We start from the raw sequence: 53,853 nt of genomic DNA on the forward strand, positions 1-53,853 counted from the left end.
CCGTGAGATGACAGATTGATCCACCTGCATCAGCCAAAGCTTGTTCCCTAAAAGCACGGCCTGCACAGAGTTGAACGCACTGGAGAAAACGAAGAACGTGATCCTCACAATGCTGCCTTTTGTGTCCAGGTGAGAGTAATTTCTGTCCAGCAGTCATCCACTCCATTGGCATCCTGATATGCAAACTGCAGAGGGTCAAGAGCTGTTCTGACCAGAGGTTTCAGATGAGCTAGCATTAGCTGCTTTTCAAATGTCTTCACTAAGTGGGATGTCAGTGCACCAGGTCGATAATCATTTAGTGATATTGGTTGCCTTTTCTTGGGGACAGGAACCACTCAAGATGTTTTCCACATAACTGAGACTCTCTTCATGCTGCAGCTCAGACTAAAGATGTGCTGAAGAAATTCACACAGTCGCTCCGCACACAGCTTTAGCAGCCTAGGTTCAATGCCATCAGGTCTCGCTCAAGCTGAGATGCTCGCTGCAATGCCCTTGCAGGCATCTTCAGAGCGATGCTTTATCTGTCTGGCCAAAAAAAAACAGTCGAAATGGTCTAGCTCTGCCACACCTGGGAGCAGGTGCGTGCAAGATTTGGCCGGTTAGCTCAGTTGGTTACAGTGTGGTGCTAATAACGCCAAGGTGATAGCTACGTCTAACAAAAACTGCTGATCAGAGACAGACTCTTGTATCACGAGTTTCTGTGGTGTAGAGGTTATCACGTTCGCCTTACACGCGAAAGGCCCCCGGTTCGATCCCGGGCAGAAACACGTCTGTGTACGCCAGCAGCTGCTTTCTGCACGTGGCTTGTATGGCTTTGATTTGGTTTAGTTCGCGTCAAGGTGGAGATGTAGATCGATAAAACTTTACTGACCCTGAAGGGAAATTTTAGTGGGACAGTAGCGAGTCATATAATTCCCCATAAACTTACATGTAATAGGCAGAAATAAAAACAGACATGAATTAGGGAGAAATATGAAATTAAACATATGCTAGAGTAAATTATGAAAGAATGGGAATAAAAATACATCTATTTGCACATTTACACAGAAAATAAGACAGATTTGTTGTACTTACATGAGAGCAAGTATTGCACTAAGTGGTATGAGGAGGTTCACAACCCAATGAGTATAAACATAGCTAGGAAATCATTAGCAGTACTTACAGTCTAAAGTGTGCAGTGAGAGTGACATTACACCAGCTGTTATGATATATTGCATGGCGTGCATTAACAAGAGAGGTGATATCGTGATGTGATTCAGCACAGGTCGGACAGCAGGAGGTCAGTACCATGTCTGCAGCATGGAGTCTCATTGTAGAGCCATATAGCAATGGGTAGAAAAGGTCTTACATGGGGCTCTTTAACACAGCGCAGCTGTAACAGTCTGTCACTGATTGTGCCTTTCCTTACCGTGTCATCAGACAATGTTTGCAGATGACATGACTCTGTGTTATACCTGAAGTCAGAAGTGTACAGCTTGAACAGGAATTGGGCTAGCAGTCCCCTGGGATGCCCCAACACTGCACACTGCCTTGTCTCAGACACAGCCCTGCAGTCACACACACTGACGTCGTCCAGTAAGATAGTCCAATACCCGTGAGATGACAGATTGATCCACCTGCATCAGCCAAAGCTTGTTCCCTAAAAGCGCGGCCTGCACAGAGTTGAACGCACTGGAGAAAATGAAGAACGTGATCCTCACAATGCTGCCTTTTGTGTCCAGGTGAGAGTAATTTCTGTCCAGCAGTCATCCACTCCACTGGCATCCTGATATGCAAACTGCAGAGGGTCAAGAGCTGTTCTGACCAGAGGTTTCAGATGAGCTAGCATTAGCTGCTTTTCAAATGTCTTCACTAAGTGGGATGTCAGTGCACCAGGTCGATAATCATTTAGTGATATTGGTTGCCTTTTCTTGGGGACAGGAACCACTCAAGATGTTTGCCACGTAACTGAGACTCTCTTCAGACTGCAGCTCAGACTAAAGATGTGCTGAAGAAATTCACACAGTCGCTCCGCACACAGCTTTAGCAGCCTAGGTTCAATGCCATCAGGTCTTGATCAAGCTGAGATGCTCGCTGCAATGCCCTTGCAGGCATTTTCAGAGCGATGCTTTATCTGTCTGGCCAAAAAATATAGTCAAAATGGTCTTGCTCTGCCACACCTGGGAGCAGGTGCGTGCTAGATTTGGCCGGTTAGCTCAGTTGGTTAGAGTGTGGTGCTAATAACCGTAAGGTCGCGGGTTCGATCCCCGTACGGGCCACGTTTGATTTTGCCTTAGGCTGCGCTGCCTGCAAGGGGACTTCAACTAGCAAGCGTCGCTGGAAGGCTGTGCAGCGGGTCAATCGCAAGTGCGCAAAAGACATCGGTCAGTCAATTTTGCGCGAAGGGACATGTGAAGACCAAGCCACTCTGGAGAATGCGGGCATCGATCACGCTACCTCTCGCATGCTAAGCGAGCGCTCTACCATTTGAGCTAACTCCCCTCTCTACGAAAACAGTTGCCAAGATCTCCAGGCAGGAGCACACCGCCCTTCACAGCCATAGAATCTTGATACACTCACCCTCCAAGAACAATAATAGTGGGAATATGCAGAACACTTTCTAGCACCACTCGGCTTTCACGGTGCAACAACAGTGGAAACGTTCAATAGCTTCAAATTGTTGATTTTCACTTGAGCGGCGATAGCTACGTCTAACAAAAACTGCTGATCAGAGACAGACTCTTGTATCACGCGTTTCTGTGGTGTAGAGGTTATCACGTTCGCCTTACACGCGAAAGGTCCCCGGTTCGATCCCAGGCAGAAACACGTCTGTGTACGCCAGCAGCTGCTTTCTGCACGTGGCTTGTATGGCTTTGATTTGGTTTAGTTCGCGTCAAGGTGGAGATGTAGATCGATAAAACTTTACTGACCCTGAAGGGAAATTTTAGTGGGACAGTAGCGAGTCATATAATTCCCCATAAACTTACATGTAATAGGCAGAAATAAAAACAGACATGAATTAGGGAGAAATATGAAATTAAACATATGCTAGAGTAAATTTTGAAAGAATGGGAATAAAAATACATCTATTTTCACATTTACACAGAAAATAAGACAGATTTGTTGTACTTACATGAGAGCAAGTATTGCACTAAGTGGTATGAGGAGGTTCACAACCCAATGAGTATAAACATAGCTAGGAAATCATTAGCAGTACTTACAGTCTAAAGTGTGCAGTGAGAGTGACATTACACCAGCTGTTATGATATATTGCATGGCGTGCATTAACAAGAGAGGTGATATCGTGATGTGATTCAGCACAGGTCGGACAGCAGGAGGTCAGTACCATGTCTGCAGCATGGAGTCTCATTGTAGAGCCATATAGCAATGGGTAGAAAAGGTCTTACATGGGGCTCTTTAACACAGCGCAGCTGTAACAGTCTGTCACTGATTGTGCCTTTCCTTACCGTGTCATCAGACAATGTTTGCAGATGACATGACTCTGTGTTATACCTGAAGTCAGAAGTGTACAGCTTGAACAGGAATTGGGCTAGCAGTCCCCTGGGATGCCCCAACACTGCACACTGCCTTGTCTCAGACACAGCCCTGCAGTCACACACACTGACGTCGTCCAGTAAGATAGTCCAATACCCGTGAGATGACAGATTGATCCACCTGCATCAGCCTGCATCTTTTTTTTTTTTTTTTTAACCTGTCATGTCTGGCCATTTTTGCAATCGGAATGGTAATCCGAATGTACTGATGTACCAAACATATTTGTTTTCACAAGAAAAAGCTCTATAGGTTACTAAAGCCTATTCTTGTTAAAGTTTTTATTTTATTTGTTTGGCCAGGCCTGACAGGCAATAAATAAGAGGACAGGAAAGAAAGAGAAGAAGGGAGGAGAGAGAGAAAAAAAAAAAATAAATAATAAATCATAATAATGATAATTAAGTAAGTAAATAAATAAATAGAAAAAAAATAATAATAGAAAAAAAAACAAATAAAATAAGTAAATAAACAGACAACTAAATAAAAATAAATAGATAAATAAGTACGTTAAAAAAAAAAAAAGGGAGGGGAAAAAAACAATTATACAGATATACATACATATACATATTCACATATACATATACATATATACATCCAGACATAATTCTACTATTTGCTGCTACATACATACACATGTTTACATATCTATACATATGCCTCTATACACATACACCCACCCACCACACACAATTCTACTGTTTGCAGCAATGTGTATATGTGTGTATATGCGTTCACGTGTCATGTGTCATGAAATGTGCTCAGCAATGAGGGCAAGAAGCCGCAACCATGCCCCCGTGGTCCAGAGACAGATAGGGAAGGACCCGGGGGACCCGGACCATCCACAGCCCATTAGGAACTCAGGAGACCTGAGGCCACATGCTCCGACGGCCACCGCGTGCACGCCCCAGAGGACGAAGAATAGAGGCCCCAGACAGAGCGCCCACAGACAAAGGGCAAGTGACCGGAGAGCCAGAGGCAATGAGCAGCCCACCCCCCCGGCAGGCCAACATCCCCAGCATGAGCTGAGCATGCGGCCCCCGAGGGCCCAGGCGCCCGAGACCGGCCGACCCCCGGCAGGACCCCCCCCCCCGGCGGAGTCGGCAAGCAGCGGGGAGCGGTGGGGAGGGGTAACTCCTGCCCACCACCATGTACCACAGATGTCCAGGCTCAGCAAGTCATTGACCCAGGCCCAGCTGTCCACACACACATGTTCACATGCACCCACACACACCCACACCCACACTCGCACACACCAGTCACCCACTCATGCATACACACGGAACATACATGGACTCTCAGTATCGGCGGGCGGACACCAGCACGGGTCAGCGGTAACCCAGGGAGGCAGCCACCCCGGCCCCGAATGACCGGCCGGTCTCCCCACCAGGCAGGGTGCACCAAACCGGGGTGTGAGAGGACCCGCCCACCCCCCCCCCCACACACTCAATATGTGTGTGAAATGAAAAGAATGTGTGTGAGCTACAGTGCAATTAAAATTGGAGGGACAGAGGCAATGTAGTACTGAATAACAGCACACAGCCACACTGCCCCCCCAAGGCCCTCAATGTCTAATGTGTAAATAAAATTGAGGGGCAGGTAGCAGTGAGCAGATAAGTGAGGTCACATCAGCAGCGCCACCCACCATCCACTGAGTGACACCTGCCCCCCAAAGCCCTGTGTGTACTGTACAGTGTCATGAAATGTGTCATTGTAAGGGGGGAAAAAAGGGGAGGAGTGGGACATCACGCATCACAGCGAGCAGAGCCAGGTAGGTGGCCCTACTCACTGTAGCATGGGCCCCCCTCCCCCAGAACCCCCATGTGTAGTGTGATGTTTGACTGAGTGGGAGGAGGGGAAGGGTCAGGATAAGAAAGACCGAGAGGCAGAGAACTACCCCTCGGAGGAAAAGAGCCAGCTGGCGCTAGCTCACTAGGCACCCCGGTTTCCTACACCCGGCCGCGGCGCAGGGAAGGCCGGCCCTGGGCCCGAAGCAGCCACAACCCCAGGACACCACCGCGCTCCAGGCCGGCGCCCGCCCACACAGCTGACACAGCACAAAACATACACACCCACACGCACACAAGAGACAACAATTATCACACATACACATACTCACGATTACAATACACATACTCACAATTACAATACAAACACACACACATACATACCAACACAAACACACTCACCCGCACAAACTTCACACACACCCATATATACGCAAACACAGTGGTCCTGGGTCCAGAACCAACTGGCCCTATGTGGTTGTCCCCCTACTTGAGTGCCTCACCCCTCCTCCCGGGAGGCATCCAGAATCCTGGAATGCCAGACAGACACCCCGGCGCACCCCAGACCCCCCACCACCCGGCGGTGCGCCCAGGGGGGCACAGACCCCTCCAGCGCAGGGAGGAGCCCAAACGGGGGACGGGCGACCCCAGGCGCCAAGGCCCCAGACCCCGCACCCCGGCCCACACAGAGGAGGCCAGCCCCCCGGACGGGGCCAGCACCCACCCCCACGGGTCCCCAGGTCCCCACCCCAAGACCGTGAGCGCACACATCCAGGCCCCCCACCATCAACAACAGGGCCCGCACACAGAAACCGCAGAGCGGCAGCCCCCATCCAAGAGCCATCAGACACCCAAATCCCCCAGCCCACCCCCAGCCACCTGCTGGGTACACCACAAGACAAGACTACAGCTGGTTACCCCCATCACGTGATGGAGCTGATCAGTGGGGACCAGAGGGATTCAAATGTAGTCAATTGATTTTTAGTGGTAGCAGACATTCTTTCCAGACTAATGTGGTCTAGAAGTAGGTTTCTGTAGTGAGTTATACATAAATCATTTTTTGATTTCCACTTCATGAGGATAGTTTTCTTGGCGATGCATAAGGCAGTAAGAACTATATGTGATATATTTGTTTCTATGTTTAATTCACTTATATCACCTAAAATGCACAGTTTTGGTGAGACTTGGATATCACAATGGAACCCTGTGGATAAGTCTTCACATATTGTCTGCCAAAATCTCTGAACAGGCATGCAAGACCATATAGCATGCATATAATTTTCAATATAATTACCTGTGCAGTTAGTGCATATATTTGTTTCTCTGAGGCCCATTTGGAACATTCTGTGCCCTGTATAATGTATTCTATGGAGAGTTTTGTATTGTATAAGTTGTAAATTTGGATTTTTAGTCATTTTAAAAGTATTTAGACATATCTGTGTCCAGAAATTTTCATCCGGGATGATGGAAAGATCTCTCTCCCATTTTGTAGTTGGAAGGGATATTGAATCATTAATTTTGAATAATAATTTGTATATTTTTGATAACAGTTTAGGGGTATAGAGGTTTAGAAAGTCTGTTATCCACACAGGGATTTCTAGATTTAGATTACTTAGATTAAATCTTGCCTGTATGATGGACCTCAATTGGTGATATTCCAGAAATTTGCTACTGCTAATTTCATATTTTAAAATAAGATCTTCAAATGAAATAAAGGTCCCATCATGAATAACATGTTCTAAATTATTTATTCCTTTTTCTTGCCATTCTGAAAAATTCAGTACTGTCTTTTTCCGACATATATCGGGATTGTTCCAAATGGGTGTTAATTTACAAGGGATTAGTGAAGACTTAGCCATCTTTAAGAATTCCCACCAGGCTATCAGGGTGGTGCTTATTGTAAGGCTTTTAAAGCAATTGTAATGTTTAATGCTGGAGCTAATGAGAGGTAAGTCAGATATTTTCAATTTCCCACAGAGTGTTTGTTCCAGATCCAGCCATGGACTGTCTGAGCGGTTTGATTTCATCCACCTTGAAACATACTGTAGTCTATTGGCTAAAAAATAGTGATAAAAATTTGGTAGTTCTAGACCACCGCTGCATTTTAGCTTTTGTAAAGTCTTCAAGCTTATTCTAGATGTTTTACTTTTCCATAAAAATTTAGATATATTTGAGTCTAGCGACTTAAACCAAGCAATAGAAGGTTTATTAGGGATCATTAAGAACAGATAATTTACTTTAGGCAGAATCATCATTTTTATTGTGGCAACTCTCCCCATGAGAGATATAGGTAGAGAGTTCCAACGTGTGAGATCGTCCTCTATTGCTTTTAGTAGAGGAATATGGTTCAGTCGTACCAGATCTAACAGCCTGGGAGAAAAATTTATACCTAGATATCTAATGTTGCCCGACTGTAGTGATGTAGTTATGATGTTCTGAAATTTACAATTCAGAGGCAAAACTGTTGATTTACTCCAATTAATGGAGTAATCTGATACAGATGAGAACTTATCTATAAGTGTGATTGTCTTTTGAAGAGCGGTTTGTGAGTTCCCGAGGAAAAGTAATACATCATCAGCATAAAGGCTTATTTTATGGTCTGTATTTTCTGTTTGGATTCCTTTGATGTTTACATTCTGTCTGATTTTTGCTGCTAGTGGCTCAATGAAGATGATAAACATTGAGGGAGAGAGTGGGCAACCTTGTCTAGTTCCCCTCTGCAAACTGAAGCTTTGTGAAATAAGATCATTTGTCTTAACCCGTGCATTTGGAGAGCTGTATAATGTTTCGATCCAGTTTATAAAGGCTGGGCCAAATCCAAATTTATGTAGAACTGCTAACAAAAATTTCCAATTTACCCTGTCGAATGCTTTCTCTGCATCTAAAGAGACTACTATTTTTTCTAATTTGTTAATGGAACAGTAGTCTATTATATTTATTAGTCGGCGTGTGTTATCGGCCGAGTGCCGGCCCTTGATAAAACCTGTTTGGTCCGATTGTATAATATATGGAGTGATTTTTTCTAATCTTCTTGCGAGAACTTTGCAAATAATTTTAAGGTCTACATTAATAAGAGAGATTGGGCGATAGCTAGATGGAAGTGTTGGGTCTTTGCCTGGTTTAAGAAGCAGGCTAATGTTGGCCGAGTTCATGTTTGGAGAGATTGTGTGGTTATTCTTGATTTGAGTCACCATCCTGAAAAAAGTAGGTTCTAACACAGGCCAAAATTCTTTATAGAATTCTGCTGGGAAACCGTCTGGGCCTGGGGCTTTATTATTTGGAAGGTGCTGTATTGCCTTATAGAATTCAGATGATGAAAACGGTGAATCAAGAGTTGTAATCTGATCCTCATTTAATTTAGGAAGATTTATGTCATTAAGAAATTTTTCAATTTCAGCATCAGATGGATTAATCTGTGATGAGTATAAGGCTTCATAAAAGTCTTTAAAGGAGTTATTTATTTGTTGTGGGTCATGAGTAATATTACCGACCGAGTCTTTAATAGAGTGAATAGCTGTTTTTTCTTTATTCAGTTTTAACTGATTGGCCAGGAATTTTCCAGATTTATTTCCATGTTCAAAGTTTTCCAGACGCAACCTCTGCAACATAAATTGTGTCTTCTTATCAAGTATTTCATTTAATTCCAATTTAAGTTTCCTCAGGCTGTTAATTATATTTTCTTGTGGTGATGCAGCATACGCATTTTCTAAAGATTTAATTTTCTGTTCCAATTCTAATATAAGTGTTTTTTCTTTATTTTTCTTATGTGCGCAGTAAGAAATTATTTTACCCCGCATTACTGCCTTTCCTGCTTCCCATAGAACACATGGCGATATTTCCGGCAGATTATTTTGTTCTAAGTATATAGCCCACTCTCGTTTAAAATAATTAATGAAATCTTGTTCTTTAAGTAATGATGTATTAAATCTCCAGTTCCTAGTTGGTGGTGTAACTCGTTTCTGTGTCAGAGACATAGATACAGGTGCGTGATCACTAATAGTGATAGGATGTATCTGAGTGTCTGTGATTTCCGTCATCATGGAGCTACTGACTAAAAAGTAAACCAAGCGGGAGTGGGAGTGATGTACTTGTGAGAAAAAACTATAATCTCTCAGAGTGGGGTGATGTGAGCGCCAAGCATCGCAAAGACCAAAATCCTTCATGTATTGTTTAAGAATGTCTGCAGACTGCCAGTTTCTTTGACTCACTGCTGTACTAAGCCTGTCAATCTCTGCATTAAGTACCAGGTTGAAGTCCCCTCCTATTACAATTGTGGTATCAGAGTGATCAGCAAGTGAGGTGAAGAAGGTATGAAAGAAGGAGGGATCATCAACATTTGGTCCATATATACTGGCAATACATAAATCTATATTCTGAATAGATAGATTAAGTATTATAAATCTGCCTTCGGGGTCTGACATCGTGTTTCTAATAGAGAAGTTTATCCTTTTGATAATTAATATAGCTACACCTCTTTGTTTAGAGTTGTAACAGGCTGAGTACATATGAGGAAACTGTGAAGAGGAGAGTGTGTGTGCAGATGTTCTGGACACATGTGTCTCCTGTAGGAACACAATGTCAGCCTGTAAGTCGTTTAACCGGTTAATAATTTTCACCTTCTTCTCCCTTGAACCAACTCCACGCACATTCCATGAAACAAACCTCAGTGTGCTCATATTGAAATTAATCGAGAAAGTGTTGCGTGCTCACTGAAGATGTGTGTGTGTGTGTGGATGTGTATGTGAGTGTACATTGCATGTTGTGTGTCCTGTATAGCATTGTGTGTGTTGTGTAGCAAACATGTTGGATGCAGAAAGAAAAGAAAAGGAAAGGGTGCTCCAAAGTGACAAATATAGCAAAAGAATGAGGGGGAAAAAAAAAAAAAAAAGAGAGAGAAAAAAAAAAAATAATAATAATAAAAATAAAATAAAAATAATATTACTTAACATAAAGTCCACTATGCTGTCTGAACCGGCATTAATTGTTATATACAGACATGTAAAAAAGAAAAAAAACAAAACAAAGAAGATAGAGAAAAAAGGCGTTTGTATACATAGGTCACCTGATCAGTATAGCCATGGCGTGGTTTCCTGGTCGTGATAGAGCTGTCCGTTTATATAGAGTTTGTCCACCGCAATGATAGCTCGTGAACCTTCTTGAATATGTTTTTTCCGGAGAGGGAACAGGATTTTGCGTCGCTCCAGGATCTCTTTAGGAAACTGATCGTTGACGCTGAAGTCCGTTCCTCTCAGCTCCCGTCCGCGGCTCTTCACCAGCTCTTTCTGCTTGAAACATTCGAATTTGGCTATGATTGGTCTGGGTCTGTGTGCCCCGGGTCGCTTAGCTCCTATACAGTGAACACGATCGAAATTGATGGTTTTAACGGTGTCCTCCGGGAGCTTCAGGTAGGATTGCAAAAACTCCTTCACTGTCGTTTCCGGGTTTTCCTCCGATTTCTCCGGTAGACCCGAAAACACGAGGTTGTCCCTCATGCTGCGGGCCTGGAGCTCGGTGACGGTTTCCCTGATTTTTTTATTCTCCTCCGAGAGCCGGGTCACTCCCTTGGTGAGGGAATTCACCGACTCTCTGAGAGCGGCGTTCTCCACAGCGAGTGCTTCCACCTGCTGTTGGCTGAACTCTACCGACTCCCGGAGAGCCTGAAACTCCTTGTGAAGAATTTCCAAAATGGAGAGGCGAGCGTCGAAACTGGACAGCTTCTTATCAATGGACTCCAAAGTGTCCGCCACTTCGCTGGACTGAGAAGAAGCCCCTGGTGAATCTTCTGGGCGACTCCTCTTGGTGGATGGAGCTCCTTTGCTGCTGGACGGAGTGTTGGTTGGTTTTCCCATTACGACTCGGTCGAAACACTCGTCGATGTAAGCTTGCAGACTGTCCAGACCTTCTTCACCGTCCTCCAGTGTACTTCCGGTAGTGAGTAGTTTATTAATATAAATTTTATAGCTTTTAAAGTTGTTTTATAACTGTGTTGGCTAAGAAAACTAATCCATGTGGTTTATAGATTACTGACTTGCTGCCTTGCTCAATATTGCCGAGGTTCGCGTTGAACTCGGCGTTACTACAGCATAGCGTCTTCCTGTCTCTTCCTCTTCCTGTCTCTCCTGTCCTCCGTAGAGCGCTCGCTTAGCATGCGAAAGGTCGCGGGTTCGATCCCCGTACGTGCCACGTTTGATTTTGCCTTAGGCTGCGCTGCCTGCAAGGGGACTTCAACTAGCAAGCGTCGCTGGAAGGCTGTGCAGCGGGTCAATCGCAAGTGCGCAAAAGACACCGGTCAGTCAATTTTGCGTAAAGGGACGTGTGCAGACCAAGCCACGCTGGAGAATGCGGGCATCGATCAAGCTACCTTTAGCCTGCTAAGCGAGCGCTCTACACTTTGAGCTAATTCCCCTCTCTACGAAAGCAGTTGCTAAGATCTCCAGGCAGGAGCACACCGCCCTTCACAGCTATAGAATCTTGATACACTCACCCTCCAAGAACAATAATAGTGGGAATATGCAGAACACTTTCTAGCACCACTCGGCTTTCACGGTGCAACAACAGTGGAAACGGTGAACAGCTTCAAATTCTTGGGAGTGGCCATGATTAAAAAGTCATGGACATGAAGATTTCCTGGTTAATATAGCAGACAGTACCTGCAACATTCCTGCGGAAGGTTTGTCCACAGCGCATTTCCCCAGGCACGCTAAAGCTGATGCGTTGGCCGGGAATCAAACCCGGGTCAACTGCTTGGAAGGCAGCTATGCTTACCACTATACCACCAACGCCTGGAAAAAGAACGTGGCTGCATCCGCTAAAGCCAATGCAGGTTGATTTTCACTTGAGCGGCGATAGCTACGTCTAACAAAAACTGCTGATCAGAGACAGATTCTTGTATCACGAGTTTCTGTGGTGTAGAGGTTATCATGTTCGCCTTACACGCGAAAGGCCCCCGCTTCGATCCCGGGCAGAAACTCGTCCACGGCCGCTTTCTGCACGCGGCTTGTCCGGCTGCTGTTGCATGGCTTTGATTTGGTTTAGTTCGCGGCAAGGTGGAGATGTAGATCGATAAAACTTTACTGACCCTGAAGGGAAATTTTACTGGGACAGTAGCGAGTCATAATTCCCCATAAACTTACATGTAATAGGCAGAAATAAAAACAGACATGAATTAGGGAGAAATATGAAATTAAACATATGCTAGAGTAAATTATGAAAGAATGGGAATAAAAATACATCTATTTTCACATTTACACAGAAAATAAGACAGATTTGTTGTACTTACATGAGAGCAAGTATTGCACTAAGTGGTATGAGGAGGTTCACAACCCAATGAGTATAAACATAGCTAGGAAATCATTAGCAGTACTTACAGTCTAAAGTGTGCAGTGAGAGTGACATTACACCAGCTGTTATGATATATTGCATGGCGTGCATTAACAAGAGAGGTGATATCGTGATGTGATTCAGCACAGGTCGGACAGCAGGAGGTCAGTACCATGTCTGCAGCATGGAGTCTCATTGTAGAGCCATATAGCAATGGGTAGAAAAGGTCTTACATGGGGCTCTTTAACACAGCGCAGCTGTAACAGTCTGTCACTGATTGTGCCTTTCCTTACCGTGTCATCAGACAATGTTTGCAGATGACATGACTCTGTGTTATACCTGAAGTCAGAAGTGTACAGCTTGAACAGGAATTGGGCTAGCAGTCCCCTGGGATGCCCCAACACTGCACACTGCCTTGTCTCAGACACAGCCCTGCAGTCACACACACTGACGTCGTCCAGTAAGATAGTCCAATACCCGTGAGATGACAGATTGATCCACCTGCATCAGCCAAAGCTTGTTCCCTAAAAGCGCGGCCTGCACAGAGTTGAACGCACTGGAGAAAATGAAGAACGTGATCCTCACAATGCTGCCTTTTGTGTCCAGGTGAGAGTAATTTCTGTCCAGCAGTCATCCACTCCACTGGCATCCTGATATGCAAACTGCAGAGGGTCAAGAGCTGTTCTGACCAGAGGTTTCAGATGAGCTAGCATTAGCTGCTTTTCAAATGTCTTCACTAAGTGGGATGTCAGTGCACCAGGTCGATAATCATTTAGTGATATTGGTTGCCTTTTCTTGGGGACAGGAACCACTCAAGATGTTTGCCACATAACTGAGACTCTCTTCAGACTGCAGCTCAGACTAAAGATGTGCTGAAGAAATTCACACAGTCGCTCCGCACACAGCTTTAGCAGCCTAGGTTCAATGCCATCAGGTCTTGATCAAGCTGAGATGCTCGCTGCAATGCCCTTGCAGGCATCTTCAGAGCGATGCTTTATCTGTCTGGCTAAAAAATATAGTCAAAATGGTCTTGCTCTGCCACACCTGGGAGCAGGTGCGTGCTAGATTTGGCCGGTTAGCTCAGTTGGTTAGAGTGTGGTGCTAATAACCGTAAGGTCACGGGTTCGATCCCCATACGGGCCACATTTGATTTTGCCTTAGGCTGCGCTGCCTGCAAGGGGACTTCAACTAGCAAGCGTCGCTGGAAGGCTGTGCAGCGGGTCAATCGCAAGTGCGCAAAAGACACCGGTCAGTCAATTTTGCGTGAAGGGACACGTGAAGACCAAGCCACTCTGGAGAATGCGGGCATCTTTCCCGCTACCTCTCACATGCTAAGCGAGCGCTCTACCATTTGAGCTAATTCCCCTCTCTGTGAAAGCAGTTGCTAAGATCTCCAGGCAGGAGCACACCGCCCTTCACAGCCATAGAATCTTGACACACTCACCCTCCAAGAACAATAATAGTGGGAATATGCAGAACACTATCTAGCACCACTCGGCTTTCACGGTGCAACAACAGTGGAAACGGTGAACAGCTTCAAATTCTTGGGAGTGGCCATGATTAAAAAGTCATGGACGTGTAGATTTCCTGGTTAATATAGCAGACAGTACCTGCAACTTTCCCGCAGAAGGTTTGTCCACAGCGCATTTTCCCAGGCACGCTAAAGCCGATGCGTTGGCCGGGAATCTAACCCGGGTCAACTGCTTGGAAGGCAGCTATGCTTACCACTATACCACCAACGCCTGAAAAAGAACGTGGCTGCATCCGCTAAAGTCAATGCAGGTTGATTTTCACATGAGCGGCGATAGCTACGTCTAACAAAAACTGCTGCTCAGAGACAGACTCTTGTATCACGAGTTTCTGTGGTGTAGAGGTTATCACGTTCGCCTTACACGCGAAAGGCCCCCGGTTCGATCCCGGGCAGAAACACGTCTGTGACCGCCAGCAGGCTGCTTTCTGCACGCGGCTTGTACGGCTTTGATTTGGTTTAGTTTGCGGCAAGGTGGAGATGTAGATCGATAAAACTTTACTGACCCTGAAGGGAAATTTTAGTGGGACAGTAGCGAGTCATAATTCCCCATAAACTTACATGTAATAGGCAGAAATAAAAACAGACATGAATTAGGGAGAAATATGAAATTAAACATATGTTAGAGTAAATTATGAGAGAATGGGAATAAAAATACATCTATTTTCACATTTACACAGAAAATAAGACAGATTTGTTGTACTTACATGAGAGCAAGTATTGCACTAAGTGGTATGAGGAGGTTCACAACCCAATGAGTATAAACATAACTAGGAAATCATTAGCAGTACTTACAGTCTAAAGTGTGCAGTGAGAGTGACATTACACCAGCTGTTATGATATATTGCATGGCGTGCATTAACAAGAGAGGTGATATCGTGATGTGATTCAGCACAGGTCGGACAGCAGGAGGTCAGTACCATGTCTGCAGCATGGAGTCTCATTGTAGAGCCATATAGCAATGGGTAGAAAAGGTCTTACATGGGGCTCTTTAACACAGCGCAGCTGTAACAGTCTGTCACTGATTGTGCCTTTCCTTACCGTGTCATCAGACAATGTTTGCAGATGACATGACTCTGTGTTATACCTGAAGTCAGAAGTGTACAGCTTGAACAGGAATTGGGCTAGCAGTCCCCTGGGATGCCCCAACACTGCACACTGCCTTGTCTCAGACACAGCCCTGCAGTCACACACACTGACGTCGTCCAGTAAGATAGTCCAATACCCGTGAGATGACAGATTGATCCACCTGCATCAGCCAAAGCTTGTTCCCTAAAAGCGCGGCCTGCACAGAGTTGAACGCACTGGAGAAAATGAAGAACGTGATCCTCACAATGCTGCCTTTTGTGTCCAGGTGAGAGTAATTTCTGTCCAGCAGTCATCCACTCCATTGGCATCCTGATATGCAAACTGCAGAGGGTCAAGAGCTGTTCTGACCAGAGGTTTCAGATGAGCTAGCATTAGCTGCTTTTCAAATGTCTTCACTAAGTGGGATGTCAGTGCACCAGGTCGATAATCATTTAGTGATATTGGTTGCCTTTTCTTGGGGACAGGAACCACTCAAGATGTTTGCCACATAACTGAGACTCTCTTCAGACTGCAGCTCAGACTAAAGATGTGCTGAAGAAATTCACACAGTCGCTCCGCACACAGCTTTAGCAGCCTAGGTTCAATGCCATCAGGTCTTGATCAAGCTGAGATGCTCGCTGCAATGCCCTTGCAGGCATCTTCAGAGCGATGCTTTATCTGTCTGGCCAAAAAATATAGTCAAAATGGTCTTGCTCTGCCACACCTGGGAGCAGGTGCATGCTAGATTTGGCCGGTTAGCTCAGTTGGTTAGAGTGTGGTGCTAATAACCGTAAGGTCGCGGGTTCGATCCCCGTACGGGCCACGTTTGATTTTGCCTTAGGCTGCGCTGCCTGCAAGGGGACTTCAACTAGCAAGCGTCGCTGGAAGGCTGTGCAGCGGGTCAATCGCAAGTGCGCAAAAGACACCGGTCAGTCAATTTTGCGTGAAGGGACGTGTGCAGACCAAGCCACGCTGGAGAATGCGGGCATCTTTCCCGCTACCTCTCACATGCTAAGCGAGCGCTCTACCATTTGAGCTAATTCCCCTCTCTGTGAAAGCAGTTGCTAAGATCTCCAGGCAGGAGCACACCGCCCTTCACAGCCATAGAATCTTGATACACTCACCCTCCAAGAACAATAATAGTGGGAATATGCAGAACACTTTCTAGCACCACTCGGCTTTCACGGTGCAACAACAGTGGAAACGGTGAACAGCTTCAAATTCTTGGGAGTGGCCATGATTAAAAAGTCATGGACGTGTAGATTTCCTGGTTAATATAGCAGACAGTACCTGCAACTTTCCCGCAGAAGGTTTGTCCACAGCGCATTTTCCCAGGCACGCTAAAGCCGATGCGTTGGCCGGGAATCTAACCCGGGTCAACTGCTTGGAAGGCAGCTATGCTTACCACTATACCACCAACGCCTGAAAAAGAACGTGGCTGCATCCGCTAAAGTCAATGCAGGTTGATTTTCACATGAGCGGCGATAGTTACGTCTAACAAAAACTGCTGCTCAGAGACAGACTCTTGTATCACGAGTTTCTGTGGTGTAGAGGTTATCACGTTCGCCTTACACGCGAAAGGCCCCCGGTTCGATCCCGGGCAGAAACACGTCTGTGTCCGCCAGCGGCCGCTTTCTGCACGCGGCTTGTACGGCTTTGATTTGGTTTAGTTCGCGGCAAGGTGGAGATGTAGATCGATAAAACTTTACTGACCCTGAAGGGAAATTTTAGTGGGACAGTAGCGAGTCATATAATTCCCCATAAACTTACATGTAATAGGCAGAAATAAAAACAGACATGAATTAGGGAGAAATATGAAATTAAACATATGTTAGAGTAAATTATGAGAGAATGGGAATAAAAATACATCTATTTGCACATTTACACAGAAAATAAGACAGATTTGTTGTACTTACATGAGAGCAAGTATTGCACTAAGTGGTATGAGGAGGTTCACAACCCAATGAGTATAAACATAACTAGGAAATCATTAGCAGTACTTACAGTCTAAAGTGTGCAGTGAGAGTGACATTACACCAGCTGTTATGACATATTGCATGGCGTGCATTAACAAGAGAGGTGATATCGTGATGTGATTCAGCACAGGTCGGACAGCAGGAGGTCAGTACCATGTCTGCAGCATGGAGTCTCATTGTAGAGCCATATAGCAATGGGTAGAAAAGGTCTTACATGGGGCTCTTTAACACAGCGCAGCTGTAACAGTCTGTCACTGATTGTGCCTTTCCTTACCGTGTCATCAGACAATGTTTGCAGATGACATGACTCTGTGTTATACCTGAAGTCAGAAGTGTACAGCTTGAACAGGAATTGGGCTAGCAGTCCCCTGGGATGCCCCAACACTGCACACTGCCTTGTCTCAGACAAAGCCCTGCAGTCACACACACTGACGTCGTCCAGTAAGGTAGTCCAATACCCGTGAGATGACAGATTGATCCACCTGCATCAGCCAAAGCTTGTTCCCTAAAAGCGCGGCCTGCACAGAGTTGAACGCACTGGAGAAAACGAAGAACGTGATCCTCACAATGCTGCCTTTTGTGTCCATGTGAGAGTAATTTCTGTCCAGCAGTCATCCACTCCATTGGCATCCTGATATGCAAACTGCAGAGGGTCAAGAGCTGTTCTGACCAGAGGTTTCAGATGAGCTAGCATTAGCTGCTTTTCAAATGTCTTCACTAAGTGGGATGTCAGTGCACCAGGTCGATAATCATTTAGTGATATTGGTTGCCTTTTCTTGGGGACAGGAACCACTCAAGATGTTTGCCACATAACTGAGACTCTCTTCAGACTGCAGCTCAGACTAAAGATGTGCTGAAGAAATTCACACAGTCGCTCCGCACACAGCTTTAGCAGCCTAGGTTCAATGCCATCAGGTCTTGATCAAGCTGAGATGCTCGCTGCAATGCCCTTGCAGGCATCTTCAGAGCGATGCTTTATCTGTCTGGCCAAAAAATATAGTCAAAATGGTCTTGCTCTGCCACACCTGGGAGCAGGTGCGTGCTAGATTTGGCCGGTTAGCTCAGTTGGTTAGAGTGTGGTGCTAATAACCGTAAGGTCGCGGGTTCGATCCCCGTACGGGCCACGTTTGATTTTGCCTTAGGCTGCGCTGCCTGCAAGGGGACTTCAACTAGCAAGCGTCGCTGGAAGGCTGTGCAGCGGGTCAATCGCAAGTGCGCAAAAGACACCGGTCAGTCAATTTTGCGCGAAGGGACGTGTGCAGACCAAGCCACGCTGGAGAACGCGGGCATCGATCCCACTACCTCTCGCATGCTAAGCGAGCGCTCTACCATTTGAGCTAATTGCCCTCTCTACGAAAGCAGTTGCTAAGATCTCCAGGCAGGAGCACACCGCCCTTCACAGCCATAGAATCTTGATACACTCACCCTCCAAGAACAATAATAGTGGGAATATGCAGAACACTTTCTAGCACCACTCGGCTTTCACGGTGCAACAACAGTGGAAACGGTCAATAGCTTCAAATTCTTGGGAGTGGCCATGATTAAAAAGTCATGGACATGTAGATTTCCCCAAGCACACTAAAGCCGATGCGTTGGCTGGGAATCGAACCCAGGTCAACTGCTTGGAAGGCAGCTATGCTTACCACTATACCACCAACGCCTGAAAAAGAACGTGGCTGCATCCGCTAAAGTCAATGCAGGTTGATTTTCACTTGAGCGGCGATAGCTACGTCTAACAAAAACTGCTGATCAGAGAAAGCCTCTTGTATCATGAGTTTCTGTGGTGTAGAGGTTATCACGTTCGCCTTACACGCGAAAGGCCCCCGGTTCGATCCCGGGCAGAAACACGTCCGTGTCCGCCAGCAGCTGCTTTCTGCACGCGGCTTGTATGGCTTTGATTTGGTTTAGTTCGCGGCAAGGTGGAGATGTAGATCGATAAAACTTTACTGACCCTGAAGGGAAATTTTAGTGGGACAGTAGCGAGTCATATAATTCCCCATAAACTTACATGTAATAGGCAAAAATAAAAACAGACATGGATTAGGGAGAAATATGAAATTAAACATATGCTAGAGTAAATTATGAAAGAATGGGAATAAAAATACATCTATTTGCACATTTACACAGAAAATAAGACAGATTTGTTGTACTTACATGAGAGCAAGTATTGCACTAAGTGGTATGAGGAGGTTCACAACCCAATGAGTATAAACATAACTAGGAAATCATTAGCAGTACTTACAGTCTAAAGTGTGCAGTGAGAGTGACATTACACCAGCTGTTATGACATATTGCATGGCGTGCATTAACAAGAGAGGTGATATCGTGATGTGATTCAGCACAGGTCAGACAGCAGGAGGTCAGTACCATGTCTGCAGCATGGAGTCTCATTGTAGAGCCATATAGCAATGGGTAGAAAAGGTCTTACATGGGGCTCTTTAACACAGCGCAGCTGTAACAGTCTGTCACTGATTGTGCCTTTCCTTACCGTGTCATCAGACAATGTTTGCAGATGACATGACTCTGTGTTATACCTGAAGTCAGAAGTGTACAGCTTGAACAGGAATTGGGCTAGCAGTCCCCTGGGATGCCCCAACACTGCACACTGCCTTGTCTCAGACACAGCCCTGCAGTCACACACACTGACGTCGTCCAGTAAGATAGTCCAATACCCGTGAGATGACAGATTGATCCACCTGCATCAGCCTGCATCTTTTTTTTTTTTTTTTTAACCTGTCATGTCTGGCCATTTTTGCAATCGGAATGGTAATCCGAATGTACTGATGTACCAAACATATTTGTTTTCACAAGAAAAAGCTCTATAGGTTACTAAAGCCTATTCTTGTTAAAGTTTTTATTTTATTTGTTTGGCCAGGCCTGACAGGCAATAAATAAGAGGACAGGAAAGAAAGAGAAGAAGGGAGGAGAGAGAAAAAAAAAAAAAATAAATAATAAATCATAATAATGATAATTAAGTAAGTAAATAAATAAATAGAAAAAAAATAATAATAGAAAAAAAAACAAATAAAATAAGTAAATAAACAGACAACTAAATAAAAATAAATAGATAAATAAGTACGTTAAAAAAAAAAAAAGGGAGGGGAAAAAAACAATTATACAGATATACATACATATACATATTCACATATACATATACATATATACATCCAGACATAATTCTACTATTTGCTGCTACATACATACACATGTTTACATATCTATACATATGCCTCTATACACATACACCCACCCACCACACACAATTCTACTGTTTGCAGCAATGTGTATATGTGTGTATATGCGTTCACGTGTCATGTGTCATGAAATGTGCTCAGCAATGAGGGCAAGAAGCCGCAACCATGCCCCCGTGGTCCAGAGACAGATAGGGAAGGACCCGGGGGACCCGGACCATCCACAGCCCATTAGGAACTCAGGAGACCTGAGGCCACATGCTCCGACGGCCACCGCGTGCACGCCCCAGAGGACGAAGAATAGAGGCCCCAGACAGAGCGCCCACAGACAAAGGGCAAGTGACCGGAGAGCCAGAGGCAATGAGCAGCCCACCCCCCCGGCAGGCCAACATCCCCAGCATGAGCTGAGCATGCGGCCCCCGAGGGCCCAGGCGCCCGAGACCGGCCGACCCCCAGCAGGACCCCCCCCCCATGCCAGAGAGGCCCAAACCACCCTCAGGACACAACCGCCAAGGGAGCAGGGCAGGGACCACGCCAAGATGTCCAGCCATGCACCCAGGGACCCACAGGGCACCCATACCCCGGGGGGGTGGGGGGTGGGGGGGGCGGAGTCGGCAAGCAGCGGGGAGCGGTGGGGAGGGGTAACTCCTGCCCACCACCATGTACCACAGATGTCCAGGCTCAGCAAGTCATTGACCCAGGCCCAGCTGTCCACACACACATGTTCACATGCACCCACACACACCCACACCCACACTCGCACACACCAGTCACCCACTCATGCATACACACGGAACATACATGGACTCACAGTATCGGCGGGCGGACACCAGCACGGGTCAGCAGTAACCCAGGGAGGCAGCCACCCCGGCCCCGAATGACCGGCCGGTCTCCCCACCAGGCAGGGTGCACCAAACCGGGGTGTGAGAGGACCCGCCCACCCCCCCCCCCCACACTCAATATGTGTGTGAAATGAAAAGAATGTGTGTGAGCTACAGTGCAATTAAAATTGGAGGGACAGAGGCAATGTAGTACTGAATAACAGCACACAGCCACACTGCCCCCCCAAGGCCCTCAATGTCTAATGTGTAAATAAAATTGAGGGGCAGGTAGCAGTGAGCAGATAAGTGAGGTCACATCAGCAGCGCCACCCACCATCCACTGAGTGACACCTGCCCCCCAAAGCCCTGTGTGTACTGTACAGTGTCATGAAATGTGTCATTGTAAGGGGGGAAAAAAGGGGAGGAGTGGGACATCACGCATCACAGCGAGCAGAGCCAGGTAGGTGGCCCTACTCACTGTAGCATGGGCCCCCCTCCCCCAGAACCCCCATGTGTAGTGTGATGTTTGACTGAGTGGGAGGAGGGGAAGGGTCAGGATAAGAAAGACCGAGAGGCAGAGAACTACCCCTCGGAGGAAAAGAGCCAGCTGGCGCTAGCTCACTAGGCACCCCGGTTTCCTACACCCGGCCGCGGCGCAGGGAAGGCCGGCCCTGGGCCCGAAGCAGCCACAACCCCAGGACACCACCGCGCTCCAGGCCGACGCCCGCCCACACAGCTGACACAGCACAAAACATACACACCCACACGCACACAAGAGACAACAATTATCACACATACACATACTCACGATTACAATACACATACTCACAATTACAATACAAACACACACATACATACCAACACAAACACACTCACCCGCACAAACTTCACACACACCCATATATACGCAAACACAGTGGTCCTGGGTCCAGAACCAACTGGCCCTATGTGGTTGTCCCCCTACTTGAGTGCCTCACCCCTCCTCCCGGGAGGCATCCAGAATCCTGGAATGCCAGACAGACACCCCGGCGCACCCCAGACCCCCCACCACCCGGCGGTGCGCCCAGGGGGGCACAGACCCCTCCAGCGCAGGGAGGAGCCCAAACGGGGGACGGGCGACCCCAGGCGCCAAGGCCCCAGACCCCGCACCCCGGCCCACACAGAGGAGGCCAGCCCCCCGGACGGGGCCAGCACCCACCCCCACGGGTCCCCAGGTCCCCACCCCAAGACCGTGAGCGCACACATCCAGGCCCCCCACCATCAACAACAGGGCCCGCACACAGAAACCGCAGAGCGGCAGCCCCCATCCAAGAGCCATCAGACACCCAAATCCCCCAGCCCACCCCCAGCCACCTGCTGGGTACACCACAAGACAAGACTACAGCCGGTTACCCCCATCACGTGATGGAGCTGATCAGTGGGGACCAGAGGGATTCAAATGTAGTCAATTGATTTTTAGTGGTAGCAGACATTCTTTCCAGACTAATGTGGTCTAGAAGTAGGTTTCTGTAGTGAGTTATACATAAATCATTTTTTGATTTCCACTTCATGAGGATAGTTTTCTTGGCGATGCATAAGGCAGTAAGAACTATATGTGATATATTTGTTTCTATGTTTAATTCACTTATATCACCTAAAATGCACAGTTTTGGTGAGACTTGGATATCACAATGGAACCCTGTGGATAAGTCTTCACATATTGTCTGCCAAAATCTCTGAACAGGCATGCAAGACCATATAGCATGCATATAATTTTCAATATAATTACCTGTGCAGTTAGTGCATATATTTGTTTCTCTGAGGCCCATTTGGAACATTCTGTGCCCTGTATAATGTATTCTATGGAGAGTTTTGTATTGTATAAGTTGTAAATTTGGATTTTTAGTCATTTTAAAAGTATTTAGACATATCTGTGTCCAGAAATTTTCATCCGGGATGATGGAAAGATCTCTCTCCCATTTTGTAGTTGGAAGGGATATTGAATCATTAATTTTTAATAATAATTTGTATATTTTTGATAACAGTTTAGGGGTATAGAGGTTTAGAAAGTCTGTTATCCACACAGGGATTTCTAGATTTAGATTACTTAGATTAAATCTTGCCTGTATGATGGACCTCAATTGGTGATATTCCAGAAATTTGCTACTGCTAATTTCATATTTTAAAATAAGATCTTCAAATGAAATAAAGGTCCCATCATGAATAACATGTTCTAAATTATTTATTCCTTTTTCTTGCCATTCTGAAAAATTCAGTACTGTCTTTTTCCGACATATATCGGGATTGTTCCAAATGGGTGTTAATTTACAAGGGATTAGTGAAGACTTAGCCATCTTTAAGAATTCCCACCAGGCTATCAGGGTGGTGCTTATTGTAAGGCTTTTAAAGCAATTGTAATGTTTAATGCTGGAGCTAATGAGAGGTAAGTCAGATATTTTCAATTTCCCACAGAGTGTTTGTTCCAGATCCAGCCATGGACTGTCTGAGCGGTTTGATTTCATCCACCTTGAAACATACTGTAGTCTATTGGCTAAAAAATAGTGATAAAAATTTGGTAGTTCTAGACCACCGCTGCATTTTAGCTTTTGTAAAGTCTTCAAGCTTATTCTAGATGTTTTACTTTTCCATAAAAATTTAGATATATTTGAGTCTAGCGACTTAAACCAAGCAATAGAAGGTTTATTAGGGATCATTAAGAACAGATAATTTACTTTAGGCAGAATCATCATTTTTATTGTGGCAACTCTCCCCATGAGAGATATAGGTAGAGAGTTCCAACGTGTGAGATCGTCCTCTATTGCTTTTAGTAGAGGAATATGGTTCAGTCGTACCAGATCTAACAGCCTGGGAGAAAAATTTATACCTAGATATCTAATGTTGCCCGACTGTAGTGATGTAGTTATGATGTTCTGAAATTTACAATTCAGAGGCAAAACTGTTGATTTACTCCAATTAATGGAGTAATCTGATACAGATGAGAACTTATCTATAAGTGTGATTGTCTTTTGAAGAGCGGTTTGTGAGTTCCCGAGGAAAAGTAATACATCATCAGCATAAAGGCTTATTTTATGGTCTGTATTTTCTGTTTGGATTCCTTTGATGTTTACATTCTGTCTGATTTTTGCTGCTAGTGGCTCAATGAAGATGATAAACATTGAGGGAGAGAGTGGGCAACCTTGTCTAGTTCCCCTCTGCAAACTGAAGCTTTGTGAAATAAGATCATTTGTCTTAACCCGTGCATTTGGAGAGCTGTATAATGTTTCGATCCAGTTTATAAAGGCTGGGCCAAATCCAAATTTATGTAGAACTGCTAACAAAAATTTCCAATTTACCCTGTCGAATGCTTTCTCTGCATCTAAAGAGACTACTATTTTTTCTAATTTGTTAATGGAACAGTAGTCTATTATATTTATTAGTCGGCGTGTGTTATCGGCCGAGTGCCGGCCCTTGATAAAACCTGTTTGGTCCGATTGTATAATATATGGAGTGATTTTTTCTAATCTTCTTGCGAGAACTTTGCAAATAATTTTAAGGTCTACATTAATAAGAGAGATTGGGCGATAGCTAGATGGAAGTGTTGGGTCTTTGCCTGGTTTAAGAAGCAGGCTAATGTTGGCCGAGTTCATGTTTGGAGAGATTGTGTGGTTATTCTTGATTTGAGTCACCATCCTGAAAAAAGTAGGTTCTATCCATCCATCCATCCATCCATTTTCTAAGCCGCTTCTCCGTCAGGGTCGCGGGGGGGAGCTGGAGCCTATCCCAGCAGTCTTCGGGCGGAAGGCAGGATACACCCTGGACAGGTCGCCAGTCCATCGCAGGGCAGACACACAGACACAGACAGTCACACCTAGGGACAATTTAGCACACCCAATTGGCCTGACTGCATGTCTTTGGACTGTGGGAGGAAACCGGAGAACCCGGAGGAAACCCACGCAGACACGGGGAGAACATGCAAACTCCACACAGAGAGGACCCTGGCCGCCCGGCCGGGGAATCGAACCCAGGCCCTCCTTGCTGTGAGGCGACAGCGCTACCCACCACGCCACCGTGCCGCCCCAAGTAGGTTCTAACACAGGCCAAAATTCTTTATAGAATTCTGCTGGGAAACCGTCTAGGCCTGGGGCTTTATTATTTGGAAGGTGCTGTATTGCCTTATAGAATTCAGATGATGAAAACGGTGAATCAAGAGTTGTAATCTGATCCTCATTTAATTTAGGAAGATTTATGTCATTAAGAAATTTTTCAATTTCAGCATCAGATGGATTAATCTGTGATGAGTATAAGGCTTCATAAAAGTCTTTAAAGGAGTTATTTATTTGTTGTGGGTCATGAGTAATATTACCGACCGAGTCTTTAATAGAGTGAATAGCTGTTTTTTCTTTATTCAGTTTTAACTGATTGGCCAGGAATTTTCCAGATTTATTTCCATGTTCAAAGTTTTCCAGACGCAACCTCTGCAACATAAATTGTGTCTTCTTATCAAGTATTTCATTTAATTCCAATTTAAGTTTCCTCAGGCTGTTAATTATATTTTCTTGTGGTGATGCAGCATACGCATTTTCTAAAGATTTAATTTTCTGTTCCAATTCTAATATAAGTGTTTTTTCTTTATTTTTCTTATGTGCGCAGTAAGAAATTATTTTACCCCGCATTACTGCCTTTCCTGCTTCCCATAGAACACATGGCGATATTTCCGGCAGATTATTTTGTTCTAAGTATATAGCCCACTCTCGTTTAAAATAATTAATGAAATCTTGTTCTTTAAGTAATGATGTATTAAATCTCCAGTTCCTAGTTGGTGGTGTAACTCGTTTCTGTGTCAGAGACATAGATACAGGTGCGTGATCACTAATAGTGATAGGATGTATCTGAGTGTCTGTGATTTCCGTCATCATGGAGCTACTGACTAAAAAGTAAACCAAGCGGGAGTGGGAGTGATGTACTTGTGAGAAAAAACTATAATCTCTCAGAGTGGGGTGATGTGAGCGCCAAGCATCGCAAAGACCAAAATCCTTCATGTATTGTTTAAGAATGTCTGCAGACTGCCAGTTTCTTTGACTCACTGCTGTACTAAGCCTGTCAATCTCTGCATTAAGTACCAGGTTGAAGTCCCCTCCTATTACAATTGTGGTATCAGAGTGATCAGCAAGTGAGGTGAAGAAGGTATGAAAGAAGGAGGGATCATCAACATTTGGTCCATATATACTGGCAATACATAAATCTATATTCTGAATAGATAGATTAAGTATTATAAATCTGCCTTCGGGGTCTGACATCGTGTTTCTAATAGAGAAGTTTATCCTTTTGATAATTAATATAGCTACACCTCTTTGTTTAGAGTTGTAACAGGCTGAGTACATATGAGGAAACTGTGAAGAGGAGAGTGTGTGTGCAGATGTTCTGGACACATGTGTCTCCTGTAGGAACACAATGTCAGCCTGTAAGTCGTTTAACCGGTTAATAATTTTCACCTTCTTCTCCCTTGAACCAACTCCACGCACATTCCATGAAACAAACCTCAGTGTGCTCATATTGAAATTAATCGAGAAAGTGTTGCGTGCTCACTGAAGATGTGTGTGTGTGTGTGTGGATGTGTATGTGAGTGTACATTGCATGTTGTGTGTCCTGTATAGCATTGTGTGTGTTGTGTAGCAAACATGTTGGATGCAGAAAGAAAAGAAAAGGAAAGGGTGCTCCAAAGTGACAAATATAGCAAAAGAATGAGGGGGAAAAAAAAAAAAAAAAGAGAGAGAAAAAAAAATAATAATAATAATAAAAATAAAATAAAAATAATATTACTTAACATAAAGTCCACTATGCTGTCTGAACCGGCATTAATTGTTATATACAGACATGTAAAAAAGAAAAAAAACAAAACAAAGAAGATAGAGAAAAAAGGCGTTTGTATACATAGGTCACCTGATCAGTATAGCCATGGCGTGGTTTCCTGGTCGCGATAGAGCTGTCCGTTTATATAGAGTTTGTCCACCGCAATGATAGCTCGTGAACCTTCTTGAATATGTTTTTTCCGGAGAGGGAACAGGATTTTGCGTCGCTCCAGGATCTCTTTAGGAAACTGATCGTTGACGCTGAAGTCCGTTCCTCTCAGCTCCCGTCCGCGGCTCTTCACCAGCTCTTTCTGCTTGAAACATTCGAATTTGGCTATGATTGGTCTGGGTCTGTGTGCCCCGGGTCGCTTAGCTCCTATACAGTGAACACGATCGAAATTGATGGTTTTAACGGTGTCCTCCGGGAGCTTCAGGTAGGATTGCAAAAACTCCTTCACTGTCGTTTCCGGGTTTTCCTCCGATTTCTCCGGTAGACCCGAAAACACGAGGTTGTCCCTCATGCTGCGGGCCTGGAGCTCGGTGACGGTTTCCCTGATTTTTTTATTCTCCTCCGAGAGCCGGGTCACTCCCTTGGTGAGGGAATTCACCGACTCTCTGAGAGCGGCGTTCTCCACAGCGAGTGCTTCCACCTGCTGTTGGCTGAACTCTACCGACTCCCGGAGAGCCTGAAACTCCTTGTGAAGAATTTCCAAAATGGAGAGGCGAGCGTCGAAACTGGACAGCTTCTTATCAATGGACTCCAAAGTGTCCGCCACTTCGCTGGACTGAGAAGAAGCCCCTGGTGAATCTTCTGGGCGACTCCTCTTGGTGGATGGAGCTCCTTTGCTGCTGGACGGAGTGTTGGTTGGTTTTCCCATTACGACTCGGTCGAAACACTCGTCGATGTAAGCTTGCAGACTGTCCAGACCTTCTTCACCGTCCTCCAGTGTACTTCCGGTAGTGAGTAGTTTATTAATATAAATTTTATAGCTTTTAAAGTTGTTTTATAACTGTGTTGGCTAAGAAAACTAATCCATGTGGTTTATAGATTACTGACTTGCTGCCTTGCTCAATATTGCCGAGGTTCGCGTTGAACTCGGCGTTACTACAGCATAGCGTCTTCCTGTCTCTTCCTCTTCCTGTCTCTCCTCTCCTCCGTAGAGCGCTCGCTTAGCATGCGAAAGGTCGCGGGTTCGATCCCCGTACGTGCCACGTTTGATTTTGCCTTAGGCTGCGCTGCCTGCAAGGGGACTTCAACTAGCAAGCGTCGCTGGAAGGCTGTGCAGCGGGTCAATCGCAAGTGCGCAAAAGACACCGGTCAGTCAATTTTGCGTAAAGGGACGTGTGCAGACCAAGCCACGCTGGAGAATGCGGGCATCGATCAAGCTACCTTTAGCCTGCTAAGCGAGCGCTCTACACTTTGAGCTAATTCCCCTCTCTACGAAAGCAGTTGCTAAGATCTCCAGGCAGGAGCACACCGCCCTTCACAGCTATAGAATCTTGATACACTCACCCTCCAAGAACAATAATAGTGGGAATATGCACAACACTTTCTAGCACCACTCGGCTTTCACGGTGCAACAACAGTGGAAACGGTGAACAGCTTCAAATTCTTGGGAGTGGCCATGATTAAAAAGTCATGGACATGAAGATTTCCTGGTTAATATAGCAGACAGTACCTGCAACATTCCTGCGGAAGGTTTGTCCACAGCGCATTTCCCCAGGCACGCTAAAGCTGATGCGTTGGCCGGGAATCAAACCCGGGTCAACTGCTTGGAAGGCAGCTATGCTTACCACTATACCACCAACGCCTGGAAAAAGAACGTGGCTGCATCCGCTAAAGCCAATGCAGGTTGATTTTCACTTGAGCGGCGATAGCTACGTCTAACAAAAACTGCTGATCAGAGACAGATTCTTGTATCACGAGTTTCTGTGGTGTAGAGGTTATCATGTTCGCCTTACACGCGAAAGGCCCCCGCTTCGATCCCGGGCAGAAACTCGTCCACGGCCGCTTTCTGCACGCGGCTTGTCCGGCTGCTGTTGCATGGCTTTGATTTGGTTTAGTTCGCGGCAAGGTGGAGATGTAGACCGATAAAACTTTACTGACCCTGAAGGGAAATTTTACTGGGACAGTAGCGAGTCATATAATTCCCCATAAACTTACATGTAATAGGCAGAAATAAAAACAGACATGAATTAGGGAGAAATATGAAATTAAACATATGCTAGAGTAAATTATGAAAGAATGGGAATAAAAATACATCTATTTGCACATTTACACAGAAAATAAGACAGATTTGTTGTACTTACATGAGAGCAAGTATTGCACTAAGTGGTATGAGGAGGTTCACAACCCAATGAGTATAAACATAACTAGGAAATCATTAGCAGTACTTACAGTCTAAAGTGTGCAGTGAGAGTGACATTACACCAGCTGTTATGACATATTGCATGGCGTGCATTAACAAGAGAGGTGATATCGTGATGTGATTCAGCACAGGTCGGACAGCAGGAGGTCAGTACCATGTCTGCAGCATGGAGTCTCATTGTAGAGCCATATAGCAATGGGTAGAAAAGGTCTTACATGGGGCTCTTTAACACAGCGCAGCTGTAACAGTCTGTCACTGATTGTGCCTTTCCTTACCGTGTCATCAGACAATGTTTGCAGATGACATGACTCTGTGTTATACCTGAAGTCAGAAGTGTACAGCTTGAACAGGAATTGGGCTAGCAGTCCCCTGGGATGCCCCAACACTGCACACTGCCTTGTCTCAGACACAGCCCTGCAGTCACACACACTGACGTCGTCCAGTAAGATAGTCCAATACCCGTGAGATGACAGATTGATCCACCTGCATCAGCCAAAGCTTGTTCCCTAAAAGCGCGGCCTGCACAGAGTTGAACGCACTGGAGAAAATGAAGAACGTGATCCTCACAATGCTGCCTTTTGTGTCCAGGTGAGAGTAATTTCTGTCCAGCAGTCATCCACTCCATTGGCATCCTGATATGCAAACTGCAGAGGGTCAAGAGCTGTTCTGACCAGAGGTTTCAGATGAGCTAGCATTAGCTGCTTTTCAAATGTCTTCACTAAGTGGGATGTCAGTGCACCAGGTCGATAATCATTTAGTGATATTGGTTGCCTTTTCTTGGGGACAGGAACCACTCAAGATGTTTGCCACATAACTGAGACTCTCTTCAGACTGCAGCTCAGACTAAAGATGTGCTGAAGAAATTCACACAGTCGCTCCGCACACAGCTTTAGCAGCCTAGGTTCAATGCCATCAGGTCTTGATCAAGCTGAGATGCTCGCTGCAATGCCCTTGCAGGCATCTTCAGAGCAATGCTTTATCTGTCTGGCCAAAAAATATAGTCAAAATGGTCTTGCTCTGCCACACCTGGGAGCAGGTGCGTGCTAGATTTGGCCGGTTAGCTCAGTTGGTTAGAGTGTGGTGCTAATAACCGTAAGGTCGCGGGTTCGATCCCCGTACGGGCCACGTTTGATTTTGCCTTAGGCTGCGCTGCCTGCAAGGGGACTTCAACTAGCAAGCGTCGCTGGAAGGCTGTGCAGCGGGTCAATCGCAAGTGCGCAAAAGACATCGGTCAGTCAATTTTGCGCGAAGGGACATGTGAAGACCAAGCCACTCTGGAGAATGCGGGCATCGATCCCGCTACCTCTCGCATGCTAAGCGAGCGCTCTACCATTTGAGCTAACTCCCCTCTCTACGAAAACAGTTGCCAAGATCTCCAGGCAGGAGCACACCGCCCTTCACAGCCATAGAATCTTGATACACTCACCCTCCAAGAACAATAATAGTGGGAATATGCAGAACACTTTCTAGCACCACTCGGCTTTCACGGTGCAACAACAGTGGAAACGTTCAATAGCTTCAAATTGTTGATTTTCACTTGAGCGGCGATAGCTACGTCTAACAAAAACTGCTGATCAGAGACAGACTCTTGTATCACGAGTTTCTGTGGTGTAGAGGTTATCACGTTCGCCTTACACGCGAAAGGCCCCCGGTTCGATCCCGGGCAGAAACACGTCTGTGTACGCCAGCAGCTGCTTTCTGCACGTGGCTTGTATGGCTTTGATTTGGTTTAGTTCGCGTCAAGGTGGAGATGTAGATCGATAAAACTTTACTGACCCTGAAGGGAAATTTTAGTGGGACAGTAGCGAGTCATATAATTCCCCATAAACTTACATGTAATAGGCAGAAATAAAAACAGACATGAATTAGGGAGAAATATGAAATTAAACATATGCTAGAGTAAATTATGAAAGAATGGGAATAAAAATACATCTATTTTCACATTTACACAGAAAATAAGACAGATTTGTTGTACTTACATGAGAGCAAGTATTGCACTAAGTGGTATGAGGAGGTTCACAACCCAATGAGTATAAACATAGCTAGGAAATCATTAGCAGTACTTACAGTCTAAAGTGTGCAGTGAGAGTGACATTACACCAGCTGTTATGATATATTGCATGGCGTGCATTAACAAGAGAGGTGATATCGTGATGTGATTCAGCACAGGTCGGACAGCAGGAGGTCAGTACCATGTCTGCAGCATGGAGTCTCATTGTAGAGCCATATAGCAATGGGTAGAAAAGGTCTTACATGGGGCTCTTTAACACAGCGCAGCTGTAACAGTCTGTCACTGATTGTGCCTTTCCTTACCGTGTCATCAGACAATGTTTGCAGATGACATGACTCTGTGTTATACCTGAAGTCAGAAGTGTACAGCTTGAACAGGAATTGGGCTAGCAGTCCCCTGGGATGCCCCAACACTGCACACTGCCTTGTCTCAGACACAGCCCTGCAGTCACACACACTGACGTCGTCCAGTAAGATAGTCCAATACCCGTGAGATGACAGATTGATCCACCTGCATCAGCCAAAGCTTGTTCCCTAAAAGCGCGGCCTGCACAGAGTTGAACGCACTGGAGAAAATGAAGAACGTGATCCTCACAATGCTGCCTTTTGTGTCCAGGTGAGAGTAATTTCTGTCCAGCAGTCATCCACTCCATTGGCATCCTGATATGCAAACTGCAGAGGGTCAAGAGCTGTTCTGACCAGAGGTTTCAGATGAGCTAGCATTAGCTGCTTTTCAAATGTCTTCACTAAGTGGGATGTCAGTGCACCAGGTCGATAATCATTTAGTGATATTGGTTGCCTTTTCTTGGGGACAGGAACCACTCAAGATGTTTGCCACATAACTGAGACTCTCTTCAGACTGCAGCTCAGACTAAAGATGTGCTGAAGAAATTCACACAGTCGCTCCGCACACAGCTTTAGCAGCCTAGGTTCAATGCCATCAGGTCTTGATCAAGCTGAGATGCTCGCTGCAATGCCCTTGCAGGCATCTTCAGAGCGATGCTTTATCTGTCTGGCCAAAAAAATATAGTCAAAATGGTCTTGCTCTGCCACACCTGGGAGCAGGTGCGTGCTAGATTTGGCCGGTTAGCTCAGTTGGTTAGAGTGTGGTGCTAATAACCGTAAGGTCGCGGGTTCGATCCCCGTACGGGCCACGTTTGATTTTGCCTTAGGCTGCGCTGCCTGCAAGGGGACTTCAGCTAGCAAGCGTCGCTGGAAGGCTGTGCAGCGGGTCAATCGCAAGTGCGCAAAAGACGCCGGTCAGTCAATTTTGCGCGAAGGGACATGTGAAGACCAAGCCACTCTGGAGAATGCGGGCATCGATCCCGCTACCTCTCGCATGCTAAGCGAGCGCTCTACCATTTGAGCTAATTCCCCTCTCTATGAAAGCAGTTGCTAAGATCTCCAGGCAGGAGCACACCGCCCTTCACAGCCATAGAATCTTGATACACTCACCCTCCAAGAACAATAATAGTGGGAATATGCAGAACACTTTCTAGCACCACTCGGCTTTCACGGTGCAACAACAGTGGAAACGTTCAATAGCTTCAAATTGTTGATTTTCACTTGAGCGGCGATAGCTACGTCTAACAAAAACTGCTGATCAGAGACAGACTCTTGTATCACGAGTTTCTGTGGTGTAGAGGTTATCACGTTCGCCTTACACGCGAAAGGCCCCCGGTTCGATCCCGGGCAGAAACGCGTCTGTGTACGCCAGCAGCTGCTTTCTGCACATGGCTTTGATTTGGTTTAGTTCGCGTCAAGGTGGAGATGTAGATCGATAAAACTTTACTGACCCTGAAGGGAAATTTTAGTGGGACAGTAGCGAGTCATATAATTCCCCATAAACTTACATGTAATAGGCAGAAATAAAAACAGACATGAATTAGGGAGAAATATGAAATTAAACATATGCTAGAGTAAATTATGAAAGAATGGGAATAAAAATACATCTATTTGCACATTTACACAGAAAATAAGACAGATTTGTTGTACTTACATGAGAGCAAGTATTGCACTAAGTGGTATGAGGAGGTTCACAACCCAATGAGTATAAACATAACTAGGAAATCATTAGCAGTACTTACAGTCTAAAGTGTGCAGTGAGAGTGACATTACACCAGCTGTTATGATATATTGCATGGCGTGCATTAACAAGAGAGGTGATATCGTGATGTGATTCAGCACAGGTCGGACAGCAGGAGGTCAGTACCATGTCTGCAGCATGGAGTCTCATTGTAGAGCCATATAGCAATGGGTAGAAAAGGTCTTACATGGGGCTCTTTAACACAGCGCAGCTGTAACAGTCTGTCACTGATTGTGCCTTTCCTTACCGTGTCATCAGACAATGTTTGCAGATGACATGACTCTGTGTTATACCTGAAGTCAGAAGTGTACAGCTTGAACAGGAATTGGGCTAGCAGTCCCCTGGGATGCCCCAACACTGCACACTGCCTTGTCTCAGACAAAGCCCTGCAGTCACACACACTGACGTCGTCCAGTAAGGTAGTCCAATACCCGTGAGATGACAGATTGATCCACCTGCATCAGCCAAAGCTTGTTCCCTAAAAGCGCGGCCTGCACAGAGTTGAACGCACTGGAGAAAACGAAGAACGTGATCCTCACAATGCTGCCTTTTGTGTCCATGTGAGAGTAATTTCTGTCCAGCAGTCATCCACTCCATTGGCATCCTGATATGCAAACTGCAGAGGGTCAAGAGCTGTTCTGACCAGAGGTTTCAGATGAGCTAGCATTAGCTGCTTTTCAAATGTCTTCACTAAGTGGGATGTCAGTGCACCAGGTCGATAATCATTTAGTGATATTGGTTGCCTTTTCTTGGGGACAGGAACCACTCAAGATGTTTTCCACATAACTGAGACTCTCTTCAGGCTGCAGCTCAGACTAAAGATGTGCTGAAGAAATTCACACAGTCGCTCCGCACACAGCTTTAGCAGCCTAGGTTCAATGCCATCAGGTCTCGCTCAAGCTGAGATGCTCGCTGCAATGCCCTTGCAGGCATCTTCAGAGCGATGCTTTATCTGTCTGGCCAAAAAATATAGTCAAAATGGTCTTGCTCTGCCACACCTGGGAGCAGGTGCGTGCTAGATTTGGCCGGTTAGCTCAGTTGGTTAGAGTGTGGTGCTAATAACCGTAAGGTCGCGGGTTCGATCCCCGTACGGGCCACGTTTGATTTTGCCTTAGGCTGCGCTGCCTGCAAGGGGACTTCAACTAGCAAGCGTCGCTGGAAGGCTGTGCAGCGGGTCAATCGCAAGTGCGCAAAAGACATCGGTCAGTCAATTTTGCGCGAAGGGACATGTGAAGACCAAGCCACTCTGGAGAATGCGGGCATCGATCCCGCTACCTCTCGCATGCTAAGCGAGCGCTCTACCATTTGAGCTAATTCCCCTCTCTACGAAAACAGTTGCCAAGATCTCCAGGCAGGAGCACACCGCCCTTCACAGCCATAGAATCTTGATACACTCACCCTCCAAGAACAATAATAGTGGGAATATGCAGAACACTTTCTAGCACCACTCGGCTTTCACGGTGCAACAACAGTGGAAACGTTCAATAGCTTCAAATTGTTGATTTTCACTTGAGCGGCGATAGCTACGTCTAACAAAAACTGCTGATCAGAGACAGACTCTTGTATCACGACTTTCTGTGGTGTAGAGGTTATCACGTTCGCCTTACACGCGAAAGGCCCCCGGTTCGATCCCGGGCAGAAACACGTCTGTGTACGCCAGCAGCTGCTTTCTGCACGCGGCTTGTATGGCTTTGATTTGGTTTAGTTCGCGGCAAGGTGGAGATGTAGATCGATAAAACTTTACTGACCCTGAAGGGAAATTTTAGTGGGACAGTAGCGAGTCATATAATTCCCCATAAACTTACATGTAATAGGCAGAAATAAAAACAGACATGAATTAGGGAGAAATATGAAATTAAACATATGCTAGAGTAAATTATGAAAGAATGGGAATAAAAATACATCTATTTTCACATTTACACAGAAAATAAGACAGATTTGTTGTACTTACATGAGAGCAAGTATTGCACTAAGTGGTATGAGGAGGTTCACAACCCAATGAGTATAAACATAACTAGGAAATCATTAGCAGTACTTACAGTCTAAAGTGTGCAGTGAGAGTGACATTACACCAGCTGTTATGATATATTGCATGGCGTGCATTAACAAGAGAGGTGATATCGTGATGTGATTCAGCACAGGTCGGACAGCAGGAGGTCAGTACCATGTCTGCAGCATGGAGTCTCATTGTAGAGCCATATAGCAATGGGTAGAAAAGGTCTTACATGGGGCTCTTTAACACAGCGCAGCTGTAACAGTCTGTCACTGATTGTGCCTTTCCTTACCGTGTCATCAGACAATGTTTGCAGATGACATGACTCTGTGTTATACCTGAAGTCAGAAGTGTACAGCTTGAACAGGAATTGGGCTAGCAGTCCCCTGGGATGCCCCAACACTGCACACTGCCTTGTCTCAGACACAGCCCTGCAGTCACACACACTGACGTCGTCCAGTAAGGTAGTCCAATACCCGTGAGATGACAGATTGATCCACCTGCATCAGCCAAAGCTTGTTCCCTAAAAGCGCGGCCTGCACAGAGTTGAACGCACTGGAGAAAATGAAGAACGTGATCCTCACAATGCTGCCTTTTGTGTCCAGGTGAGAGTAATTTCTGTCCAGCAGTCATCCACTCCATTGGCATCCTGATATGCAAACTGCAGAGGGTCAAGAGCTGTTCTGACCAGAGGTTTCAGATGAGCTAGCATTAGCTGCTTTTCAAATGTCTTCACTAAGTGGGATGTCAGTGCACCAGGTCGATAATCATTTAGTGATATTGGTTGCCTTTTCTTGGGGACAGGAACCACTCAAGATGTTTTCCACATAACTGAGACTCTCTTCAGGCTGCAGCTCAGACTAAAGATGTGCTGAAGAAATTCACACAGTCGCTCTGCACACAGCTTTAGCAGCCCTGACGGAGAAGCGGCTTAGAAAATGGATGGATGGATGGATGGGTTCAATGCCATCAGGTCTCGCTCAAGCTGAGATGCTCGCTGCAATGCCCTTGCAGGCATCTTCAGAGCGATGCTTTATCTGTCTGGCCAAAAACAACAGTCAAAATGGTCTTGCTCTGCCACACCTGGAAGGCTGTGCAGCGGGTCAATCGCAAGTGCGCAAAAGACACCGGTCAGTCAATTTTGCGCGAGGGGACGTGCGCAGACCAAGCCACGCTGGAGAACGCAGGCATCGATCCCGCTACCTCTCGCATGCTAAGCGAGCGCTCTACCATTTGAGCTAATTCCTCTCTCTACGAAAGCAGTTGCTAAGATCTCCAGGCAGGAGCACACCGCCCTTCACAGCCATAGAATCTTGATACACTCACCTTCCAAGAACAATAATAGTGGGAATATGCAGAACACTTTCTAGCACCACTCGGCTTTCACGGTGCAACAACAGTGGAAACGTTCAATAGCTTCAAATTGTTGATTTTCACTTGAGCGGCGATAGCTACGTCTAACAAAAACTGCTGATCAGAGACAGACTCTTGTATCACGAGTTTCTGTGGTGTAGAGGTTATCACGTTCGCCTTACACGTGAAAGGCCCCCGGTTCGATCCCAAGCAGAAACACGTCCGTGTCCGCCAGCAGCTGCTTTCTGCACGCGGCTTGTATGGCTTTGATTTGGTTTAGTTCGCGGCAAGGTGGAGATGTAGATCGATAAAACTTTACTGACCCTGAAGGGAAATTTTAGTGGGACAGTAGCGAGTCATATAATTCCCCATAAACTTACATGTAATAGGCAGAAATAAAAACAGACATGAATTAGGGAGAAATATGAAATTAAACATATGCTAGAGTAAATTATGAAAGAATGGGAATAAAAATACATCTATTTGCACATTTACACAGAAAATAAGACAGATTTGTTGTACTTACATGAGAGCAAGTATTGCACTAAGTGGTATGAGGAGGTTCACAACCCAATGAGTATAAACATAACTAGGAAATCATTAGCAGTACTTACAGTCTAAAGTGTGCAGTGAGAGTGACATTACACCAGCTGTTATGATATATTGCATGGCGTGCATTAACAAGAGAGGTGATATCGTGATGTGATTCAGCACAGGTCGGACAGCAGGAGGTCAGTACCATGTCTGCAGCATGGAGTCTCATTGTAGAGCCATATAGCAATGGGTAGAAAAGGTCTTACATGGGGCTCTTTAACACAGCGCAGCTGTAACAGTCTGTCACTGATTGTGCCTTTCCTTACCGTGTCATCAGACAATGTTTGCAGATGACATGACTCTGTGTTATACCTGAAGTCAGAAGTGTACAGCTTGAACAGGAATTGGGCTAGCAGTCCCCTGGGATGCCCCAACACTGCACACTGCCTTGTCTCAGACACAGCCCTGCAGTCACACACACTGACGTCGTCCAGTAAGGTAGTCCAATACCCGTGAGATGACAGATTGATCCACCTGCATCAGCCAAAGCTTGTTCCCTAAAAGCACGGCCTGCACAGAGTTGAACGCACTGGAGAAAACGAAGAACGTGATCCTCACAATGCTGCCTTTTGTGTCCAGGTGAGAGTAATTTCTGTCCAGCAGTCATCCACTCCATTGGCATCCTGATATGCAAACTGCAGAGGGTCAAGAGCTGTTCTGACCAGAGGTTTCAGATGAGCTAGCATTAGCTGCTTTTCAAATGTCTTCACTAAGTGGGATGTCAGTGCACCAGGTCGATAATCATTTAGTGATATTGGTTGCCTTTTCTTGGGGACAGGAACCACTCAAGATGTTTGCCACATAACTGAGACTCTCTTCATGCTGCAGCTCAGACTAAAGATGTGCTGAAGAAATTCACATAGTCGCTCCGCACACAGCTTTAGCAGCCTAGGTTCAATGCCATCAGGTCTTGATCAAGCTGAGATGCTCGCTGCAATGCCCTTGCAGGCATCTTCAGAGCGATGCTTTATCTGTCTGGCCAAAAACAACAGTCAAAATGGTCTTGCTCTGCCACACCTGGGAGCAGGTGCATGCTAGATTTGGCCGGTTAGCTCAGTTGGTTAGAGCGTGGTGCTAATAATTGCAAGGTCGCGGGTTCGATCCCCGTACGGGCCACGTTTGATTTTGCCTTAGGCTGCGCTGCCTGCAAGGGGACTTCAACTAGCAAGCGTCGCTGGAAGGCTGTGCAGCGGGTCAATCGCAAGTGCGCAAAAGACACCGGTCAGTCAATTTTGCGTGAAGGGACATGTGAAGACCAAGCCACTCTGGAGAATGCGGGCATCGATCCCGCTACCTCTCGCATGCTAAGCGAGCGCTCTACCATTTGAGCTAATTCCCCTCTCTACGAAAGCAGTTGCTAAGATCTCCAGGCAGGAGCACACCGCCCTTCACAGCCATAGAATCTTGATACACTCACCCTCCAAGAACAATAATAGTGGGAATATGCAGAACACTTTCTAGCACCACTCGGCTTTCACGGTGCAACAACAGTGGAAACGTTCAATAGCTTCAAATTGTTGATTTTCACTTGAGCGGCGATAGCTACGTCTAACAAAAACTGCTGATCAGAGACAGACTCTTGTATCACGAGTTTCTGTGGTGTAGAGGTTATCACGTTCGCCTTACACGCGAAAGGCCCCCGGTTCGATCCCGGGCAGAAACACGTCTGTGTACGCCAGCAGCTGCTTTCTGCACGCGGCTTGTATGGCTTTGATTTGGTTTAGTTCGCGGCAAGGTGGAGATGTAGATCGATAAAACTTTACTGACCCTGAAGGGAAATTTTAGTGGGACAGTAGCGAGTCATATAATTCCCCATAAACTTACATGTAATAGGCAGAATCAAAAACAGACATGAATTAGGGAGAAATATGAAATTAAACATATGTTAGAGTAAATTATGAGAGAATGGGAATAAAAATACATCTATTTGCACATTTACACAGAAAATAAGACAGATTTGTTGTACTTACATGAGAGCAAGTATTGCACTAAGTGGTATGAGGAGGTTCACAACCCAGTGAGTATAAACATAACTAGGAAATCATTAGCAGTACTTACAGTCTAAAGTGTGCAGTGAGAGTGACATTACACCAGCTGTTATGATATATTGCATGGCGTGCATTAACAAGAGAGGTGATATCGTGATGTGATTCAGCACAGGTCGGACAGCAGGAGGTCAGTACCATGTCTGCAGCATGGAGTCTCATTGTAGAGCCATATAGCAATGGGTAGAAAAGGTCTTACATGGGGCTCTTTAACACAGCGCAGCTGTAACAGTCTGTCACTGATTGTGCCTTTCCTTACCGTGTCATCAGACAATGTTTGCAGATGACATGACTCTGTGTTATACCTGAAGTCAGAAGTGTACAGCTTGAACAGGAATTGGGCTAGCAGTCCCCTGGGATGCCCCAACACTGCACACTGCCTTGTCTCAGACAAAGCCCTGCAGTCACACACACTGACGTCGTCCAGTAAGGTAGTCCAATACCCGTGAGATGACAGATTGATCCACCTGCATCAGCCAAAGCTTGTTCCCTAAAAGCGCGGCCTGCACAGAGTTGAACGCACTGGAGAAAACGAAGAACGTGATCCTCACAATGCTGCCTTTTGTGTCCAGGTGAGAGTAATTTCTGTCCAGCAGTCATCCACTCCATTGGCATCCTGATATGCAAACTGCAGAGGGTCAAGAGCTGTTCTGACCAGAGGTTTCAGATGAGCTAGCATTAGCTGCTTTTCAAATGTCTTCACTAAGTGGGATGTCAGTGCACCAGGTCTATAATCATTTAGTGATATTGGTTGCCTTTTCTTGGGGACAGGAACCACTCAAGATGTTTTCCACATAACTGAGACTCTCTTCATGCTGCAGCTCAGACTAAAGATGTGCTGAAGAAATTCACATAGTCGCTCTGCACACAGCTTTAGCAGCCTAGGTTCAATGCCATCAGGTCTCGCTCAAGCTGAGATGCTCGCTGCAATGCCCTTGCAGGCATCTTCAGAGCGATGCTTTATCTGTCTGGCCAAAAACAACAGTCAAAATGGTCTTGCTCTGCCACACCTGGGAGCAGGTGCGTGCAAGATTTGGCCGGTTAGCTCAGATGGTTAGAGCGTGGTGTTAATAACGCCAAGGTCGCGGGTTCGATCCCCGTACGGGCCACGTTTGATCTTGCCTTAGGCTGCGCTGCCTGCAAGGGGACTTCAACTAGCAAGCGTCGCTGGAAGGCTGTGCAGCGGGTCAATCGCAAGTGCGCAAAAGACACCGGTCAGTCAATTTTGCGTGAAGGGACATGTGAAGACCAAGCCACTCTGGAGAATGCCGGCATCGATCCTGCTACCTCTCGCATGCTAAGCGAGCGCTCTACCATTTGAGCTAATTCCCCTTTCTACGAAAGCAGTTGCTAAGATCTCCAGGCAGGAGCACACCGCCCTTCACAGCCATAGAATCTTGATACACTCACACTCCAAGAACAATAATAGTGGGAATATGCAGAACACTTTCTAGCACCACTCGGCTTTCACGGTGCAACAACAGTGGAAACGTTCAATAGCTTCAAATTGTTGATTTTCACTTGAGCGGCGATAGCTACGTCTAACAAAAACTGCTGATCAGAGACAGACTCTTGTATCACGAGTTTCTGTGGTGTAGAGGTTATCACGTTCGCCTTACACGCGAAAGGCCCCCGGTTCGATCCCGGGCAGAAACGCGTCTGTGTACGCCAGCAGCTGCTTTCTGCACGCGGCTTGTATGGCTTTGATTTGGTTTAGTTCGCGTCAAGGTGGAGATGTAGATCGATAAAACTTTACTGACCCTGAAGGGAAATTTTAGTGGGACAGTAGCGAGTCATATAATTCCCCATAAACTTACATGTAATAGGCAGAAGCAAAAACAGACATGAATTAGGGAGAAATATGAAATTAAACATATGTTAGAGTAAATTATGAGAGAATGGGAATAAAAATACATCTATTTGCACATTTACACAGAAAATAAGACAGATTTGTTGTACTTACATGAGAGCAAGTATTGCACTAAGTGGTATGAGGAGGTTCACAACCCAGTGAGTATAAACATAACTAGGAAATCATTAGCAGTACTTACAGTCTAAAGTGTGCAGTGAGAGTGACATTACACCAGCTGTTATGATATATTGCATGGCGTGCATTAACAAGAGAGGTGATATCGTGATGTGATTCAGCACAGGTCGGACAGCAGGAGGTCAGTACCATGTCTGCAACATGGAGTCTCATTGTAGAGCCATATAGCAATGGGTAGAAAAGGTCTTACATGGGGCTCTTTAACACAGCGCAGCTGTAACAGTCTGTCACTGATTGTGCCTTTCCTTACCGTGTCATCAGACAATGTTTGCAGATGACATGACTCTGTGTTATACCTGAAGTCAGAAGTGTACAGCTTGAACAGGAATTGGGCTAGCAGTCCCCTGGGATGCCCCAACACTGCACACTGCCTTGTCTCAGACAAAGCCCTGCAGTCACACACACTGACGTCGTCCAGTAAGGTAGTCCAATACCCGTGAGATGACAGATTGATCCACCTGCATCAGCCAAAGCTTGTTCCCTAAAAGCGCGGCCTGCACAGAGTTGAACGCACTGGAGAAAACGAAGAACGTGATCCTCACAATGCTGCCTTTTGTGTCCAGGTGAGAGTAATTTCTGTCCAGCAGTCATCCACTCCATTGGCATCCTGATATGCAAACTGCAGAGGGTCAAGAGCTGTTCTGACCAGAGGTTTCAGATGAGCTAGCATTAGCTGCTTTTCAAATGTCTTCACTAAGTGGGATGTCAGTGCACCAGGTCGATAATCATTTAGTGATATTGGTTGCCTTTTCTTGGGGACAGGAACCACTCAAGATGTTTTCCACATAACTGAGACTCTCTTCATGCTGCAGCTCAGACTAAAGATGTGCTGAAGAAATTCACATAGTCGCTCTGCACACAGCTTTAGCAGCCCTGACGGAGAAGCGGCTTAGAAAATGGATGGAAGGATGGATGGGTTCAATGCCATCAGGTCTCGCTCAAGCTGAGATGCTCGCTGCAATGCCCTTGCAGGCATCTTCAGAGCGATGCTTTATCTGTCTGGCCAAAAACACCAGTCAAAATGGTCTTGCTCTGCCACACCTGGGAGCAGGTGCGTGCAAGATTTGGCCGGTTAGCTCAGCTGGTTAGAGCGTGGTGCTAATAACGCCAAGGTCGCGGGTTCGATCCCCGTACGGGCCACGTTTGATTTTGCCTTAGGCTGCGCTGCCTGCAAGGGGACTTCAACTAGCAAGCGTCGCTGGAAGGCTGTGCAGCGGGTCAATCGCAAGTGCGCAAAAGACACCGGTCAGTCAATTTTGCGCGAAGGGACGTGCGCAGACCAAGCCACGCTGGAGAACGCAGGCATCGATCCCGCTACCTCTCGCATGCTAAGCGAGCGCTCTACCATTTGAGCTAATTCCTCTCTCTACGAAAACAGTTGCTAAGATCTCCAGGCAGGAGCACACCGCCCTTCACAGCCATAGAATCTTGATACACTCACCTTCCAAGAACAATAATAGTGGGAATATGCAGAACACTTTCTAGCACCACTCGGCTTTCACGGTGCAACAACAGTGGAAACGTTCAATAGCTTCAAATTGTTGATTTTCACTTGAGCGGCGATAGCTACGTCTAACAAAAACTGCTGATCAGAGACAGACTCTTGTATCACGAGTTTCTGTGGTGTAGAGGTTATCACGTTCGCCTTACACGTGAAAGGCCCCCGGTTCGATCCCAAGCAGAAACACGTCCGTGTCCGCCAGCAGCTGCTTTCTGCACGCGGCTTGTATGGCTTTGATTTGGTTTAGGTCGCGGCAAGGTGGAGATGTAGATCGATAAAACTTTACTGACCCTGAAGGGAAATTTTAGTGGGACAGTAGCGAGTCATATAATTCCCCATAAACTTACATGTAATAGGCAGAAATAAAAACAGACATGAATTAGGGAGAAATATGAAATTAAACATATGTTAGAGTAAATTATGAAAGAATGGGAATAAAAATACATCTATTTGCACATTTACACAGAAAATAAGACAGATTTGTTGTACTTACATGAGAGCAAGTATTGCACTAAGTGGTATGAGGAGGTTCACAACCCAATGAGTATAAACATAACTAGGAAATCATTAGCAGTACTTACAGTCTAAAGTGTGCAGTGAGAGTGACATTACACCAGCTGTTATGATATATTGCATGGCGTGCATTAACAAGAGAGGTGATATCGTGATGTGATTCAGCACAGGTCGGACAGCAGGAGGTCAGTACCATGTCTGCAGCATGGAGTCTCATTGTAGAGCCATATAGCAATGGGTAGAAAAGGTCTTACATGGGGCTCTTTAACACAGCGCAGCTGTAACAGTCTGTCACTGATTGTGCCTTTCCTTACCGTGTCATCAGACAATGTTTGCAGATGACATGACTCTGTGTTATACCTGAAGTCAGAAGTGTACAGCTTGAACAGGAATTGGGCTAGCAGTCCCCTGGGATGCCCCAACACTGCACACTGCCTTGTCTCAGACACAGCCCTGCAGTCACACACACTGACGTCGTCCAGTAAGGTAGTCCAATACCCGTGAGATGACAGATTGATCCACCTGCATCAGCCAAAGCTTGTTCCCTAAAAGCACGGCCTGCACAGAGTTGAACGCACTGGAGAAAACGAAGAACGTGATCCTCACAATGCTGCCTTTTGTGTCCAGGTGAGAGTAATTTCTGTCCAGCAGTCATCCACTCCATTGGCATCCTGATATGCAAACTGCAGAGGGTCAAGAGCTGTTCTGACCAGAGGTTTCAGATGAGCTAGCATTAGCTGCTTTTCAAATGTCTTCACTAAGTGGGATGTCAGTGCACCAGGTCGATAATCATTTAGTGATATTGGTTGCCTTTTCTTGGGGACAGGAACCACTCAAGATGTTTTCCACATAACTGAGACTCTCTTCATGCTGCAGCTCAGACTAAAGATGTGCTGAAGAAATTCACATAGTCGCTCTGCACACAGCTTTAGCAGCCTAGGTTCAATGCCATCAGGTCTCGCTCAAGCTGAGATGCTCGCTGCAATGCCCTTGCAGGCATCTTCAGAGCGATGCTTTATCTGTCTGGCCAAAAACAACAGTCAAAATGGTCTTGCTCTGCCACACCTGGGAGCAGGTGCGTGCAAGATTTGGCCGGTTAGCTCAGATGGTTAGAGCGTGGTGCTAATAACGCCAAGGTCGCGGGTTCGATCCCCGTACGGGCCACGTTTGATCTTGCCTTAGGCTGCGCTGCCTGCAAGGGGACTTCAACTAGCAAGCGTCGCTGGAAGGCTGTGCAGCGGGTCAATCGCAAGTGCGCAAAAGACACCGGTCAGTCAATTTTGCGTGAAGGGACATGTGAAGACCAAGCCACTCTGGAGAATGCCGGCATCGATCCTGCTACCTCTCGCATGCTAAGCGAGCGCTCTACCATTTGAGTTAATTCCCCTTTCTACGAAAGCAGTTGCTAAGATCTCCAGGCAGGAGCACACCGCCCTTCACAGCCATAGAATCTTGATACACTCACACTCCAAGAACAATAATAGTGGGAATATGCAGAACACTTTCTAGCACCACTCGGCTTTCACGGTGCAACAACAGTGGAAACGTTCAATAGCTTCAAATTGTTGATTTTCACTTGAGCGGCGATAGCTACATCTAACAAAAACTGCTGATCAGAGACAGACTCTTGTATCACGAGTTTCTGTGGTGTAGAGGTTATCACGTTCGCCTTACACGCGAAAGGCCCCCGGTTCGATCCCGGGCAGAAACGCGTCTGTGTACGCCAGCAGCTGCTTTCTGCACGCGGCTTGTATGGCTTTGATTTGGTTTAGTTCGCGGCAAGGTGGAGATGTAGATCGATAAAACTTTACTGACCCTGAAGGGAAATTTTAGTGGGACAGTAGCGAGTCATATAATTCCCCATAAACTTACATGTAATAGGCAGAAGCAAAAACAGACATGAATTAGGGAGAAATATGAAATTAAACATATGTTAGAGTAAATTATGAGAGAATGGGAATAAAAATACATCTATTTGCACATTTACACAGAAAATAAGACAGATTTGTTGTACTTACATGAGAGCAAGTATTGCACTAAGTGGTATGAGGAGGTTCACAACCCAGTGAGTATAAACATAACTAGGAAATCATTAGCAGTACTTACAGTCTAAAGTGTGCAGTGAGAGTGACATTACACCAGCTGTTATGATATATTGCATGGCGTGCATTAACAAGAGAGGTGATATCGTGATGTGATTCAGCACAGGTCGGACAGCAGGAGGTCAGTACCATGTCTGCAACATGGAGTCTCATTGTAGAGCCATATAGCAATGGGTAGAAAAGGTCTTACATGGGGCTCTTTAACACAGCGCAGCTGTAACAGTCTGTCACTGATTGTGCCTTTCCTTACCGTGTCATCAGACAATGTTTGCAGATGACATGACTCTGTGTTATACCTGAAGTCAGAAGTGTACAGCTTGAACAGGAATTGGGCTAGCAGTCCCCTGGGATGCCCCAACACTGCACACTGCCTTGTCTCAGACAAAGCCCTGCAGTCACACACACTGACGTCGTCCAGTAAGGTAGTCCAATACCCGTGAGATGACAGATTGATCCACCTGCATCAGCCAAAGCTTGTTCCCTAAAAGCGCGGCCTGCACAGAGTTGAACGCACTGGAGAAAACGAAGAACGTGATCCTCACAATGCTGCCTTTTGTGTCCAGGTGAGAGTAATTTCTGTCCAGCAGTCATCCACTCCATTGGCATCCTGATATGCAAACTGCAGAGGGTCAAGAGCTGTTCTGACCAGAGGTTTCAGATGAGCTAGCATTAGCTGCTTTTCAAATGTCTTCACTAAGTGGGATGTCAGTGCACCAGGTCGATAATCATTTAGTGATATTGGTTGCCTTTTCTTGGGGACAGGAACCACTCAAGATGTTTTCCACATAACTGAGACTCTCTTCATGCTGCAGCTCAGACTAAAGATGTGCTGAAGAAATTCACATAGTCGCTCTGCACACAGCTTTAGCAGCCTAGGTTCAATGCCATCAGGTCTCGCTCAAGCTGAGATGCTCGCTGCAATGCCCTTGCAGGCATCTTCAGAGCGATGCTTTATCTGTCTGGCCAAAAACAACAGTCAAAATGGTCTTGCTCTGCCACACCTGGGAGCAGGTGCGTGCAAGATTTGGCCGGTTAGCTCAGATGGTTAGAGCGTGGTGTTAATAACGCCAAGGTCGCGGGTTCGATCCCCGTACGGGCCACGTTTGATCTTGCCTTAGGCTGCGCTGCCTGCAAGGGGACTTCAACTAGCAAGCGTCGCTGGAAGGCTGTGCAGCGGGTCAATCGCAAGTGCGCAAAAGACACCGGTCAGTCAATTTTGCGTGAAGAGACATGTGAAGACCAAGCCACTCTGGAGAATGCCGGCATCGATCCTGCTACCTCTCGCATGCTAAGCGAGCGCTCTACCATTTGAGCTAATTCCCCTTTCTACGAAAGCAGTTGCTAAGATCTCCAGGCAGGAGCACACCGCCCTTCACAGCCATAGAATCTTGATACACTCACACTCCAAGAACAATAATAGTGGGAATATGCAGAACACTTTCTAGCACCACTCGGCTTTCACGGTGCAACAACAGTGGAAACGTTCAATAGCTTCAAATTGTTGATTTTCACTTGAGCGGCGATAGCTACATCTAACAAAAACTGCTGATCAGAGACAGACTCTTGTATCACGAGTTTCTGTGGTGTAGAGGTTATCACGTTCGCCTTACACGCGAAAGGCCCCCGGTTCGATCCCGGGCAGAAACGCGTCTGTGTACGCCAGCAGCTGCTTTCTGCACGCGGCTTGTATGGCTTTGATTTGGTTTAGTTCGCGGCAAGGTGGAGATGTAGATCGATAAAACTTTACTGACCCTGAAGGGAAATTTTAGTGGGACAGTAGCGAGTCATATAATTCCCCATAAACTTACATGTAATAGGCAGAAGCAAAAACAGACATGAATTAGGGAGAAATATGAAATTAAACATATGTTAGAGTAAATTATGAGAGAATGGGAATAAAAATACATCTATTTGCACATTTACACAGAAAATAAGACAGATTTGTTGTACTTACATGAGAGCAAGTATTGCACTAAGTGGTATGAGGAGGTTCACAACCCAGTGAGTATAAACATAACTAGGAAATCATTAGCAGTACTTACAGTCTAAAGTGTGCAGTGAGAGTGACATTACACCAGCTGTTATGATATATTGCATGGCGTGCATTAACAAGAGAGGTGATATCGTGATGTGATTCAGCACAGGTCGGACAGCAGGAGGTCAGTACCATGTCTGCAACATGGAGTCTCATTGTAGAGCCATATAGCAATGGGTAGAAAAGGTCTTACATGGGGCTCTTTAACACAGCGCAGCTGTAACAGTCTGTCACTGATTGTGCCTTTCCTTACCGTGTCATCAGACAATGTTTGCAGATGACATGACTCTGTGTTATACCTGAAGTCAGAAGTGTACAGCTTGAACAGGAATTGGGCTAGCAGTCCCCTGGGATGCCCCAACACTGCACACTGCCTTGTCTCAGACAAAGCCCTGCAGTCACACACACTGACGTCGTCCAGTAAGGTAGTCCAATACCCGTGAGATGACAGATTGATCCACCTGCATCAGCCAAAGCTTGTTCCCTAAAAGCGCGGCCTGCACAGAGTTGAACGCACTGGAGAAAACGAAGAACGTGATCCTCACAATGCTGCCTTTTGTGTCCAGGTGAGAGTAATTTCTGTCCAGCAGTCATCCACTCCATTGGCATCCTGATATGCAAACTGCAGAGGGTCAAGAGCTGTTCTGACCAGAGGTTTCAGATGAGCTAGCATTAGCTGCTTTTCAAATGTCTTCACTAAGTGGGATGTCAGTGCACCAGGTCGATAATCATTTAGTGATATTGGTTGCCTTTTCTTGGGGACAGGAACCACTCAAGATGTTTTCCACATAACTGAGACTCTCTTCATGCTGCAGCTCAGACTAAAGATATGCTGGAGAAATTCACACAGTCGCTCCGCACACAGCTTTAGCAGCCCTGACGGAGAAGCGGCTTAGAAAATGGATGGAAGGATGGATGGGTTCAATGCCATCAGGTCTCGCTCAAGCTGAGATGCTCGCTGCAATGCCCTTGCAGGCATCTTCAGAGCGATGCTTTATCTGTCTGGCCAAAAACACCAGTCAAAATGGTCTTGCTCTGCCACACCTGGGAGCAGGTGCGTGCAAGATTTGGCCGGTTAGCTCAGCTGGTTAGAGCGTGGTGCTAATAACGCCAAGGTCGCGGGTTCGATCCCCGTACGGGCCACGTTTGATTTTGCCTTAGGCTGCGCTGCCTGCAAGGGGACTTCAACTAGCAAGCGTCGCTGGAAGGCTGTGCAGCGGGTCAATCGCAAGTGCGCAAAAGACACCGGTCAGTCAATTTTGCGCGAAGGGACGTGCGCAGACCAAGCCACGCTGGAGAACGCAGGCATCGATCCCGCTACCTCTCGCATGCTAAGCGAGCGCTCTACCATTTGAGCTAATTCCTCTCTCTACGAAAGCAGTTGCTAAGATCTCCAGGCAGGAGCACACCGCCCTTCACAGCCATAGAATCTTGATACACTCACCTTCCAAGAACAATAATAGTGGGAATATGCAGAACACTTTCTAGCACCACTCGGCTTTCACGGTGCAACAACAGTGGAAACGTTCAATAGCTTCAAATTGTTGATTTTCACTTGAGCGGCGATAGCTACGTCTAACAAAAACTGCTGATCAGAGACAGACTCTTGTATCACGAGTTTCTGTGGTGTAGAGGTTATCACGTTCGCCTTACACGTGAAAGGCCCCCGGTTCGATCCCAAGCAGAAACACGTCCGTGTCCGCCAGCAGCTGCTTTCTGCACGCGGCTTGTATGGCTTTGATTTGGTTTAGGTCGCGGCAAGGTGGAGATGTAGATCGATAAAACTTTACTGACCCTGAAGGGAAATTTTAGTGGGACAGTAGCGAGTCATATAATTCCCCATAAACTTACATGTAATAGGCAGAAATAAAAACAGACATGAATTAGGGAGAAATATGAAATTAAACATATGTTAGAGTAAATTATGAAAGAATGGGAATAAAAATACATCTATTTGCACATTTACACAGAAAATAAGACAGATTTGTTGTACTTACATGAGAGCAAGTATTGCACTAAGTGGTATGAGGAGGTTCACAACCCAATGAGTATAAACATAACTAGGAAATCATTAGCAGTACTTACAGTCTAAAGTGTGCAGTGAGAGTGACATTACACCAGCTGTTATGATATATTGCATGGCGTGCATTAACAAGAGAGGTGATATCGTGATGTGATTCAGCACAGGTCGGACAGCAGGAGGTCAGTACCATGTCTGCAGCATGGAGTCTCATTGTAGAGCCATATAGCAATGGGTAGAAAAGGTCTTACATGGGGCTCTTTAACACAGCGCAGCTGTAACAGTCTGTCACTGATTGTGCCTTTCCTTACCGTGTCATCAGACAATGTTTGCAGATGACATGACTCTGTGTTATACCTGAAGTCAGAAGTGTACAGCTTGAACAGGAATTGGGCTAGCAGTCCCCTGGGATGCCCCAACACTGCACACTGCCTTGTCTCAGACACAGCCCTGCAGTCACACACACTGACGTCGTCCAGTAAGGTAGTCCAATACCCGTGAGATGACAGATTGATCCACCTGCATCAGCCAAAGCTTGTTCCCTAAAAGCACGGCCTGCACAGAGTTGAACGCACTGGAGAAAACGAAGAACGTGATCCTCACAATGCTGCCTTTTGTGTCCAGGTGAGAGTAATTTCTGTCCAGCAGTCATCCACTCCATTGGCATCCTGATATGCAAACTGCAGAGGGTCAAGAGCTGTTCTGACCAGAGGTTTCAGATGAGCTAGCATTAGCTGCTTTTCAAATGTCTTCACTAAGTGGGATGTCAGTGCACCAGGTCGATAATCATTTAGTGATATTGGTTGCCTTTTCTTGGGGACAGGAACCACTCAAGATGTTTTCCACATAACTGAGACTCTCTTCATGCTGCAGCTCAGACTAAAGATGTGCTGAAGAAATTCACATAGTCGCTCTGCACACAGCTTTAGCAGCCTAGGTTCAATGCCATCAGGTCTCGCTCAAGCTAAGATGCTCGCTGCAATGCCCTTGCAGGCATCTTCAGAGCGATGCTTTATCTGTCTGGCCAAAAACAACAGTCAAAATGGTCTTGCTCTGCCACACCTGGGAGCAGGTGCGTGCAAGATTTGGCCGGTTAGCTCAGCTGGTTAGAGCGTGGTGCTAATAACGCCAAGGTCGCGGGTTCGATCCCCGTACGGGCCACGTTTGATTTTGCCTTAGGCTGCGCTGCCTGCAAGGGGACTTCAACTAGCAAGCGTCGCTGGAAGGCTGTGCAGCGGGTCAATCGCAAGTGCGCAAAAGACACCGATCAGTCAATTTTGCGCGAAGGGACGTGCACAGACCAAGCCACGCTGGAGAACGCAGGCATCGATCCCGCTACCTCTCGCACGCTAAGCGAGCGCTCTACCATTTGAGCTAATTCCTCTCTCTACGAAAGCAGTTGCTAAGATCTCCAGGCAGGAGCACACCGCCCTTCACAGCCATAGAATCTTGATACACTCACCTTCCAAGAACAATAATAGTGGGAATATGCAGAACACTTTCTAGCACCACTCGGCTTTCACGGTGCAACAACAGTGGAAACGTTCAATAGCTTCAAATTGTTGATTTTCACTTGAGCGGCGATAGCTACATCTAACAAAAACTGCTGATCAGAGACAGACTCTTGTATCACGAGTTTCTGTGGTGTAGAGGTTATCACGTTCGCCTTACACGTGAAAGGCCCCCGGTTCGATCCCAAGCAGAAACACGTCCGTGTCCGCCAGCAGCTGCTTTCTGCACGCGGCTTGTATGGCTTTGATTTGGTTTAGTTCGCGGCAAGGTGGAGATGTAGATCGATAAAACTTTACTGACCCTGAAGGGAAATTTTAGTGGGACAGTAGCGAGTCATATAATTCCCCATAAACTTACATGTAATAGGCAGAAATAAAAACAGACATGAATTAGGGAGAAATATGAAATTAAACATATGTTAGAGTAAATTATGAAAGAATGGGAATAAAAATACATCTATTTGCACATTTACACAGAAAATAAGACAGATTTGTTGTACTTACATGAGAGCAAGTATTGCACTAAGTGGTATGAGGAGGTTCACAACCCAATGAGTATAAACATAACTAGGAAATCATTAGCAGTACTTACAGTCTAAAGTGTGCAGTGAGAGTGACATTACACCAGCTGTTATGATATATTGCATGGCGTGCATTAACAAGAGAGGTGATATCGTGATGTGATTCAGCACAGGTCGGACAGCAGGAGGTCAGTACCATGTCTGCAGCATGGAGTCTCATTGTAGAGCCATATAGCAATGGGTAGAAAAGGTCTTACATGGGGCTCTTTAACACAGCGCAGCTGTAACAGTCTGTCACTGATTGTGCCTGTCCTTACCGTGTCATCAGACAATGTTTGTAGATGACATGACTCTGTGTTATACCTGAAGTCAGAAGTGTACAGCTTGAACAGGAATTGCGCTAGCAGTCCCCTGGGATGCCCCAACACTGCACACTGCCTTGTCTCAGACACAGCCCTGCAGTCACACACACTGACGTCGTCCAGTAAGGTAGTCCAATACCCGTGAGATGACAGATTGATCCACCTGCATCAGCCAAAGCTTGTTCCCTAAAAGCACGGCCTGCACAGAGTTGAACGCACTGGAGAAAAGGAAGAACGTGATCCTCACAATGCTGCCTTTTGTGTCCAGGTGAGAGTAATTTCTGTCCAGCAGTCATCCACTCCATTGGCATCCTGATATGCAAACTGCAGAGGGTCAAGAGCTGTTCTGACCAGAGGTTTCAGATGAGCTAGCATTAGCTGCTTTTCAAATGTCTTCACTAAGTGGGATGTCAGTGCACCAGGTCGATAATCATTTAGTGATATTGGTTGCCTTTTCTTGGGGACAGGAACCACTCAAGATGTTTTCCACATAACTGAGACTCTCTTCATGCTGCAGCTCAGACTAAAGATGTGCTGAAGAAATTCACACAGTCGCTCTGCACACAGCTTTAGCAGCCTAGGTTCAATGCCATCAGGTCTCGCTCAAGCTGAGATGCTCGCTGCAATGCCCTTGCAGGCATCTTCAGAGCGATGCTTTATCTGTCTGGCCAAAAACAACAGTCAAAATGGTCTTGCTCTGCCACACCTGGGAGCAGGTGCGTGCAATATTTGGCCGGTTAGCTCAGTTGGTTAGAGCGTGGTGCTAATAAAGCCAAGGTCGCGGGTACGGGCTATGTTTGATTTTGCCTTAGGCTGCGCTGCCTGCAAGGGGACCTCAACTAGCAAGCGTCGCTGGAAGTGTGCGCAGCGGGTCAATCGCAAGTGCCCAAAAGACACTGGTCAGTCAATTTTGCATGAAGGGACATGCATGGAGCAAGCCATGCTGGAGAATGCTGGCATCAATGCCGCTACCTCTCGCATGCTAAGCGAGCGCTCTACCATTTGAGCTAATTCCCCTCTCTACAAAAGCAGTTGCTAAGATCTCCAGGCAGGAGCACACCGCCCTTCACAGCCATAGAATCTTGATACACTCACCCTCCACCCTCCATTTTTTTCAATGTGTATTGTAAGATGTTTTATTAAATACTTACCATGAATTTTTTTATTAATCAAAAGCGTGTTTTTTTTATTAATCAAAAGCACGTTTTTTTTTTTAATAATCAAAAACATGTTTGAATTGTCATTAGAAACCAGGCAGCCACGTAACATTAATGTTACGTAAACTTAGTCATTACAGATTTTGGTTACATTTATTTATGTAATTTACGTTGGGATAGTTTTGCATATATGCAATTATATTATATATACATATATAATGTCTGTTAGTGAAAGATAACCTCTAAAAGTCACAAAGCTATGGGGGATGACGAGTGGATGTCACACCTAAAGAGGTTTGCTGCTTCTGGGATCAGGCCTTCTGATGCAGGCAACCGGCCGGCACCCAGACAAAAGAAGTGGTATGACCTCTACCAGAAGGTACAGTTTCCCAATGCAAATATATAATGGCTTTAATGTAGTAGCTAGAAGATTCCAACATTTCAGCTTTAAATCTTGAAATAAATTATGTATTGTGAATCACTTTAGATAGAGAAGTGTCCACAGCAGTCCCGTGGACAAACCACTTTGTTTTGTGGGTATCGGAATCGCAACTTTGGATTTCACATCATCAGGGTTAATTTTAAAT

At 46.0% G+C, this 53,853-nt stretch overlaps 36 non-coding genes across 36 annotated transcripts; 32 read left to right on the forward strand and 4 right to left on the reverse strand.

Moving 5' to 3' along the window:
- The first annotated feature begins 694 nt into the window (after window positions 1–694).
- Window positions 695–767, forward strand: trnav-uac. The gene has a single exon. It is a non-coding gene; the product is annotated as a tRNA-Val (tRNA).
- Window positions 768–2,184: 1,417 nt separating this feature from the next.
- On the forward strand, window positions 2,185–2,258 carry trnai-aau. The gene has a single exon. It is a non-coding gene; the product is annotated as a tRNA-Ile (tRNA).
- A 474-nt stretch (window positions 2,259–2,732) lies between these two features.
- trnav-uac lies at window positions 2,733–2,805 on the forward strand. Its single transcript has one exon. It is a non-coding gene; the product is annotated as a tRNA-Val (tRNA).
- Window positions 2,806–12,212: 9,407 nt separating this feature from the next.
- trnav-uac lies at window positions 12,213–12,285 on the forward strand. Its single transcript has one exon. It is a non-coding gene; the product is annotated as a tRNA-Val (tRNA).
- Window positions 12,286–13,704: 1,419 nt separating this feature from the next.
- trnai-aau lies at window positions 13,705–13,778 on the forward strand. Its single transcript has one exon. It is a non-coding gene; the product is annotated as a tRNA-Ile (tRNA).
- Window positions 13,779–14,491: 713 nt separating this feature from the next.
- On the forward strand, window positions 14,492–14,564 carry trnav-uac. Its single transcript has one exon. It is a non-coding gene; the product is annotated as a tRNA-Val (tRNA).
- A 1,416-nt stretch (window positions 14,565–15,980) lies between these two features.
- On the forward strand, window positions 15,981–16,054 carry trnai-aau. Its single transcript has one exon. It is a non-coding gene; the product is annotated as a tRNA-Ile (tRNA).
- A 713-nt stretch (window positions 16,055–16,767) lies between these two features.
- Window positions 16,768–16,840, forward strand: trnav-uac. Its single transcript has one exon. It is a non-coding gene; the product is annotated as a tRNA-Val (tRNA).
- Window positions 16,841–18,257: 1,417 nt separating this feature from the next.
- Window positions 18,258–18,331, forward strand: trnai-aau. Its single transcript has one exon. It is a non-coding gene; the product is annotated as a tRNA-Ile (tRNA).
- Window positions 18,332–18,981: 650 nt separating this feature from the next.
- trnav-uac lies at window positions 18,982–19,054 on the forward strand. Its single transcript has one exon. It is a non-coding gene; the product is annotated as a tRNA-Val (tRNA).
- Window positions 19,055–28,973: 9,919 nt separating this feature from the next.
- On the forward strand, window positions 28,974–29,046 carry trnav-uac. Its single transcript has one exon. It is a non-coding gene; the product is annotated as a tRNA-Val (tRNA).
- Window positions 29,047–30,467: 1,421 nt separating this feature from the next.
- Window positions 30,468–30,541, forward strand: trnai-aau. Its single transcript has one exon. It is a non-coding gene; the product is annotated as a tRNA-Ile (tRNA).
- Window positions 30,542–30,691: 150 nt separating this feature from the next.
- Window positions 30,692–30,764, reverse strand: trnaa-agc. The gene has a single exon. It is a non-coding gene; the product is annotated as a tRNA-Ala (tRNA).
- A 251-nt stretch (window positions 30,765–31,015) lies between these two features.
- trnav-uac lies at window positions 31,016–31,088 on the forward strand. The gene has a single exon. It is a non-coding gene; the product is annotated as a tRNA-Val (tRNA).
- Window positions 31,089–32,506: 1,418 nt separating this feature from the next.
- trnai-aau lies at window positions 32,507–32,580 on the forward strand. Its single transcript has one exon. It is a non-coding gene; the product is annotated as a tRNA-Ile (tRNA).
- Window positions 32,581–32,730: 150 nt separating this feature from the next.
- trnaa-agc lies at window positions 32,731–32,803 on the reverse strand. The gene has a single exon. It is a non-coding gene; the product is annotated as a tRNA-Ala (tRNA).
- Window positions 32,804–33,054: 251 nt separating this feature from the next.
- On the forward strand, window positions 33,055–33,127 carry trnav-uac. The gene has a single exon. It is a non-coding gene; the product is annotated as a tRNA-Val (tRNA).
- Window positions 33,128–34,535: 1,408 nt separating this feature from the next.
- On the forward strand, window positions 34,536–34,609 carry trnai-aau. Its single transcript has one exon. It is a non-coding gene; the product is annotated as a tRNA-Ile (tRNA).
- Window positions 34,610–34,759: 150 nt separating this feature from the next.
- trnaa-agc lies at window positions 34,760–34,832 on the reverse strand. Its single transcript has one exon. It is a non-coding gene; the product is annotated as a tRNA-Ala (tRNA).
- Window positions 34,833–35,083: 251 nt separating this feature from the next.
- Window positions 35,084–35,156, forward strand: trnav-uac. Its single transcript has one exon. It is a non-coding gene; the product is annotated as a tRNA-Val (tRNA).
- Window positions 35,157–37,004: 1,848 nt separating this feature from the next.
- Window positions 37,005–37,077, forward strand: trnav-uac. The gene has a single exon. It is a non-coding gene; the product is annotated as a tRNA-Val (tRNA).
- A 1,417-nt stretch (window positions 37,078–38,494) lies between these two features.
- On the forward strand, window positions 38,495–38,568 carry trnai-aau. Its single transcript has one exon. It is a non-coding gene; the product is annotated as a tRNA-Ile (tRNA).
- Window positions 38,569–38,718: 150 nt separating this feature from the next.
- Window positions 38,719–38,791, reverse strand: trnaa-agc. The gene has a single exon. It is a non-coding gene; the product is annotated as a tRNA-Ala (tRNA).
- A 251-nt stretch (window positions 38,792–39,042) lies between these two features.
- Window positions 39,043–39,115, forward strand: trnav-uac. Its single transcript has one exon. It is a non-coding gene; the product is annotated as a tRNA-Val (tRNA).
- A 1,417-nt stretch (window positions 39,116–40,532) lies between these two features.
- trnai-aau lies at window positions 40,533–40,606 on the forward strand. The gene has a single exon. It is a non-coding gene; the product is annotated as a tRNA-Ile (tRNA).
- Window positions 40,607–41,080: 474 nt separating this feature from the next.
- On the forward strand, window positions 41,081–41,153 carry trnav-uac. Its single transcript has one exon. It is a non-coding gene; the product is annotated as a tRNA-Val (tRNA).
- Window positions 41,154–42,610: 1,457 nt separating this feature from the next.
- trnai-aau lies at window positions 42,611–42,684 on the forward strand. Its single transcript has one exon. It is a non-coding gene; the product is annotated as a tRNA-Ile (tRNA).
- Window positions 42,685–43,158: 474 nt separating this feature from the next.
- trnav-uac lies at window positions 43,159–43,231 on the forward strand. The gene has a single exon. It is a non-coding gene; the product is annotated as a tRNA-Val (tRNA).
- A 1,417-nt stretch (window positions 43,232–44,648) lies between these two features.
- trnai-aau lies at window positions 44,649–44,722 on the forward strand. Its single transcript has one exon. It is a non-coding gene; the product is annotated as a tRNA-Ile (tRNA).
- A 474-nt stretch (window positions 44,723–45,196) lies between these two features.
- trnav-uac lies at window positions 45,197–45,269 on the forward strand. Its single transcript has one exon. It is a non-coding gene; the product is annotated as a tRNA-Val (tRNA).
- Window positions 45,270–46,686: 1,417 nt separating this feature from the next.
- trnai-aau lies at window positions 46,687–46,760 on the forward strand. Its single transcript has one exon. It is a non-coding gene; the product is annotated as a tRNA-Ile (tRNA).
- Window positions 46,761–47,234: 474 nt separating this feature from the next.
- On the forward strand, window positions 47,235–47,307 carry trnav-uac. Its single transcript has one exon. It is a non-coding gene; the product is annotated as a tRNA-Val (tRNA).
- Window positions 47,308–48,764: 1,457 nt separating this feature from the next.
- trnai-aau lies at window positions 48,765–48,838 on the forward strand. The gene has a single exon. It is a non-coding gene; the product is annotated as a tRNA-Ile (tRNA).
- Window positions 48,839–49,312: 474 nt separating this feature from the next.
- On the forward strand, window positions 49,313–49,385 carry trnav-uac. Its single transcript has one exon. It is a non-coding gene; the product is annotated as a tRNA-Val (tRNA).
- A 1,417-nt stretch (window positions 49,386–50,802) lies between these two features.
- Window positions 50,803–50,876, forward strand: trnai-aau. Its single transcript has one exon. It is a non-coding gene; the product is annotated as a tRNA-Ile (tRNA).
- A 474-nt stretch (window positions 50,877–51,350) lies between these two features.
- trnav-uac lies at window positions 51,351–51,423 on the forward strand. Its single transcript has one exon. It is a non-coding gene; the product is annotated as a tRNA-Val (tRNA).
- The last annotated feature ends 2,430 nt before the right edge of the window (window positions 51,424–53,853 follow it).

The sequence above is a fragment of the Pygocentrus nattereri genome, chromosome 16 (assembly GCF_015220715.1).
Source record: "Pygocentrus nattereri isolate fPygNat1 chromosome 16, fPygNat1.pri, whole genome shotgun sequence".
Classification (NCBI taxonomy): Eukaryota; Metazoa; Chordata; class Actinopteri; order Characiformes; family Serrasalmidae; genus Pygocentrus; species Pygocentrus nattereri.